Here is a 72,089-nt window from a genome sequence, read left to right on the forward strand (position 1 = left end):
AGGTTGTGTAGGCTTCCTGGTGGGGGGACTAGTGCCTGTGTTCTGGTGGTTGAGGCTCCATCTTGTCTTGCTGGTGGACAGGTCCACGTCTGGTGGTGTGTTTTGGGGTGCCTGTTGCCTTATTATGTTTTTAGGCAAACTCTCTGTTAATGGGTGGGGTTGTGTTCCTGCCTTGCTAGTTGCTTTGCATAGGGTGACCAGCACTGTAGTTTGCTGGTCGTTGAGCGAAGCTGGGTGCTGGTATTGAGATGGAGATCTCTGGGAGATTTTCGCTGCTTGATATTATGTGGAGCTGGGAGGTCTGTTGTGGACCCGTGTCCTGAAGTTGGCTCTCCCACTTCAGTGGCACAGCACTGACTCCTGGCTGCAGAACCAAATGCTTTTCATCTACCCGGCTCAGAATAAAAGGGAGAAAAAGTAGAAAGAAAGAATTAGTTGAAGAAAGAAAGAGAGAGTGAAAGAAAGGAAGAAGGAAAGAAAGGAAGGAAGGAAGAAAGAAAGAAAGGAGGGAGGGAGGGAGGAAGGATGGGAAGAAAGAAAGAAAGAAAGGAGCTAGGGAGGGAGGAATGAAAGAATAAGGAAGAGTGAATAGATGAAGGGAGGGAGGGAGGAAGGAAAGAAAGAGAGAAAGAAAGAAAGACAGGAGGGAGGGAGGAAGGAAAGAAAAAGAAAGTGAAAGGAAGAAGGGTGGGAGCGAGGGAGGAAGGAAAGAAAGACAGGAGGGAGGGAGTGAGGGAGGGAGGAAAGAAAAAGAAAGAGTGAAAGGAAGAAGGGAGGGAGGAAGGAAAGAAAGAAAGAAGGAAAGGAGGGGCGGAGGGAGGGAGGGAGGAAGGGAAGGTAGGAAAAAAAGAAGGAGCAGGTAAAGTAAAATAGAATAAAATATGAACTATAGTAGCGTTATTAAAATTAAAAAGTAATTATTGAAAAAAAACGGACAGATCGAACCCTGGGACCTATGGTGGAAGCAAAGCTATACAGAGAGAATCTTACACAGAAGCATACACATACACATTCACAAAAAGAGAGCAGGGGGAAAAATCAAAAATCTTGCTCTCCAAGTCCACCTCCTCAATTTGGGATAATTCGTTGTAAAAAGAGGAAAAGGGCGAGAAGTCTGAAATCTTGCTCTTTAAGTCCACCTCCTTAATTTGGAATAATTCGTTGTAAAAAGAGGAAAAGGGGGGAAAGTCTTAAATCTTGTCCTCAAAGTCCACCTCCTCAATTTGGGATGATTTGCTGTCCATTCATGCACTCCACAGACGCAGGGCACATCAAATGGACCGTGGAGCTTTAATCCGCTGCCTCCGAGGCTGCACAGAGAGATTTCCCTGTCTCTGCTCTCACAGCTCCCGGGTCTCGGCCTTGGACCTGGCCCCGCCTCTGCGCGTAGGTCGCCGGAGGGCGTCCGTTCTTCGCTCAGACAGGACGGGTTTAAAGGAGCCGCTGATGTGGGGTCTCTGGCTCACTCAGGCAGAGGGGAGGGAGGGGTGCGCAGTGTGGGGCGGGCCTGCGGCGGCAGAGGCCGGTATGACGTTGCAGCAGCCCGTGGCGCTCTGTGCGCTTTCTCCGGAAAGCCGTCCCCGGGTCTCGGGACCCGGCAGTGGCGGGGTGCACAGGCCCCCAGGAAGGCGGGGCGGACAGTGACCCGCGCTCGCACACAGGCCCCGCGGCGGCGGCGGCGGCGGCGGGCGGCGGGGGCGGCGGCGGCGGCGGCGGCAACCCACACCCGTCTCCGAGGTCCGCGCCTTACCCGGGGCTCGCGCCTGTCTCCGGCGCTTCCCCAAGCAGCCCTCTTAATGCCCTCTCCTCGCGCACCAGGAAACAAAAGGGAAAAAAGTCTCTTGCCTCTTCAGCAGCTCCAGACCCTTTCCCTGGACTCCCTCCGGGCTAGCCGTGGTGCACTAACCCCTTCAGGGTCTCTTCCTGCCGCCAGCCCCAGTCCTCTCCCTGCGCTCCGACTGAAAGCCGATACCCGAGCCTCAGCTCCCAGCCCCGCCCGCCACGGCGGCCGAGCAGACAAGCCCCTCGGGCTGGTGTGTGCCTGATGGCACCGGTCCTCTGTGCCAGAATCTCTCCGCTTTGCCCTCCGCACCCCTGTTGCTGTGCTCTCCTCCGCTACTCCGAATCTTTCCCCCTCCGCCACCTGCAGTCTCCGCCCGCGAAGGGGCTTGTAGTGTGTGGAAACCTTTCCTCCTTCACGGCTCCCTCCCACTGGTGCAGGTCCCGTCCCTATCCTTTTGTCTCTGTTTATTCTTTTTTCTTTTGCCCTACCCAGGTATGTCTGGAGTTTCTTGCCTTTGGGGGGGTCTGAGGTCTTCTGTCAGCGTTCAGTAGGTGTTCTGTAGGAGTTGTTCCACGTGTAGATGAATTTCTGATGTATCTGTGGGGAGGAAGGTGATCTCCGCGTCTTACTCTTCCGCCATCTTCCTCCCAAGCCTATTTATAGTGTTTTTAAGTGTACCTTTATAGCTTTTATAGTGGTTTGGATATTATCATACATGCATGACATCACAATCTACTGATATAAACATTTATCACTTCAAAAGAAATGCTTAATTTTCCTTTACATCCTTTATGTTTCCTACTCTTTAATACTAAAATTCTGAGTAGCAGATAGTTTTAGAAGTTTTGTTTCAACCATCAAATATTATCATAAAATTTATGGGGAAGAAATCATTGTATGTATCCACATTGCTGCACTGTTTGTTGTTTCTCCTTCGTTTGTGATACTGCAAAATTCCTTCTGTTACCATTTCCTTTCTTTCAACCCATGAAAAATATTTTGCCACTTCTTTCTTACATCCATTAGTTCAGATTATAAATTCACTGTTGCTGGGTTGTTCCCTTATGATAATATATCATTTCTCTCTGGCTGCTTTCAAGATGTATTTTTTAACTTTAACTTTCAAAAATCTAGTTACAATATATCTTGGTGTTGATTTCTCTGAATTTATCCTATCTCTGGTTCACTCATCTCCTTCAGTCTTTACATTTGTGTGTCTTGTCAAATTTGGGAAGATATTTGATCTGGTTTCTGCCAATAATCTTTCCCTACCTCCTTCTTTCTCCTTTCTTTTTTAGATTGTAATGATACAAAAATTGACCTTTTTGGTTATTTCTCTCATGTTCCTAAGATTCCAGTCATTCTTTATCCAGGATATTTTCTCTCTATTGGTTAGACTACCTGAATTTTATTCTTTTGTTCCCAAGCTTGATAACACTATCCTGTTATCTTTTACTATTGAGTTCATTGTACAAATTTTATTATTTTCATTATTGTATTGATGTTTTTGTGTTCTATAATTTTCACTTATTCTTTTTATAATTTCTCTTTCTTTGTCAAGATTTTTCCATGTTTTACTTGTTTTATTCAATTTGTAATCGCTATTAAAATATTTTCATGATGGTTTCTTTAAAAATCTTGTCATGTAATTTCAACTCAGTGCTTGTATCACTTAATTACCTTTTCTGATTTCAGTTGTAATTTTCTTATTTTTGATATATAGTTGATATTTATTGTATTCTGGATATTTTGTAAATTATGTTAGGAGTCTTTGGGTCTTTAAATCTTTTTATTTTAGCAGGCAATGACCCTGTTTATGTATAACACATATGGCTTAGGCTACTTTGTCAGTTGCAGTTTCAATTGCCATTTGATATTCAGACTCTTTGTTCTGTTTTGTTTACATAATGCAGCTGAGATTCCACTGAGTCTCAGAAGTTCCACTCAAGAATGTAGTCAGGTGTGTGTTGATGAGAGAGAAGTGTGCTCCTGTTGGTTCTACGTGAATGATGCAGTGTCTTTAACAGAGCTGCGTATCATAGTTGAAACAGAGATAATCAGTTCTGCTTAAAGGTAATGCCCCCTTGATTTATTTGTGGCATGGCTTTCAATTGATATCTCTTGACAACAGTGTTTTGTTTACATGGAATTTTCTTTTCTTGTGTGTGTATGTGTGTCTTTCTTTGTCTTTTTAAAATTATTATTATTATTTTGTGTCTTTTTGGAGTATAATTGCTTTAAAATGGTGTGTTAGTTTCTGCATTATAACAAAGTGAATCAGCTATATGTATACATATATCCCCATATCCCCTCCCTCTTGCATCTCCCTCCCACCCTCCCTATCCCACCCCTCTAGGTGATCACAAAGCATCGAGCTGATCTCCCTGTGCTATGCGGCTGCTTCCCTCTAGCTATCTATTTTACATTTGGTAGTGTATATATGTCCATGCCAGTCTCTCTCTTCGTCCCAACTTACACTTCCCCCTCCCCCTGTCCTCAAGTCCATTCTCTGCATCTGCGTCTTTATTCTTGTCCTGCCCCTAGGTTCATCAGCGTCATTTTTTTAGATTCCATATATGTGCTGGGATTCACATTTGACTCAGGGAAGAAATGATTTGCCTTCTGCTGTTGAATAGGGCCAGGAAAAGTTCGATATGTTTGGCCTTCCTCTATTAGGTGAAACATTCAAGATGCCCTGCCGCTATAATGTTCCTTCTTTGATCTACTGTGGCATTAACTTCAGGGTACATGATTATGTTTAATGGCAAAAAGCAAGAGGAAACAGATACATGCCATTTTGCACTGCAATGTAAACTTTTAAACAAATTTTATCCCCGCTAAATGTAGGACTTATTGGGAAAATGACTGATTCCACGATAGGGCAAGGGATATAAAAAATGAAACTGAAGTATTTTCAGATATTCTAGAATACACTTCCAGAAAGTAAGAAACTGACATTTTGAAAGGATATGGACCACAGCATGTAAGAGTTTCCACTTATCAAATCCGGGGAGATTTGTATATTAAATAATTATAAATTTTAATAGATTCTAATCCATTCAGCAAAAAAAATCTATGAACTCATGTTCAAGAAATACTAATTTATTAATTAATTATGTAGAAGAAAAAAGCACTTTCCTTCAGTAGAATGCCAACTATTCATTTTTGCAATCATCGTATGCCCTTGATTCAGGAAAGATCCACCAAAGGAAGCTGTAGTTTGTGGGTGATAGTTTGATAAGAAACAAGACATTTATATTGTTTCAGAGTAAATACCCATAAGTTAATTACTAGTTACCAAGGAAAAACAGTAATTTTCACAGAGAATTCTAGCAGACACCATTTTAATTGAGGGACTGAAGTTAACAAAAAGATGATGCTAACATTATGTGCTTTCAGTTGTCCTGAGGACACATCTCTTTTGTAATATTCTTGTGAAGAATGAGTTCCTGATTATAATCAAGAGAAAATACCAGAAATCTAAAATGAAGGACTTTCTGCAAAATAAATGTCCTGTGCTCTTGACAAATGAAAGATCATAAAATATAAGGAAAAACTGATACTTAATTATAGAGAAGGTGACAAGGATTATGATAATTAAGTGCTATGCCTAATTTTAGATTGTTTTCTGTATAAGAAAAATTCACTTTTTTCATATAAAAGACATCACGGGGATAATTGCAGAACCTTGAATAAGTTCTGATATCACAAAGGAGTATTATGGATGCATTAAATCAAAATGTATAAAGAGCTAAACATAGTACCTAAAACTATAAAACTCTCTGAGGAAAACATAGTGGAAAAGCTTTTATGACACCAGCAATAATTTTTGTGTGTGTGACACCAAAAGCACATGCAAAAAAAGCAAAAATAACTACATCAAAATGTAAAACTTCTGTGCACCAAAGAACATAGTCAACAGGCAGACTAAGGAAATGAAGAAAGTATTTGCCAATCATATATCTAATAAGGATTCAATTTCTGGAATATATAAAGAACTCCTAAGTCAACAAAAACAAGCAACCCAATTCAAAAATGGACACATGATTTAAATGGGCATTTCTTCAGAGAAGATGTATGTGAAAAGATGTTCAACACCAATAATTACTAGGAAAATTAACACAAAAAAACAAAATGAAGGGACTTCCCTGGTGGAGCAGTGGTTAAGACCCCATGCTCCCAATGCAGGGGGCCTTGGTTCGATCCCTGGTCAGACAAGGAGATCCCACAGGCATGCCAAAACTAAGAGTTCGCATGCTTCAACAAAGGAGCCCACAAGATGCAACTAAAGGAACCCGCCTGCCACAACTAAGACCTGGCACAAACAAACAAATAAATAAATATTTTTAAAAACCACAATGAGAAATGACCACATACCCATTAAGATCATTATTTTAAAACAATTACAAGAGAAAATAAAAGTGTTGGCAATGATGTGGAGAAATTGGAACACTTGTGCACTATTGATTGGAAATGTAAAATGGTATAGCCAAAAAGGAAAACACTATGGTAGTTCTTAAAATTAAACTTACAAATTTCATATATTCTAGCAATACCACCTCTAAGTACACAACCCAAAGAATAAAAATCAGAGTCTCAAATAGATATTTGTACACCCCTAAATACAGCACCATTATTCACAATAACCAAAAGGTGGGAGCAATCCAAATATCAATTGATAAATGAATGAATGATATGTAGTAAATACACACAATGGAATAATATACAGCCAAAAAAAGAAGGAAATCATATGTAATGTTACAACATGAATTGGCCCTGTGGACAGTATGCAAAGTGAAATACACATCACAAAAGACAAAACTGTATGATTCACCTATATGAAGTAGCTATGGTAGTAAAATGTACAAAATCAGAGTAGCAGAATAATGGTTACCCGGAGGTGAGAAGAAAAGGGAAATACGCTGTTGTGTAATGAGCATGAGATTTCAGCTTTGCAAGAAGAAAGTTCTCAAGATCTGTTTTGCAATAATGTAAACATATTTAACACTACCAAACTGTACATCTAAAAATGGTTAAAATATAAATATTACGTGCTTTATCACAATCAAAAAGTGTTCACCAACAGGTGGATAAACAGAATCTGTTATATGCATATGAAGAAATATTCAGTTTTAAAAAGGAAAAAAAAATCTGAGGGCTTCCCTGGTGGCACAGTGGTTGAGAATCTGCCTGCTAATGCAGGGGACACGAGTTCGAGCCCTGGTCTGGGAGGATCCTAAATGCTGCAGAGCAACCAGGCTCCTGAGCCACCACTACTGAGCCTGTGCGTCTGGAGCCTGTGCTCTGCAACAAGAGAGGCTGTGATAGTGAGACGCCCGTGCACCGCGATGAAGAGTGGCCCCAACACAGCCATAAATAAATAAATTAATAAACTTCTACCCCCAACATCTTCTAAAAAAAACTGAGATATGCCACAATATGTGTAAGTCTTGAGGATATTATGCAAAATAAAATGACCCAGTCACAAAACGACAAATTCTGTAGAATTTCACTTATATAAAGCATCAAGAGAGAGAGTCAGACTAAGACAGGGACGGCGGGGAGTGCTTGCTGTATTTTTGTAAAGGATAATATTTCTATCAAATTAGAGCCCCATTCTTATGGCATCATTCAGCCTTAATTATGTCCTTGAATTTTTTTTGATACAGAAGACTCTACTTCTCAAGACTTAAAAAACAAACAAAGAAACAAGAACAACAACAATAAAACACTAAGGTAAATTCATACCAGACCTCTGTGGTTTCCAAATGCAGACACACTGAGGATTAAGGTGTTAATCCTTCAACATACAAACCTCAGAGAAGGGCAGACAAACATTCAATCCCTAACAACAAGTATTATCAAAATTAGGAAACAACATTGTCATAATAAAATGCTATGCTTGTTTCATGTGCTTTTGGTGTCACATGCACAAAAATTATTGCTGGTGTCATAAAAGCTTTTCCACTGTTTTCCTCGGAGAGTTTTAGTTTTAGGTACTATGTTTAGGTCTTTATACATTTTGATTTAATTCATCCAACTTCATTCTTTCAAATGTGGATATACAGTTTTCCCAACACCACTTGTTGCAAACACTGTCCTTTCCCTATTGAATGGCCATTTGACCATATATATGAGGATTTATTAATGAGGATTCATTTCTGAGTTCTCTATTATATTTCTTTGGTCTGTGTGTCTGTCTTTATGCCAGTACCATATTGTCTTGGTTACTGTAAGTTTATAATAATTTTTAAAAACAGGAAATCTAAGACTTCCAAATTTATTCTTTTTAAATGATTATTTTGCAATTGAGAGTCACTTGACATTTTATATAAATGTAGGATTTTTTTTTTTCAAGAAACCTTTGGGATTTTGAGAGGGATTGCATAAATTTGTCAATTGCTTCAGGTAGTAGTGACATCATAATTACAGTAAGTCTTCCGATTCAGTAAAACAAGGATTCTTTTTATTTATTTGTGTCTTCTTTAATTAATTTAACAATGTTCTATAGTTTTAAATGTATGTTTTCACCTCTTTGACTAAACTTACAACTAAGAATAACATTCCTTTAATGCTATTGTAAGTGGAATTATTTTCTTAATCTTTCTTAGAATTCTCTATTTTTAGTGTATAGAAATGCAACTGATTTTCAATGTTAATTTGCAATTTTGCTGAGTTTTCTATTTGGTTTAATAGTTTTTCTGCAGAATTTTTAGATTTTCTACAAATAAATTTTGTAATCTACTAACAGAAATATTTTCAGTTTATTTATCAAATTTAGATATTTTTTTGTTTAGTTTCATTGCATTATTGTTGCAGCTCAGACTTCCAGAGCTATGTTGAATAAAAGTGGCAAAAGAGGACATTTTTGTTATGCTTCTAAGGCAAGCTGTGGGAATTCACATATGGCTTTAGTTACGTTGTGGCAGCTTCCTTTTACTTCTGTTTGTTTAGTTTTTAAAATATATATTTTTTCTCTATTTTATTATGTATTTCTCATGTTGAAGTTCCTATTTGGGTGGTAGAGGGATAAGGGATAAGTTCAGGGCTTGTAAGTTTTTGATAGTTGCATTAACAAAGACCTACCTTTCTCAATAGAAGAGACTTGAAACTTAAATGTTTTATGGGGAGAAAGTAGACTAAGATGCATGTCCTTCAGTGAAATCATTCCTTCAGTGTCCTTTGTAGTATTGAAGGAAGGTGCCAGTTATCCTTACCTCCTGATATTCATGGCTTTGTATAGTTGCTTTCTACACTGCAGCAGAATTTTTCCCTGTTACCAGTAGAAAGCAGCAGAAATTATGAGTGGTGTCTGAGGTGAGGCTGTACGAAACATCCTACTTCAGCCTTGGTCTTTTAGACTTCTTACTCTGGAGGAAGAAAACCATTTTATCATACGGACACTGGAGAAACTTGAGAAGAGATCTGCATGGGCAGAAAGTAAGCCCTGTCACACACACACACATACACACACACACAGTAACAATTTTCCAATCATGTGTGTAAGCTACTGTGCAAGAAAATCCTCCAGGCTTTAAGCCTTCAGACCTGCAGCGAAAGCTGACACCTCTAGGCTTTACCACAGAGTTTTTCCAGCTCTCTTACCTATCTCAGATTTTCCCTTCAGTAGCCTGAGACTATGTGGGTGTTCAGATCACTGAGTGGCCAGCTCTTATGTGGGTCCCCAGTGCAGCAAGTTTTTAATTAAAATGGGTGGGTTTCCTTATAGGGAAGGCTGCATGATATAGGGTCTTGTCTCCAGATCTCACACAAGTTTCCCAGTTGCCTGAGAAAGCCAGATGGAGAGGTCCCTTCATCAGAGCTGAAAGTTTCATGAGATATCTTCACCTTTATTCCAACAAACTCTATTAAAAAAGCCAATTCAAGGGGAAAATGACAGGTCATTCTCCCACCTTATTACCTACTCCAGACTCTACTTGGTGTCTTTCAGCTGAGAAAAGTCTTCCCAGTCTTTCAGCTGAGGATAACCCAGGTACCTTCTCTTGAAATTAAGTTTCCAGGATAACATACTCCCCCAGAGAGTGGTTTAACACCACCTGAAAAACTCTGGATCGTCAGCCAATAATCTGGAGATCCAAGGATCAATAGAAGATAACCCAAATTTGCCTGGACTCTCTGATGAGGCTGATGGGCAGAAGAGGACTCTGTTGTTGGGACCAAGGCTCTGGATCCTCCTAGGGTTCAGATAAAGGAGAGAAGTCTGCTCTGGGTCCCTTTTTTGGTCACCAAAACTGTCAAGTTAAAAAAGAAAAAAGCAGGGCTTCCCTGGTGGCGCAGTGGTTGAGAGTCTGCCTGCCAATGCAGGGGACGTGGGTTCGTGCCCCGGTCTGGGAGGATCCCACATGCTGCGGAGCAGCTGGGCCCGTGGGCCATGGCTGCTGAGCCTGCACGTCTGGAGCCTGTGCTCCGCAACGGGAGAGGCCACAACAGTGAGAGGCCCACATACCGCAAAAAAAAAAAAAAAAAAAAAAAAGCAAATCTAATTGTTGAGAATTAAGTTTTATTTGGTGGACTTAGTGAGGACTATAGCCTGGGATAAAGCGTCTCAGACAGCTCTGAGGTATGGCTCCAAAGAAGTAAGTGAGGAGCCAGGATATATAGGAGTTTTTGCTGAAAAACAAAGACAAAAGAAAAACACGGAAAAACATGTAGTCAAACATGTAAAAACAGACATCTTAATTTAATAATGTTCATGCCTTTCTAGCTATGGGAAAATGCATGTCTGGGCTTGATCTCAGAGATGCAGCAGTGACCAGTGGCTTGAAGTGAGATCTTAGTTCCCTTCCCAGGAATTGAACCTGGGCATTCTTGATGAAAACCAGGATTCGTAGCCATTAGAATACCTAGGATTATAGGCTAGAAGCAAAGTTTCCCTGGCTCTTGCCTCCACTTGAAAACAAGAATGTTATAAGAAGGGAAAAATTCTAAAAACACGTGCAAACTTTGTTATTAGAGGCACAGCACAACAAGTGGGAGAACACACAGAGAAGCAGTTTGTTTATTTAAGGCTGAAGCAAGGCAGAGATACAGCCCCTCCTTTTCAACTCCAAGGAGCCTTTCTGGGCGTGTGCAGTGTCTCCCTTGCCCCAAGGATGAGAAATATGTGGCCTCTTGATCTATTACTCAAACAGGGTTTAGTCCCTCTGTCCCTGCTGCAACTGTTATCTTAAAATGTCCACAGGAAAGCAAGTCCAGCTATTTACCCTGTTTCTGTTGTTATTTCCATCTCACAGTGCAAACAGGAGGCTGGTTGTAAATATCCAGCCTAGAACCCACCTGCATCCTTCTTCAGAAAATGCAAACAGGAGGCTAGTTTTAAGTGTTCCATCTGAAGCCCATCTTTTTCTCACCCCAAGATATGTAAACAGGGAGCTGGTTGTAAATGCCTAGCCTGGAGCCCGTCTACCTGCTGCCTCAGGCTCACTGAAATTATTCCTTTGAAATTTCAATTCCACTGAATTAGTCCTTTCAATTTATTCCTTAACAATGTAGGGCCAGTATTCTGTCTTTCTCCATCTTGAGTCCCCTCAGATTGCATCACTGGGGCGGTTGCAGTGGCCGATAAATTTATGGCTGAAACATCCTTCATCTACTGAAATGTCTGGTGACATTCTTTGTCCACAACTGCAACAAAAGGGAGCCTCTAGGGAAGGCTATGTTATCCAAATCAGCCTTCAGAATTTGTGAGAAATAAGGACTCTTAATAAAGCCCTGAGGCATGGTAGGCAGATAGGTTAGGGTGTCACCATACAATGAGAATCAGGCATGCCTTTCTTGATGTAAGAGAAGGAATTTTAGGCCTAAGTCATTTTGTGATCTAAGCCTGAACCCAATACTTGTCCTTACGGAAGAATAGGTCTCATCAGTTAATGATTTTAAGGGAACAAAAGAATGTAAAAACAGACAGGTACTACCAGGGCAGAGAGATAACTTAACCACACCAGAAACAAAATATCAGTTGTACAGGCTCCCCTTTCTATTTCAAAGGTAAAGATTAGTCTGAAGCATATTCTTGAGCTACAGGATCCTCTAGGGCTCAATCACCAGACTAACTGGAACCTAAGGAATGCTGAAGTTCAATTTTGTTGACCCACCTGACTTCAATCAACTTGGACTCTGTCGACCCAATTCTGTGCTGAATTTTCCTCTGCTCAAGCCCAGAGAACTTACTTCCAGTGAGAATTACTGTTGGTAAAAAGAAGGTTGGGAACCATGAAGCCGAATCTGGCTTCTGTACCCCGACACCAAAGTAAATCTCAGAGACAGTGTTTGGGTGAAGCAGAACAGAAGAGCTTTATTGCTTTGCCAGGCAAAGGGGGCTACAGTGGGCTCATGCCCTCAAAACTGCATGTCCCACTGTGGAGGGGGTAGTGAGGAGTTTTATAGCAACGGTTTACAGAGGGTGTGATCAGCCCATGGACATTCTTCTGATTGGTTGGTGGGGAGGTAACTGGCAGTCAGAGCCATCAACCTTAGGTTCCAACTGGGTCTGGGGTCTGTGTGCTTGTGGGCAGCATACAGTTAACTTCTCCCACCTGGTGGGGGTTTCAGCATCTGCAAAAGAGCTCAAAGATACTGTTATGTGTATCCCTTGAGGGGAACCAGGATCCTGCCCCAAGGCGGCACTGTTGTTCCTTGACTGTTCCTCCTTTGTCTCTGCATCCCCTCCCTCCCCTAATTAGCAACTGTTTGAACTGCTCCTTGGAACTCAACAAAGATCGTGGAGGTTGAATGAAGCCTAATTCCTGTCATCAAGAAATGGGGAACACAGAAAGGCCTTTGTGCCCCGGAACCCCACAGGGCCCCGTAGTATCAACCACAGGGTGTCAAGGGATAACAATGTTATTCATTGCTCCGAGGTCCTAAAAATCCTCCATTCTTGTCCCTTAGGTTCTCTTACTCATCATATGAGAGTGTTACAGGAGCTATTACAAGAGATAATAATATCCTGAGTCTTGTAGTCTTCTGTAATGGACTTTATGTTTTTGAAGGACCTCTTTATTAAGTCGTTTTATGGGAAGAGGTATTGAGGGTTTATTTGAATCTTTTTGGAAAGTTTGCTGTAAATTGTGCCAACATCAGTTGAAGACTTTTGCCTGTAGGAAAGGTGGTAGCTGATTCAATAGGGACAAATGATCAGCTTTTCCAGAATGTGCTCTCGTACCGACAGAGATGGAACAAATAAAAGATGTCAAAGGGTCATTTAATTCACCTGGTTGATTACTTTGATGACTACTGTCAATTCTAGAATTAGTTTCCGTTTTGGGGAGGAGAATTTCCAGCATGATGCTCCTGTAAGAAGTGTCTGCCTAATCCATGAAAAGGGGTGGGGGAACCGGTAAGAAAAGCGTGTGTGTCTCTCAAAGCGCCCGAACAAAAGGGCATAGGTTCAGAGACAGGAACCTCTTGAGTTTCGTTAGAGATCCCACTCTGAAACATTTCAGTGCTCCAAGGCAGGGGCTCTTGGTAGTAGAGGGGTAGAGCACCAAGAGTGTGGCTCCAGTGTCAGCTGGGGCTGGAAGCAGGTTCATTCTGAGTGCGGAGAACTGCTTCCCCAAGCTGCTTAACAGGGAGGAGTGGGAAGAGCCCCTGTAGTTCCTCAGAGCTCCATCACTGAGAACTGGCAGGACGTGAAAGGCTGGTTACTGGGTCAAGGTGCCTGAAATGCCTAAATTTACCATCTTTTTTTCAATCTCTGCCCTTGGCAAAAATAGTAGAAACTACAGGGATTTTTTTTTTTTTTTTCATTTAGGAGACTTCATTTGCTGGAGTTGAAGATGAAGAAGGTCAGCAGTGCTGCTTTTAGGTGACTTACCTAGAAGGTGAGAGAGCTGGTTTACCAGATTAACTAAATCTGCAGGGACATAGTTTCCCATCCCATCCTGGTCCTTTTTACCACAAGGGGAAACAATCCTTGTTCAGTCCCTTAGTAAACAAGAGTTAAAAGCTACCCAGGTGGAATCAACATTTAAAGGAAGAACAAGAATTCAACAGGAATCTGAAGTCAACTGTCATAATCACGAACAGGTTCATCAGATTTTGTGTGCAAGCCTGAATTTTGCTAAAACTAACAGGCTTTGGAAAAGCCCTAGGACTTTCTCCATGAAGTTGCCTGGTGACTGCCTGAGCCTGATCATATACTAAGTTTGTGAGCTGGTCTCAGATTATAATTTTAGAGACCTTTCTGATTTTGTTCATTTAGCAGTTTTCATCCAACGTTAGATCTGGCCTGTCCTGATAACAATACGAACAACTAATAAAAAGTTCAGTTTAACTTAATTTCCTTAAAACTGCATTGGGATACAATGGCTCAAAAATTTCCAGAACTAAAATGGAGTGCTTGTTTACATAGTGCTTGTTTTGAAGCTTCTGAACAGTATCAGCAGTCTAAAATTTTCTTTCTGCAAAACAAGATTTTTAAGATTAACTGAGGCAAGGAAATGATAAAGACCGGTAAATTGGTTTCCAAGGCCTCAGGCTCCTCTTCCTTGGCTTCTTTGTCTCAGGCTCTGCCTCCATGCCATCTTCCTCCTTGTCTTGTACCTATGCCTCCCCTATACCCTCAAATCCTCTATACTAATTCTGTTAACCAAATTTCCTTTTTCCCTGAAACTCTCCCCACCCCCTTTTCCTCTGTACCCAGCGGAACTTGTCCCTTTAAAATTAAGCCTTCTAAGAATCCAGAAGCTAAACCCTTAATTTCTTATTCTCCCTGGACTAAAGCTGAACTGCAAGCCACAGTCAAAGAGTTTCCTAACATTACCAAAGACTCTCACAGATTTGTTAACGAAATTAACACATTCATTCAAACTTATCAACCTAGTTTCTCTGAATTGTATCAGCTGATCATGTGCTGTGAAGAGCATGCCCAGCGTCAGATGAAAACCGCTAATTGGGAAAGTCCTCAAACGTCTCTAGACTTACAACTGGGAGATGAGCCCACTAACTTAGTATATGATCAGGCTCAGGCAGTCACCAGGCAACTTCATGGAGAAAGTCCTAGGGCTTTTCCAAAGCCTGTTAGTTTTAGCAAAATTCAGGCTTGCACACAAAATCTGATGAACCTGTTCGTGATTATGACAATTGACTTCAGATTCCTGTTGAATTCTTGTTCTTCCTTTAAATGTTGATTCCACCTGGGTAGCTTTTAACTCTTGTTTACTAAGGGACTGAACAAGGATTGTTTCCCCTTGTGGTAAAAAGGACCAGGATGGGATGGGAAACTATGTCCCTGCAGATTTAGTTAATCTGGTAAACCAGCTCTCTCACCTTCTAGGTAAGTCACCTAAAAGCAGCACTGCTGACCTTCTTCATCTTCAACTCCAGCAAATGAAGTCTCCTAAATGAAAAAAAAAAAAAAAATCCCTGTAGTTTCTACTATTTTTGCCAAGGGCAGAGATTGAAAAAAAGATGGTAAATTTAGGCATTTCAGGCACCTTGACCCAGTAACCAGCCTTTCACGTCCTGCCAGTTCTCAGTGATGGAGCTCTGAGGAACTACAGGGGCTCTTCCCACTCCTCCCTGTTAAGCAGCTTGGGGAAGCAGTTCTCCGCACTCAGAATGAACCTGCTTCCAGCCCCAGCTGACACTGGAGCCACACTCTTGGTGCTCTACCCCTCTACTACCAAGAGCCCCTGCCTTGGAGCACTGAAATGTTTCAGAGTGGGATCTCTAACGAAACTCAAGAGGTTCCTGTCTCTGAACCTATGCCCTTTTGTTCGGGCGCTTTGAGAGACACACACGCTTTTCTCACCGGTTCCCCCACCCCTTTTCATGGATTAGGCAGACACTTCTTACAGGAGCATCATGCTGGAATTTGTTTCTCTGAAAAGGAAGGCAGGTAACGTAAAAGTTAACAGTCAAGACATTTTCTGGAAAAGGCAATTATTACAGAGTAGCAGAAGTGTATTCAAGAGCAGGAGACAGCTCGGGTGATTTCCAAGCAGGATAACTTCGTGGGCCTACGCTATAGTTGATTCCTCCTCTTGTCAGCGCATGGCCTGGCGCCCGAACGTTTCACACTCTCCTGCTGGAACCGCCCACAATGTGCCTCACTTCCTCTAGCAGCCGGAAGTCAGTAGCTGTGGGCCACGCCTGCGCAGCAGGCGGGGCGGGGGGCGCGTTCGAGCTTGGGGGATCGGGAAGTCGTGAAGCCACCTGCGCAGCCTTTTGCTTGCCAGTAAGGGTGGCTGCCCGCGGAGCTCGCTGCAACTACTAATTTTTTTTTGGCACCTCGGAGGATTACCTGGCAGCGCCACCGACACCGGAACCCAGTGGGAAACGCTGAGGTCGCAGTTACCACAATGCCCAAGAATAAAGGTAACGCCTTGGGTTCCGAGAACCATGGTTCTGCTCGGCTTGGTGTCGTCGGCAGTGACTCGCGGCGGTGGTAGTTCTTCCTTCTTGTGCTTGGCTGGTGTCTCTGAGCGGGACTCTGTTGTCCGGACAGGAGCTGGGAAGCTACTCCTATCTCGCTCCCACTTGGCTCACGTTGCTATGCAACCGACGCCATTATTCTAAGGGCGTGTAGACGGCAGAGTGTAAAATTTGTTCCTGGTTCACGGCAGGCTAACTAGCGGCGCGTCACGAACCCGGAGAGCCTCTCCTGGGCCGCCTGGCCTCTCCGGCGTTGGGCCGTTCCCAGGACTGACCAGGACCAGTTTTTAACCAGTGATTCTTGCTTTTGCGACCATTAAATCTTTGTACGTATTCTCTTTGTGGACTGTTGGTGAAGACATTGCTTCCGTGTAAACACTAGGCGAAAGCTTGTGACGTATTTAGGTTCATGTCTGCTTGTTTACTTTCCTCCTTCCGTTACAAACTTGAACATTCTTGTTTACAAGGTATGTTATACATTTACAAAAGTTTTCAGCCTTCTTTTCTCATAACATAGATACTGGTAGTAAATATTTCTTTATTCTGAGGCAAACCGTTCACGAATTATCAGATTCGACAATAACGTTGCTTGGAACTTCCAAAATGGGAGTCCTAACCTAAGTAAAGCAGAGCACTCGGACCGTCACTCCTTAAAGAAGTTCTCCTTTTTAGAGACCTGAGTTGTGTCATTTTTAATCCCTCTACAGCGCCTCCTAGGAAACTATAAGGGCAAAGAGGGCAGCATAGCACCACATTTCACAGTCCACAAGAAATCTCCCTTCATTATTCATTCTTGACACCCATATCTACTGCTGTCTCCTTTCTACTTAACCTCTTGCTCCACGGATTCTACTTCATTTTCTCTTTGTAGCTGTCACCACTTACTTTGACTTGTGATACTTGGTCACAGTTCTTTGCTTGCCCTGTTGAGTTCACTGCTCTCTGTGGCCCACAAACCAGCTCACAGATTCTTTTTCTAGCAAGTGTTTTCCTGCTAATTATTCAGTGCACACAGTAGGGTTGACTTTCTAACCGTATGTTCAGTAAATTAGATAAGGCTTATACTAGTGTTTTCCTTATGTATACAATTCATGATTATCTCACAAATAACAGTACATTTCAATAAACACCTTGTTTCCACCCATATTTCTAGTAACGAAGTTTCAGCCTCCCCCACTAGATTGTATATTCTTTTTTTTTTTTTCCTTTTTTTGCGGTATGCGGGCCTCTCACTGCCGTGGCCTCTCCCGCTGCGGAGCACAGGCTCCGGACGCGCAGGCCCAGCGGCCATGGCTCACGGGCCCAGCCGCTCCGCGGCACATGGGATCCTCCCAGACCGGGGCACGAACCCGTATCCCCTGCATCGGCAGGCGGACTCCCAACCACTGCGCCACCAGGGAGGCCCCTAGATTGTATATTCTAAAGGGAATCATACCTGTTTTATGAATCTTGGATTACTACAACTTGGCACTTACTGTATGTCCAATAAACTTTTGTTAATGTTGTCTTCCTATGCTTCACTCCATCCTTAGGAACTTAGATAATAAGTTCCCTCCTACTGTAGGACTTTTTAACTAACTGATGCCTAAGTAGGATCACATCAGAGAATATCTCCAAATCACACCTGAATTTTTAAAGAAATTTTTATTTGAGTAGAGTTGATTTACAACATCTGATTTAAGGAAGAGATCTGTGAAATTTGCCTGAACTTAGTTTTAGAAAGAAAGATGTACTATCTTTCAGTATCAGTATTGATATTGAAATAGTCAGTATCTGTATTGAATACAATATATTGTTGTATTCTCAATTCTTTCAAAAGCCAATTTTAAATGGATTTTACTACTTGATAGTAAAATAAGGGGTTTTTAAGGTATGGTTAATAAATATAGACTAAACTCCTGGAAATTATACTTCTGAATTTAAGAATTACAACATACCTTCAGTTAAAGCCATCTGTGTACCTCTCTGAAATCTCCTTTCTTCCTCTCTTTCTGGAGATAATCATCCTGAAATTGATGTTTCAATCTCTGTATGTAAAACCAATATGTTATTTTCTAGGTTACTTAGTTGAAACCTGTTGTTAGGACTCCTGAATTTTTGAGGTGAAGTTTAGTAATGTAGAAATAAAACTATATAGATATTTTTCTTCATTTGAAAATTCAAAAGCCCTGTGAATGTAGTGTCAGTGAAGGTTACCCAAGTAAGGATATAAAATTACTTTGGACCATATGTTGAATAACTTTTGCTTTACTCATGTGGCTTCGTTTCTTTAGAAATCTTAGAAATCCATTCTTAAATCAGAAAACACACACACACACACACATTCTCTGACCCACGTAAGAAGAACATTTGGGGTAGGATGCTCCTACCCTATAAAGACCTCACTTTCTTCTTCTTTTTTTAAAAATTTATTTTGTTATGTCTTATTTCTGACTGCGTTGGGTCTTCGTGGCTGCTCACGGGCTCCCTAGTTGCAGTGAGTGGGGGCTGCTCTTCATTGTGGTACGCAGTCTTCTCACTGTGGTAGCTTCTCTTGTTGCAGAGCATCGGCTCTAGGCACATGCATGGGTTCGGTAGTTGGAGCATGCAGGCTCAGTAGTTGCAGCCTGCAATCCCTAGAGACCACGGGCTTCAGTAGTTGTGGCATGTGGGCTCAGTAGTTGTGACTCGCAGGCTCTAGAGCACAGGGTGAGTAGTTGTGGTACACAGGCTTAGTTGCTCTGTGGCATTTGGGATCTTCCCGGACCAGGGATTGAACCCATGAACCCTGCACTGGCAGGCGGATTCTTAACCACTGCACCACTAGGGAGGACCCTCTTCTTTTTTATTTTTTAATACTTCCAGGAAATCTACATTTTATTGAAGTATTATGCCGAACTAAGGACATACGATTTTAAAATTTTCACTCATTTAATAATATAGGAGCAGGGCCTCCCTGGTGGCGCAAGTGGTTGAGAGTCCGCCTGCCGATGCAGGGGATACGGGTTCGTGCCCCGGTCTGGGAGGATCCCATATGCCGCGGAGCGGCTGGGCCCGTGAGCCATGGCCGCTGAGCCTGCACGTCCGGAGCCTGCGCGTCCGGAGCCTGTGCTCCGCAACGGGGGAGGCCACAACAGTGAGAGGCCCGCATACCGCAAAAAAAAAAATAAATAAATAAAAATAATAATAATAATAATAATAATAATATAGGAGCTACTCTTGGTTAATGTGAAAAACTGGCAAACTGTGATATATAACTAAGTAAGCAAAGCAGGTATTACCCTTGTCCTAACGGAGCTTCCAGTGTATTTTGAAGTTCTGGCATGTTTTATATCTTGAAATAAACACTTTTTTCCCTTTTGAATGATGTGTCCTTAATGTATAGGAGAGTGAATCCAGATAAGTCAGGGAATTGTGAAGACCATCCACATTTTAGTATAGCACAGCAGTGTGAGGCTGCGCAAGGAGGTCAAGGGTGCATTCAAAAAGATAGATGCAAGTTTTTACAGTACCAGATGCACATTTTAAATTCTGTTTGGGATTTTTGTTTTAAACTCTTGCCATGGTTCCCTTATTGCTATCTGTCACAGCCTTTCTCCCATCTATTGGAAATGGGTGCTCTTGCATAGGTTTTGGAATGGGAATAAAATGCTATGAAGAAGTAGCCTAATTCCTTGATTATGTAGTAGAAAGTTTCACAAGGAAATAAAGTTAATGTTATAGTCAAACACATTCAATTTTAGTGAAAGCAAAAATTCAAAAGTACAGTTAAGTATGATTTTAAATCTTTAGCATGGTATGGTTGTAGCAGAGGGCTAGATAATAGTCCTTCTTTGCTGATGGTAGTATAAATGAATATACTTCATCAGAAATCTAAGGAGGAGGATAAATAACCTTTATCCTGGAAATCTACTTCTATACATTTATCCTGTGGTGCTTGTTTTTAGGATAACCTCAACTCAGCCTTATGAAATAACAGTAAAGCATTAGAAGTAACCAAAATAAAGAATTAAGTTTACTCTGTTAAAATGTTCATCTTAGTCTATTGTTCAATTGACATGAAAAGTCATGCAAAACAAATTATTGAGTGGGATTAAAATAAATTTTAGAAGAGACTATACGGAATACAATTTTAATTTGAAAGCATGGATGATAAAATGTTAATAGTTATCCCTGGTAATGGGATTTTTGTCCTCTATACTTCCATATAAGAAGTAGTTTTATATCAGAAAAATCCAAATCTAAATGTCAGTAAGATATGTGCTTGATAATATGTTTATCTGGTAAGGGTTTTAAAAGAAAACCTTTGACGAACTGTAACTATTGGGTAACCAAATTAGGTTAAATTTTTAAAATCTTACTTAGAGTTCTCTTAATATTGTACTGCTCTTTAAATGATAATTTTTTTTACTTCTGTGTTTTTATAAAGTTTAAAGTCTTATTTTAGCTTGTTTCAAATTTAGTTTGTAAAATATATAAATAATTACACTTAATTTTTTATTCACTTTTTAAATCAATTAGGTAAAGGAGGTAAAAACAGGCGCAGGGGTAAGAATGAGAATGAATCTGAAAAAAGAGAGTTAGTGTTTAAAGAAGATGGACAAGGTAAGAATTTTGGAGTTATTAATGTCTTTATTTGATAATGTGGATTTCAGTCTTTAACCTAAAATGGATCTTAGTCACAATCCTGAAGAGTTGCTTTTCTTCATTTATAATACCCCATACTTCTTCAGAATTTGTCTATTGAATAACCCATTGTATACTATTTCTGATAGAGGATTAATTGGTGGCATTTCTGTAAACATAGTTTTCTTTGTTCTATGTGGAAAAGCATGATATAAGTGAGAGTGAATTTCAGGATTTAGAGCAGAGTAAGGCTGGCTGCCAGCACTGAAAATTTCCTACTCTGCTGTAATAGTGGGTAATGTTATTATTCAGTAGAGTATGACAAATACATCCCAAGACGATCAGACCCTCACTACTCCAGTGCCACTAGCACACGATCATAAAATTTAATAAAACAACTGATAATTGTTGACTGACTTTTTAAGTAAGTGCAGACTAAAATTAAAGATGAATAAAATAAATTGACTGAAGCACTTTTCTCCTTTTAAAAAAAAAGTTAAGCCTACAGCAAAGTTGGAATATGAGTACACCAAACTCCCATCTATTCTTTACCTAGATTTGCTAGTTTTAAAAGTTTTCTTTGTATATTTAGTTTCCCTTTGTATATGTACATGAAAATGTTTACTAACTTTTTTAACTTTCTTATAAGCAGATATAGTTATATACAGTTACAGACTTTAGCTCTAAATACCTTAGCATATATCTCCTAAGAACAAGGGCTTTCTCCAGCATGACTACAGTAGACTGGTCGCTAGAAATTTAACCTTAAGATTTTACTGTTATTTAGTAAGTACTGTTTTTTATCGTAGCCACTAGCCATGTGTGGCTATTGAAATGAATTGAAATTAAATATTGAGCTATCAATGAACATATTGTTCAATTCAGATAGATAATTATTCCTCAATGGAAAAATTCTACTGGATATTGCTGACTCAGTGTATAATCTACATTCACATTTCTACATTTGTTTTAGTAATTTCGAGGACTTCATAAAAAAACTGTGTAGTTATTCATGCCATACTGAAAGCCACTAGAAAATCAGCATCTTTATTAATTATATGAAACATGTTGTCTGGCTAAAGATAATCAGTTACTTAGCCTTCATAGTGTCTCCTTACATTAAAAGTTTGTTTTCAGGGCCAATTTTAAAATTCTTTTCTCTCTCATTTTCTCCCATGTTGAAGAACTGCTGAGTAGTAAAGCTAGGTTCATTGGCCTGTGGTAAAAGGGACTCAACTTATCAGCCCCACAGTGTAGATCTCATTTACGTCTCAGTGTAATTATAAATAGTCCAGGGTCTCTGTGACGTTAGCCCTTAGGAAGAAATTAAGTAGTGTGAAGGTTTTATATTAATTACCTGTTTCTTTATCCTTACTCCCATGCCTGCTTTTGTCATTTAAATCTAGAAGAGATTGCCCCATACTGGCTAATGCTTATATCAGTGTTTTCAAGTGGCAGTAGAATCAGGTGGCCTTTTTTTTTTTTTTTTTTTTGCGGTAGGCGGGCCAAGATTTGGCTATTATTCAAATGTGAGAGGTTCATAAGTCAGCATTATAGTGTGCAATGTGGAATGAGCCACTTTGATGTCTAAAGGTAGAGCATGCAGTCATGAGGACCAAGCCTGAACTGATTTGCTCAAAATGAGTAGATAATTAAAGTATTCCTAATAACAGAGATAATTTGTCATGGAAATGGTGATCTTGGATAAATTACTTGACTTCTGTAGGTTTTTATTTGCTCCAAAAATAAGAGGGTAAAGTATATAAGCATAGCTGGAAGAGGCTATAGAAATGGTTCAACAGATGAAGTGTGCTCTCATTTTCTTGGATAAGATTATTATGTCTCCTTCAGACAGCTCTCACATGGTAGAATACTTTAAAATTTTCACTGAACAAGCCTTCTTTCTTTTTAAAAAATTACGGTTTGATCCAAAGTTAGCAGTAAAAGTGAAGTTACCAACTTATTATCAATTGTTACATTTTAAGAAAAATTAAATAGTATTTTACAGTTTTTTCTTTTGTTTTTTTTTCCTCCCTAAGAATATGCTCAGGTAATCAAAATGCTGGGAAATGGAAGATTGGAAGCAATGTGTTTTGATGGTGTGAAGAGGTTATGTCATATAAGAGGAAAATTGAGAAAAAAGGTAGGTATGGAGATTTATTTTACTTTAATACAAAATTTACCTTTTAAAAAATTGTCTCTGCTTTAGATAATATATGGGCCAAGCGACTCATTTTTGTGAGTTCCCGAAGACTTCAAAAATAGTGATTTATGGGCCTCCCTGGTGGCGCAGTGGTTGAGAGTCCGCCTGCCGATGCAGGGGATACGGGTTCGTGCCCCGATCTGGGAGGATCCCATATGCCGCGGAGCGGCTGGGCCCGTGAGCCATGGCCGCTGGGCCTGCGCGTCCGGAGCCTGTGCTCCGCAACGGGAGAGGCCACGACAGTGAGAGGCCCGCATACCGCAAAAAGAAAAAAAAAAAAAAATAGTGATTTATATGGCAATCTAAATACATAAAATTATAGAAGATCAGTGATAACTTTCATAATAGAGGATTATATTTACAAGGAATTATTTGCTTCACCTATATTGGATTTATGCCAGAAATGTATACTATTGAGGAAACAATTAGACAGATTCAGTCTATAAAACAGATGATGTAGACTCTTAAAAAAATGTTATGCCATGAAAGAAAGAAAAAAAGCTGGAGAATTGTTTAAAGATTAAAGGAGACTAAAGTAATTGCTAATTAAATATAGTATGTGTTCCTTGGTTAAGATTTTGGTTTGGGGGAAACAGCTGTACATGATATTAGGAAAATTTGGAACATGTTAGATCATAGTTTTTAGTAGTTCAGGCGGATTTATTGACACATTGTTTAAAAGTTCCTTCAACTCTAATTTTTTTATTTAAAAAATATATTTGGTCTGTTAAGTCATTCTTTTCCAGGTGGGATTTGGTCCTGTATTTATGTAGCTTAGTGACTGGATGGCTGTATTTGTGTAGGTGACTGATGTTTCATATATGTTAAATAATTAAATATCTCCGGAGTGATTAAAAGTCTTTCATTTACCTGACAAATAATTATGTTTTTGTAATTTTTAAACTCTCAGGTGGTTGAAATACAATAATTATGTATTTTTAACATCCTAAAATAGAAAATTTCACACAAACTGTATACTATAGCTTTTTCTTAATGTACTGTAACTATATCTAGAGTCTATCTCACACACGCATGTGTACACACACACACCCACAGTATACTATATTCTATAGTTTTTCCCTATTTCCTAGTAAATACATTTTCCACACTGGGTGAATAGTACATATTTTTTGTGGGAAGAATGGTTTAACATTGCACTCTATTATTTGTTTTTATTTTAAATATAATATACAGTAAATTTTCTTTATAGGTTTGGATAAATACCTCAGACATTATATTGGTTGGTCTTCGAGACTATCAGGTAACAATCACATTTAAATTTGTAGTGCCGTTGTATTTAGTAAGTCGTTAATATTTAGAAGATGCAATAAAAGCATATTTAAGCAGTCCTAGCCAATTATGACTTCTCACCATTCTGTCATCGAAATTTATTAAGGTCCAATTGTATTCAAGACTATAGGATATACCTTGTTTGGAATAATTCCCATGAATGATGAATGATACATATATTTTGTGGGAAGACTGGTTAGTACTGTTTTTATTTTAAATATCATGTGCAGTAAATATTCTCTCATAATTTTGGATAAATACCATAGACCATCATTCTGTCCTCATTCATTTATTTTTTAAATTATTATTATTATTATTATTATTTATTATTATTTTAAAAATATTTATTTATATTTTATTTGGCTGCATCGGGTCTTAGTTGTGGCAGGCGGGATCTTTGTTGCCACGTGGGGGATCTCGGTTGTGGCATGCAAGATCTTTTTTAGTTGTGGCACGCAAACTCTTAGTTATGCCACGTGGGATCTAGTGCCCTGACCAGGGGTTGAACCCGGCCACCTACATTGGGAGCACAGAATCTTAGCCACTGCACCACCATGGAAGTGCCGTGTCCTCATTCATTTAATGTTCAGTTGTATTCTAGGCATTGTGCTAGGTATTCAGGGGTTATGGTTCCCAAATGTCAGTCAGTGAAATATTTATTGGTGCAGGCTGATTTTTTCACTGTTCTGTAGTGAAATGAGAAGATGTGCACATTTTGTATGGTGTTTTTCACATAGCTAAATTATCCATTTTCCTTTCCTTTTTTTTTCTTGGCTGTGCTGCAGCTTTCAGGCTGTTAATTCCCTGACGAGGGATTGAACCCATGCTACTGCAGTGAAAGTGCTGAGTACTAACCTCTGCACCACCGGGGAACTCCCCTCCATTTTGCTTGTTAAATATATATTTTTTAATTACCTTTTGTGAAATAAGAACAGTAGTATATGATGGAGGTATATGATGGTGATTTTTATTCGTGTTCTTACTCGTCAAAACAAAAATTTAATAATTTTAATGTCGGGGTCCCAATTATTATTTTATTTTAAAGTTTAAAGGTCTCAAGTCCAAGTTTGGTAAACCACTATTCTAGATGATGCAGCTGAATAAGTCAAACCTTCCAATCTCCAAAAGGGTTTTTACAATTGTATAGTAGAAAGATAAGACATGCACTCAGTAGTTACAGTACAAACTTTTTTAAGTGTATGTTATGAATTTGAGATGAACACTTAGAAAAGAACATGATAGTTGCCCTCTATGATGTCAGCCTTTAGACTGTATATGCATTGTGAGTCTGAAATCCATCTGATTTCTATCGCACCCATCACCTGTGTTTAATTACGTTGTGAGTGAAATGATTGCTGTCTCTATTCTGTTATCAGGTCAAGTTTTTCATAGATATTTGTTGGGTCTAACTGGTTTGTAAAGTTTCGGTCTTCTTCTTCCTTGTTGATTTTTTACTTGATTGTTCTGTTTGTGATTGAAAGACGCATTTTGAGGTCAATTAACATACTTTTCATCGCCATAATTTTTATTTTTTTAAGTAATCCGTATCTCTTGATTCTATTTAGTGAAATATTCTGAGAAAGTTTTTTTGACATGGTTTCTTTTAGTTCTTTAACTCTACTTATAGTAACTGATGTACAGTCTTTTTTAAGTAAAACTTCTGGGTTTTCTCAGCAACAGTTAGTAATGACTTCTTGTGTGTGACCACCCTTTCCTATTTCTTTGTGTGTCTGATAATTTTTTTGTTGAAAACTAGAAAATGCAAATATAATGTGGCAAGACTGGAAATCAGATTTCTTCTTGCAGGGTTTGTTCTTGCTGTTGTTTGTTGAGGGATTTTTCTGAAACACATTCTGTATGGTCTGTATCTTTTTCTTGTGTGTGGTCACTGAATGCTTGGTTATCTTAGCAAACAGCCCATGTGTGAGATTTCATTAAAACCAGTAAGCCTCCCAGCTTTTGCATATGGAGTCGGTGCATGTTGCGGCATAATGCTCAGCCAGGCAGTAATACTCTCTTAGTCTTAATTTCATGCTCGTGCAGAATTTCAGGGTCACTCGGAGCTGGGAGATTAGGACCTTTCCAGATCCTTGATGAGTTTATGCACAGCCCAGATTCCACATATGAGTGAGATCATACAGTATTTGTCTTTCTCTATCTGACTTATTTCTCTTAGCATACTGCCCTCCAGGTTCATCCATGTTGTTGCAAATGGCAGGATTTATATATGTTGGGTATTAATCCCTTTTTGGTCATATCATTTGCAAATATTTTCTCGTATGTAGTAGGTTGTCTTTTAATTTCGTTGATGATTTCCTCTGCTGTGCAAAAGCTTTTTAGAGTGATGCAGTTCCACTTGTTGGTTTTTTGCTTTTGTTGCTTATGCCTTTGGTGTCATATCCAAGAAACAGTTGCCAAGATAAACATCAAGTACCTTTTCTCTGTTCTCTTTCAGTAGTTTTATGGCCTCCCATCTTGTGTTTAAGTCTTTGATCTATTTCAGGTTAATTTCAGGCAGCTTTTGGTGTAAGAAAGGGGTCCAATTTCATGTAAGTATTCAGTTTTCCCAATCCTATTTATTGAAGAGTGCCTTTTCTACACTGTGTTGTCTTGGTTCCCTTGTTAAGAATTAGTTGACCATTTTTGCAAAATTTTATTGCTCGGTTCTCAATTCTCTTCCATTAGTCAACAGGACTGTTTTAATGCCAGTACCTTACTGTTTTGACAACTGTATTTTGAAATCAGGAAGTGCCGTGCCTCCAGCTTTGTACTTTCTCAAGACTGCTTTGGCAATTTGGAGTGTTTATGGTTCCATATAACTTTATCTGTGAAAAAAAATGCCACTGAAATTTTTATAGGAATTACGTTGAATCTGTAAATTACTTTGGGTAATATGGACACTTTACTAGTATTAATTATTTCAGTTCAAGAACGTGGGTTACATTTCCGTTTATTTGTGTCTTCAGTTTCTTTCATCGGTATCTTATAGTTGTCAGTGTATAGATCTTCTACGACCTTGGTTAAATTTATTTCTGAGTATTTGTGTTTGATGCTATTGTAAATGAGATTCTTTTCTTGATTTCTTTTTTAGATAGTTCATTGTTAGTTTATACAGACATAACTGATTTTTATGTTGACTTTATAACCTGAAACTTTACTGAATTTGCTTCTTGTATCTATTTTTATGAACTGGATCATACATTAATAGTCCTTTCTTTTTTAATATTCTATCATAAAAACTTGTAATCTGTCCATAAAAATGTACCATTTTCATGTCCATTTCCTTGGTTTAACTTTATATAAACCCCAAAAGTGGAGAGAACAATTATTAATTCCCAGTTTAATTCTCTGTTTTGTGAACAGTGAAACCACAATTCTTAAGGGATAAATATTCTAACATTAATGTGGTAACTACAAACAGCTCTTCTGATTCTTAATCTTTTGCGAATAATTACATATCCTTGCTACTCAAAGGAATCCAAAGATAGTAGCAGCATCACCACCATCTGGAAGCAAGTTAACAGGTTATTAGCCCAATCTCATATCTACTGAGTCAGTATCAGAATTTTAACACAATCCCTGTGTGTTTTCTGTGCACATTACACTTTTATTTTTTTATTATTATTATTTTTATTAGTTTCTGCTTTATAACAAAGTGAATCAGTCGTACATATACATCTGTTCCCACATCCCTTCCCTCATGCATCTGCCTCCCTCCCACCCTCCCCATCCCACCCCTCCAGGCGGTCACAAAGAACCGAGCTGATCTCCCTGTGCTCTGCGGCTGCCTCCCACCATATCTATCTACCTTACGTTTGGTAGTGTATATATGTCCATGCCTCACTTTCGCTTTGTCACAGCTTACCCTTCCCCCTCCGCATATCCTCAAGTCCATTCTCAAGTAGGTCTGTGTCTTTATTCCTCTCTTACCCCTAGGTTCTTTGTGACATTTTTTTAAATTCCATATATATGTTAGCATACGGTATTTGTCTTTCTCTTTCTGACTTACTTCACTGTGTATGACAGACTCTAGGTCTATCCACCTCATTACAAATAGCTCAGTTTTGTTTCTTTTTATGGCTGAGTAATATTCCATTGTATGTATGTGCCACATCTTCTTTATCCATTCATCCGATGATGGACACTTAGGTTGTTTCCAGCTCCAGCCTATTGTGAATAGAGCTGCAATGAACATTTTGGTACATGTCTCTTTTTGAATTATGGTTTTCTCAGGGTATATGCCTAGTAGTGGGATTGCTGGGTCCTATGGTAGTTCTAGTTTTAGTTTTTTAAGGAACCTCCATACTGTTCTCCATAGTGGCTGTACCAATTCACATTCCCACCAGCAGTGCAAGAGTGTTCCCTTTTCTCCACACCCTCTCCAGAATTTATTGTTTTTAGATTTCTTGATGATGGCCATTCTGACTGGTGTGAGATGATATCTCATTGTACTTTTGACTTGCATTTCTCTAATGATTAATGATGTTGAGCATTCTTTCATGTGTTTGTTGGCAGTCTGTATATCTTTGGAGAAATGCCTATTTAAGTCCTCTGCCCATTTTTGGATTGGGTTGTTTGTTTTTTTGCTATTGAGCTGCATGAGCTGTTTATAAATTTTGGAGATTAATCCTTTGTCAGTTGTTTCATTTGCAAATATTTTCTCCCATTCTGAGGGTTGTCTTTTGCTCTTCTTTATGGTTTCCTTTGCTGTGCAAAAGCTTTGAAGTTTCATTAGGTCCCATTTGTTTATCTTTGTTTTTGTTTCCATTTCTCTAGGAGGTGGGTCCAAAAGGATCGTGCTGTGATTTATGTCATAGAGTGTTCTGCCTATGTTTTCCTCTAAGAGTTTGATAGTTTCTGGCCTTACATTTAGGTCTTTAATCCATTGTGAGCTTATTTTTGTGTATGGTGTTAGGGAATGATCTAATCTCATACTTTTACATGTCCCTGTCCAGTTTTCCCAGCACCACTTACTGAAGAGGCTGTCCTTTCTCCACTGTACATTCCTGCCTCCTTTATCAAAGATAAGTTGACCATATGTGAGTGGGTTTATCTCTGGGCTTTCTATCCTGTTCCATTGATCTTTCTGTTTTTGTGCCAGTACCACACTGTCTTGATTACTGTAGCTTTGTAGTATAGTCTGAAGTCAGGGAGCCTGATTCCTCCAGCTCCGTTTTTCGTTCTCAAGATTGCTTTGGCTATTCGCGGTCTTTTGTTTTTCCAAACAAATTTTGAAATATTTGGTTCTAGTTCTGTGAAAATTGCCAGTGGTAGTTTGATAGGGATTGCATTGAATCTGTAGATTGCTTTGGGTAGTAGAGTCATTTTCACAATATTGATTCTTCCAATCCAGGAGCATGGTATAGCTCTCCATCTATTTGTATCATCTTTAATTTCTTTCATCAGTGTCTTATAATTTTCTGTATACAGGTCCTTTGGCTCCTTAGGTAGGTTTATTCCTAGATATTTTATTCTTTTTGTTGCAATGGTAAATGGGAGTGTTTTCTTGATTTCATTTTCAGATTTTTCATCATTAGTGTACAGGAATGTCAGAGATTTCTGTGCATTAATTTTGTATCCTGCTACTTTACCAAATTCATGGATTACCTCTAGTAGTTTTCTGGTAGCATCTTTAGGATTCTCTATGTATAGTATCATGTCATCTGCAAACAGTGACAGCTTTACTTCTTCTTTTCCAGTTTGGATTCCTTTTATTTCCTTTTCTTCTCTGATTGCTGTGGCTAAAACTTCCTAAACTAAGTTGACTAAGAGTGGTGAGAGTGGGCAGCCTTGTCTTGTTCCTGATCTTAGTGAAAATGGTTTCAGTTTTTCACCATTGAGGACAATGTTGGCTGTGGGTTTGTCCTATATGGCCTTTATTATGTTGAGGAAAGTTCCCTCTATGCCTACTTTCTGCAGGGTTTTTATCATAAATGGGTGTTGAATTTTGTCAAAAGCTTTCTCTGCATCTATTGAGATGATCATATGGTTTTTCTCCTTCAACTTGTTAATATGGTGTATCACATTGATTGATTTGCGTATATTGAAGAATCCTTGCATTCCTGGAAGAAACCCCACGTGATCATGGTGTATGATCCTTTTAATGTGCTGTTGGATTCTGTTTGCTAGTATTTTGTTGAGGATTTTTGCATCTATGTTCATCAGTGATATTGGCCTGTAGTTTTCTTTCTTTGTGACATCCTTGCCTGGTTTTGGTATCAAGGTGATGGTGGCCTCGTAGAATGACTTTGGGAGTGTTCCTTCCTCTGAAATTGTTTGGAAGAGTTTGAGAAGGATAGGTGTTAGCTCTTCTCTAAATGTTTGACAGAATTTGCCTGTGAAGCCATCTGGTCCTGGGCTTTTGTTTGTTCGAAGATTTTTAATCACAGTTTCAATTTCAGTGCTTGTGATTGGTCTATTCATATTTTCTATTTCTTCCTGAGTCAGTCTTGGCAGGTTGTGCATTTCTAAGAATTTGTCCATTTCTTCCAGGTTGTCCATTTTATTGGCATAGAGTTTCTTGTAGTAATCTCTCATGATCTTTTGTATTTCTGCAGTGACAGTGGTTACTTCTCCTTTTTCATTTCTAATTCTATGATTTGAGTCTTCTCCCTTTTTTTCTTGATGAGTCTGGCTAATAAATGGTTTATCAATTTTGTATATCTTCTCAAAGAACCAGCTTTTAGTTTTATTGATCTTTGCTATCGTTTCCTTCATTTCTTTTTCATTTATTTCTGATCTGATCTTTATGATTTATTTCCTTCTGCTAGCTTTGGGGGTTTTTTGTTCTTCTTTCTCTAATTGCTTTAGGTGCAGGGTCAGGTTGTTTGCTCGAGATGTTTCCTGTTTGTTAAGGTGGGATTGTATTGCTATAAACTTCCCCCTTAGAAATGCTTTTGCTGCGTCCCATGGGTTTTGGGTCGTCGTGTCTCCATTGTCATTTGTTTCTAGGTATTTTTTAAATTTCCTCTTTTCTTCAGTGATCACTTCGTTATTGAGTAGTGCATTGTTTAGCCTCCATGTGTTTGTATTTTTACAGATCTTTTCCTGTAATTGATGTCTAGTCTCATAGCATTGTGGTTGGAAAAGATACTTGATACAATATCAATTTTCTTAAATTTACCAAGGCTTGATTTGTGACCCAAGATATGATCTATCCTGGAGAATGTTCCATGAGCACTTGAGAAAAATGTGTATTCTGTTGTTTTTGGATGGAATGTCCTATAAATATCAATTAAGTCCATCTTGTTTAATGTATCATTTAAAGCTTGTGTTTCCTTATTTATTTTCATTTTGGATGATCTGTCCATTGGTGAAAGTGGGGTGTTAAAGTCCCCTACTATGATTGTGTTACTGTCGACTTCCCCTTTTATGGCTGTTAGTATTTGCCTTTTGTATTGAGGTGCTCCTATGTTGGATGCATCAATATTTACAATTGTTATATCTTCTTCTTGGATCGGTCCCTTGATCATTATGTAGTGTCCTTCTTTGTCTCTTCTAATAGTCTTTATTTTAAAGTCTATTTTGTCTGAAACAAGAATTGCTACTCCCAGCTTTCTTTTGATTTCCATTTGCATGGAATATATTTTTCCATCCCCTTACTTTCAATCTGTTTGTGTCTCTGGGTCTGAGGTGGGTCTCTTGTAGACAGCATATATATGGGTCTTGTTTTTGTATCCATTCAGCCACTCTGTGTCTTTTGGTGGGAGCATTTAGTCCATTTACATTTAAGGTAATTATTGATATGTATGTTCCTATTCCCATTTCCTTAATTGTTTTGGGTTCGTTATTGTAGGTATATTCCTTCTGTTGTGTTTCTTGCCTAGAGAAGTTCCTTTAGCATTTGTTGTAAAGCTGGTTTGGTGGTGCTGAACTCTCTCAGCTTTTGCTTGTCTGTAAAGGTTTTAATTTCTCCATCAAATCCGAATGAGATCCTTGCTGGGTAGAGTAATCTTGGTTTCTCTCCTTCATCCCTTTAATTATGTCCTGCCACTCCCTTCTGGCTTGTAGAGTTTCTGCTGAGAGATCAGCTGTTAACCTGATGGGGATTCCCTTGTGTGTTACTTGTTGTTTTTCCCTTGCTGCTTTTAATATGATTTCTTTGTGTTTAATTTTTGACAGTTTGATTAATATGTGTCTTGGCATATTTCTCCTTGGATTTATTCTGTAAGAGACTCAATGTGCCTCCTGTACTTGATGAACTATTTCCTTTCCCATATTAGTGCAGTTTTCAACTATAATCTCTTCAAATATATTCTCAGTCCCTTTCTTTTTCTCTTCTTTTTCTGGAACCCCTATAATTCGAATGTTGGTGTGTTTAATGTTGTCCCAGAGGTCTCTGAGACTGTCCTCTGTTCTTTTCATTCTATTTTCTTTATTTTGCTCTGCATCAGTTATTTCCACTATTTTATCTTCCACCTCACTTATCCGTTCTTCTGCCTCAGTTATTCTGCTATTGATCCCATCTAGAGTATTTTTCATTTCATTTATTGTGTTTTTAATCGATGCTTGATTCATCTTTAGTTCTTCTAGGTCCTTGTTAACTGTTTCTTGCATTTTGTCTATTCTATTTCCAAGAGTTTGGATCTTGGAAATAGAATCTTGGATCATCTTTACTATCATTATTCTGAATTCTTTTTCAGGTAGACTGCCTCTTACCTCTTCATTTGTTAGGTCTGGTAGGTTTTTATCTTGCTCCTTCACCTGCTGTGTGTTTTTCTGTCTTCTCATTTTGCTTATATTCCTGTGTTTGGGGTCTCCTTTTTGCAGGCTGCAGATTCATAGTTCCTGTTGTTTTTGGTGTCTGTCCCCAGTGGCTAAGGTTGTTTCTGTAGGTTGTGTAGGCTTCCTGGTGGGGGGGGCTAGTTCCTGTGTTCTGGTGGTTGAGGCTCGATCTTGTCTTTCTGGTGGATAGGTCCACGTCTGGTGGTGTGTTTTGGGGTGACTGTGGCCTTATTATGCTTTTAGGCAGCCTCTCTGCTAATGGGTGGGGTTGTGTTCCTGCCTTGCTAGTTGCTTTGCATAGGGTGACCAGCACTGTAGTTTGCTGGTCGTTGAGTGAAGCTGGGTGCTGGTGTTGAGATGGAGATCTCTGGGAGATTTTCGCTGCTTGATATTATGTGGAGCTGGGAGGTCTGTTGTGGACCCGTGTCCTGAAGTTGGCTCTCCCACTTCAGAGGTACAGCACTGACTCCTGGCTGCAGCCCCAAGAGCCTTTCATCTACCCAGCTCAGAATAAAAGGGAGAAAAAGTAGAAAGAAAGAATTAGTAGAAGAAAGAAAGAGAGAGTGAAAGAAAGGAAGAAGGAAAGAAAGGAAGGAAGGAAGAAAGAAAGGAGGGAGGGAGGAATGAAAGAAAAAGGAAGAATGAATGGAAGAAGGGAGGAGGGAGGGAGGAAGGAAAGAAAGAAAGAAAGACAGGAGGGAGGGAGGGAGGAAGGAAAGGAAAAGTGAAAGGAAGAAGGGTGGGAGCGAGGGAGGAAGAAAAGAAAGACAGGAGGGAGGGAGAGAGGGAGGGAGGAAGGAAAGAAAAAGGAGTGAAAGGAAGAAGGGAGGGAGGGAGGAAGGAAAGAAGGAGAAAGAAGGAAAGGAGGGGCAGAGGGAGGGAGGGAGGAAGGGAAGGTAGGAAAAAAAGAAAGAGCAGGTAAAGTAAAATAGAATAAAGTATAAAATATAGTAGCGTTATTAAAATTAAAAAGTAATTATTGAAAAAAAAAACGGACAGATAGAACCCTGGGACCTATGGTGGAAGCAAAGCTATACAGAGAGAATCTTACACAGAAGCATACACATACACATTCACAAAAAGAGAGCAGGGGGAAAAATCAAAAATCTTGCTCTCCAAGTCCACCTCCTCAATTTGGGATAATTCGTTGTAAAAAGAGGAAAAGGGCGAGAAGTCTGAAATCTTGCTCTCTAAGTCCACCTCCTTAATTTGGGATAATTCGTTGTAAAAAGAGGAAAAGGGAGGACAGTCTTAAATCTTGTCCTCAAAGTCCACTTCCTCAATTTGGGATGATTCGCTGTCCATTCATGCACTCCACAGACGTAGGGCACATCAAGTGGACCGTGGAGCTTTAATCCGCTGCCTCCTTTATCCGCTGCCTCCGAGGCTGCACAGAGAGATTTCCCTGTCTCTTCTCTGCTCTCACAGCTCCCGGGTCTCAGCCTTGGACCTGGCCCCGCCTCTGCGTGTAGGTCGCCGGAGGGCGTCCGTTCTTCGCTCAGACAGGACGGGTTTAGAGGAGCCGCTGATTCGGGGGCTCTGGCTCACTCAGGCAGAGGGGAGGGAGGGGCGCGCAGTGTGGGGCGGCAGAGGCCGGCGTGACGTTGCACCAGACCGAGGCGCTCCGTGCGCTTTCCCGGGAAAGCCGTCCCCGGGTCTCGGGACCCCGGCAGTGGCGGGGTGCACAGGCCCCCTGGAAGGCGTGGCGGACAGTGACCCGCGCTCGCACACAGGCCCCGCGGCGGCGGCAGCGGCAGCCCCAGCGTCCCACGCCCGTCTCCGGGGTCCGCGCCTTTAGCCGCGGCTCGCGCCCTTCTCCGGCGCTTCCCCAAGCAGGCCTCTTAATGCCCTCTCCTCGCGCACCAGGAAACAAAAGGGGAAAAAGTCTCTTGCCTCTTCGGCAGCTCCAGACCCTTTCCCTGGACTCCCTCCGGGCTAGCCGTGGTGCACTAACCCCTTCAGGCCCTCTTCCTGCCTCCAGCCCCAGTCCTCTCCCTGCGCTCCGACTGAAAGCCGATACCCGAGCCTCAGCTCCCAGCCCCGCCCACCCCGGCGGCCGAGCAGACAAGCCTCTCGGGCTGGTGTGTGCCTGAGGGCACCGATCCTCTGTGCCGGAATCTCTCCGCTTTGCCCTCCGCACCCCTGTTGCTGTGCTCTCCTCCGCTACTCCGAATCTTTCCCCCTCCGCCACCTGCAGTCTCCGCCCGCGAAGGGGCTTGTAGTGTGTGGAAACCTTTCCTCCTTCACGGCTCCCTCCCACTGGTGCAGGTCCCGTCCCTATCCTTTTGTCTCTGTTTATTCTTTTTTCTTTTGCCCTACCCAGGTGTGTCGGGAGTTTCTTGCCTTTTGGGGGGTCTGAGGTCTTCTGTCAGCGTTCAGTAGGTGTTCTGTAGGAGTTGTTCCACGTGTAGATGAATTTCTGATGTATCTGTGGGGAGGAAGGTGATCTCCGCGTCTTACTCTTCCGCCATCTTCCTCCGGGGCCCACATTACACTTTTAGAAGTGTTGGTTTATATTACATTGCAGTTTCATCACTGTGATGATTTCAGTTGCCTTTCTTTAGGTCTTTTCTAGGTTAATTATCAGCATTCAAACTCATTTTTTCTTCTGTAAATGACTCAGATTCTTTAAAATGGAGAAATGTGAACATTTTAGGTCAGTAGTTCTCAGGGATATTTGCATCAGAAACACCCAAAAGAGCTTTGTAAATACAGATTTTTGGACTTGACCTCAGGTCTGTCAATTTTCAGGAGGTAGGGTTATCTTTTTAAAGTTCCACAAACAATTCTAATAGGTAAGCTACCCTAAGAACCACTGTTTATAGAAAGGCTTATTAATTTTCTTGGGTAATAATACCACTTGCAGTTTGAATTCTAGTGTGGCCAAGGACCACATTGCATCTTTTTCTACTTTTTCTTTCCTCCCCGCCCCCCTTTTTTCTCTTTATTTTATTAAAGTGAATTCTATAAGTAATTTTTCTAGGCTATTCATTATTTGCATGCAAATTTCTTGAGGAGGGTTTTTTTTTTTAAGAAGATAGAGGGAAGGTGAAGAAAAACAGTATTTGTAACAGAACAGTGAGCTTTCTCTTAGTGTGTTTAATTAGAAAGTAATTTATGAGACAACTGACGATATTTTGGCATAACCGGTTTTGTTGGTTACTTGTTATTCTCCAAGGATAACAAAGCTGATGTAATTTTAAAGTACAATGCAGATGAAGCTAGAAGTCTGAAGGCTTATGGCGAGCTTCCAGAACATGGTAATTAATGCTAAAGTTATTATATTTCCCTGTCTTACAGTAATATTAGCTTGTTAGTGTTTAGGTTAAGCAGTTTTGACAGAATTCTGTCACATGTTTTTTGCATATGTGCTTAAATTAGCTTTAAGTATGTATATCCTTCAAAATATTAATAACTTAGTAATAAATTGAATTCTCTTCCTAATAAATTTTCTTTTGGTGGGTAGTGTAAAAGTTTAGAAACTCTGGACTTGTATATAATATCTATTAAAAGTATATATTAGTTACAGTGTTTTAAACAGTTCTTAAGAGATGATCTGTCTTCAGCTAAATAAGGGCAACAGTTATGGTACTTGTATTGATTTTTATAGAAAACAATGTTCAGTTTAACTTAGCATAGTACTATCCCAGAGAGTTTTGTGGGGTGTGTGTGTTTTTAACATATACTCCTTTTATTTCTTAAAGGCAAAAGCATTGCATTCTTACTGTAGTAAACTTGAAAAGATTAAAGTAAATTTCTAATAACATAAAAGAGACAATATAATAAGCTCACATTTTAAACTTGGAAGCTATTTGATTTGATTTACTTCACTCCATCACATTTTATTATAAAATTATGAAATTTTTGAATAAGCATGAAAATTCTGATGAAATTATTGGCCTTTTAAGAAATACTAAGATATCTGGGAATCAGATCAATACTTTGTTACTTTTGTTGTTTAGGAATAAGTATGATTTGAAAGTTTTTCTGACTGATTTGGTAAGTCTATCCAGTGGTTACACTCATTTGGTTAGTGATCCAATGTTTGGTGAAGTGGATGTTCTTATCTTAGGAGAAGTTTATACGTGCCAAGGGTAAGTTGTTAACATGTGTACAGGCCCTTTTTGAAGCAAACTTCAGAAATATAATAGCTACTTAGTGTAATTAGAGCCAGCCTGCCTTACTTATATTTTTTTGAACAAAATAAAATTATAGTGCATATACTCTTCATTGTAATGACTTTGCTGTGAACTTCTGGAGGTTTCAATGTGAATTTGCTTTGTGTGATGAGTTGTTTGTAGGAAGATTAGGAAGATTTTTCTTGGAATGAAATGGTTGAGTTGAAGACTACTTACAAGAGTCTTCTTGTATAGTTCAGTGTTTTAGTATTCTTTATTGTTTCAGTATTATTTATTTTAGTAGGCAATCCACCTAGTAACATCTTGATTTTTATATATATGAGTATATTGTTACTGTGTTTTTAGCAAAAATTAATGAAACAGATACCTTTGGTGCTGGCGATGATGACGAAATCCAGTTTGATGACATTGGAGATGATGATGAAGACATTGATGATGTAAGTAGTGGATGAACCTTGTGGCTTTCTGATAGTTTTGTTTATGAAGGTAATCAGATCTTTCCTTTCCTTTTAATCTAAGAATGTTGAACACTTAAATTGAATATATTTTGAGACTTATCCATAAATTTGAATATTCATTTGTATTCAGAAACTCTCTATTCAGACTTTTTAAACTTTGAGAAACCTTGTAATTCTTGAAACCCTTCTTTCTTTGTAAAGATCAGTTAGCTTTGACAGTGGGTACTCCATAGTGATAACTTACTAGGTAAGAATGTCTACAGTGATAGCTATTAAGAAGTTTAGCAGACAGCTTAAAAAATATGCCATCTTCCAAATAAAATGTTTGTATGTTAAAAGAAGAAAATCATGTTTAAGCCAACTTGCTGAAGCATTGAAATTGCAATATTCTCCAAAGCCTTAAAACGGAGGTGTGTTGCCTGTGTATTTAGGGGTTACATTATTTTATTTGTCATATATCACTGTTGGCCAAACTCTTGGTTTGGAGTTTGTGGAAAAAGGTTGTTTTTCTTCGTAATAAAACAGTGAGAATAAGAGTGTTAAATGCCTAATTGTTCTCCTCTTACTATATTTATGTTAAATTCATCCTGATTTTCTTGAAATTGCATGTTAAGTAATTGGGATGGTGGTATGGCTTACCACCATCAAGCTTACCTCCAGTCAAGCTTATTAGGCTTTTTTTTTTGGACCTCTGTATTAACAGTGTAGTTTAGAGATAAAAAGTCCACAAATATTAATTAGTGTTTTATTGGATACGAAGGTGGAATTTTAGAATACCTAGAGTATTTGTTCCTGACAAAGATTGTGCAGCCCAATTAACCAAGCTTTCCAAGAAGAAAAGATTCACAATCTTTCAATCACCAACATCTTTATTAAGAGCATTTTCAGACACTCAGAGAAATTTATAGAATTTTAAATTGAAGTGAACAGTCACCCAGAAATAGAAAATGAAAAAGGATTAGAAAAATATTGTTCTAATGTTTTAAAATATATTTTTACTTTTTCTGTTACACTTTTGCTATCAGAAGGTCCAAAAGTTTGATGTAACTATTTCAGTTTGCATTATTTATATGCTGCTTTTGTCATTGTCTATTATACGTTTGTGATTATAAATTATGTAAATGCTAAAATGAGCATCTCAAGTCTGCTAAATTGTGGCTGAAAAAAATCAGTTAGCTGTGTTTTCGAAAAATGAAGTCCCAGTTTTATGAATCAGAGTTACAAATCGGAAATTCTATAAACTGATCATATAAGAAGAAAAAATCCAGTAATTGAACAAATTCTGTTTAATGACATCTTTGTAGGATAGGTGGTCTTTAATGCTGACAACAGATTTCTTAGAAATGCTGTTCTCTCTATTTAACTAACATTTTGTTCAGTTTTGCCAGAGAGTTCTTGTAGCTCAATTAATACTTAGACAGTAGAACTAACAATTATTTTCTGTGGCAAAAATGTAAAATGCAACAGTTATGTAGTATATTAACAGAGACTTGAACGTTTTGACAGCTGAGCCGGGGTTGAAGGCTAGGAATATAACCAGAATGAATGCTTGAATACCCAGCCACAGAATTAAGTCTTCCCTCAGAAGAAAAAGAAAACACCTTTCTGGATCTATGCCAGCATTTTCTTTGGTACTGTGCCTAAGCAGCCTTGTTGGGAAAGAAACTAATGACAATGGTGATTAAAAGAATTTGTGTTATTTTGAGTATTTTGGTTAGGTTTATGTTTATTACCTCTCAGTCCTACTTTTTCCAGAGTCATTTTGCCAGGTGATTTACGTGTTTCACTCCTATGATTAAGTTGACTCAGAGAAGAATTTGGTTTAGTACCACACTTCTGTCATTCTTAAGGGAATTATACTTCCCCATGTCTGTTCCCAGTTCCAAAATAAAAAATCTCTGGTCACTAGCATGAAAGGAAAGAATGAGACGCTAAACTTTATCAAGAATAGGCTGCATAACATCTAATGTTCTCATAGAGATTTACTGACAACAGACAGGAATTGAGAAAAAATCTGGTTGGTATACAGAATTTTTGTTCAAGGAACTATTTTCCAGATAGTCTAAGGGGGTCCTATATGCAGTATTATAAGAATTATTTTTTCTATTGATCTGATGTTCTTTTCACTTAACAGATCTAAATTGAACTCAAAGTTTCTGAGGACTGTTCTACAGTTTGAATTTTGGTCATCACCTGTTAAGAAGAATAAAACTTCATTCAGCTACATGAATAAACTACATGAATGTAGTTTAAGGCACACTGATTTGTTTTCATTGTTTTACAGTATTATATTTGTATAAACTGATGAAGCTGAATTAAGTAAAATGTTAACACTTTGTTCTTTTAATGTGATGGAACTTAGAGGTAGAAGATCACAATATCTGCTATTAAAACAGTGGGAAGAAAGAAAGAAGAAAAGAGATGCCTTCCCCACTGTGATTACTTTACTTCCAGTTAATGGATGTTTTGAATAAATTGCCTTATCATCATAGATTGTGATAAGCCCTAGTTCCAACTAGTGTGTTTACAGAGTCTTTCTGTATGTTCCAGTTACCTAGGTGGTCTCCTAAGATTTTTGATAAAATTTAAGGAAAGCAGAAATCTGCATTTGAAGTCAAGAAAAGGGGCTATTTTCATATATATGTAGCCATTTGTATTTTTATATACTAATTTTGGTAACTCGTATATTCTTTTCATCATTTTATCTTGCCACCATCATAATAAAAGCATTTCCAAAATGCAGTTTTTAGAATACAGGTTTGAGTAGTAATTTTGAATTTGTAAGATAAGTAGTTGAAAAAATTCTATTCTAGGTAATACTCAATTTTCTTAACGTTGAAAGTTTTGATGTATTTGTTGACAGTGTTTTTACTCAAGTAAGACAACTTTTAAGGGTAAAATAAGTAGATTATTCTTTACCTTACAAAGTAGATGGTATATGTTTTTCATTGTCAAAAGTCATACATTGTAACCCATAGTTTTGAGTTTTATGAAAAATTAAATTACAATGTATAAATGAAAATCTAATTTCATAAAAAATGCTATAAGTCTTTCTTAAACTATCCTTTAGCTGAGATAAGGGAAAGGAAGGAACCACAGCTACGAAATACAATAAGATGTTTCATTGAGTATATTTCGGCCTTACTTTGTGTTACTGGTGTATTTTTATGTGCGTTCCAATTTTTTTGTGTTTATATTTTACTAGGAGTTTAGATCATCACCTTTTTTTAACGTTTTGTTTGGAAGTTATCAGCTATAGTAAGATGAAATTAAGGGCAAGGCTAGTTAAACAGCCTCATAAATTTTATACAACTTTAGTAAGAAAAGATTCATCAGGTAATTTGTGAAACATTGTATTTTGTCTGAGAATTTTTCAGCAGTGAAAATTAATATACAGGGAATACACCTTTACCTGGTTTCAGTAATATAAATGTAACTAAGGGGGATAAACCTTCATACAGTTTCATCTCACTTTGCTCTAATTTTACTTCCCTAGGTTCAAAACCTGAGGCCAGAATATGTACATAATTAAATCTAAGAAGAAGAGAAGTTTCACAGATGTGGTTTGTGGTTCTTAATCTGTGAGTTCCTGAACACTTACCTAGGTGATGAATGTGTTTGAGACTAAGGACTAGTTTTTAATAATCTTAAGAAACAAGCTTGAGAAGGTGACTTAGTGGTTGTCTTCATGGGCAGTCAACTGGTCTTTTGTACATAAAGGTATATTAAGTTTACGTATCTTCAACATTTGGCCAAAAATATCAGAATCTGCATATGTGATACAGTTCACCATAGGTAGAGACCCTACTTAAAAATCTTTTCTGTTGACTCCCTCAAATAAATATGGTTTGTCCCAAGATTTACTCTACTCCCAGTTTGTGTTTGCTAGTTGTTGTGGTCTGACTATGTCCTTTGAAAATGTGTATATTGAAATCCCAACCCCTAAAGACGATGGTATTGTCAAGTGGGGCCTTTAGGAGGTCATCGGGCACCAAGGAGGAACTCTTGTGAATGTGGTCACTGCTCTTATGAAGGGAACCTCCTAGGGTTCTTCTGCCATGAGAAGACAGAGCAAGAACTCAGCAGTGTGCAGATCAAAGGAGAACCTTCACCAGAACTCTAACCATACCAGCACCCTGATCTTAGACTTCCAATGTCCAGAATTGTGAGAAATTTCTGTTGTTTATAAGCTACCCAATCTGTACTATTTTGTTATAACAGTCTGAATGAAGTAAGATACTGGTAACATACTTTTTTCTTGCTACTTAGTACCATTGCAGCATAGTGTTTCATCTTGAGTTGGATCGAAGATGTAGCTTATGTGCAGTTTCCCATGGAAGAATTATTTTGATACACGTCATTAGAAATTTTATAGATTTGTTGTTTTGATAATATTTCAAATAACGAATGAAAGGAAGAAAAAGAAACTTTTTACATTCTTTGATAACCACAATAGAATCACATAAACTGTGTCTAGAAAGGAGATCAAAATGTTTGAAAGCCAAGAAAAGTAACCTTTATAGTCAGTCCTCCATATTCACGGGTTCTGCATCCATGAATTGAACTGTGGATCTAAAATATTAAAATAAGAATTACAGAAAGTTCCAAAAAGCAAAGCTTGAATTTGCCACACAATGGCAACTGTATATACACTATTACTATTCTGTTTACAACTGCACAGTATTTACATTGTATTAGGTATTGTAAGTAATCTAGAGATTCTATGCCACTTTATGTAAGGGATTTTGTGTTCTTAGATTCTGACAACTGGGGGGTCCTGGAATCTTCAGGAGATACTAAGGAACAGCAGACTATAGTGATTTGGTACTGATTAACTTTTTCTATAGTAAATTTGGTAGGGTTGCATTTTCAGGCACTGTTTATCCTCCTTATAGGACATATGTATATACAGTATAAATATGTTGCGTTATTAAGGTGGTTAATAAATGCATAAGCTTTTGTGTAAGAAGGCTGGCAACATTTAATTAGTTGGCTATCGTTGCTTTGAGCCTTAAGTAGCCTATAAACTATGCATTGTGGACAGTCTTGTATTTTATTAAGGAATGACCATTGATTTTCTTGCCATATCTTGGTATCATAATTAAAATTATACGTGCTTACAAAACTTGTGATAGGTTTAACTTAATCCTTGCTATGTTGAGAAAGTGTTCCTTCATTAGGTATATGCTGTCAGTATTCACAAATGAGTAAACACACATTTTGAATAAAACACATTTATTGTTGATACTTCTATTTGTATTTTATACAGGTTTTAATCACATTCAGCATTAGGTTTTGGTTGACATAAAATAACAAAATGAAAGAAATTTTTTTTCCTTTTTTATTATTGTGGTAAAATGCACATAAAATTTTACCATCATCACCATTTAAAAATATACAGTCCAGTGGTATCAAATATATCCACATTGTTGAGCAGCTATCACCACCATCCATGCCCTTAACACTTTCCATCTTGTAAAACTGAAACTCTGTACTCATCAAACAGTAATACCATTCTCCCCTCCCAGCCCAACCCCCTAGCACCCACCATTAGAGTTCTATCTGTGATTCTGTATACTCCAAATGCGTCATGCAGGTAAAATGATACCAAGTTTAATCCATGTAATAGTATATGTCAGAATTTCTTTTTAAGGGTCTATAATATTCCATTCTATGTAAACGTCACATTTTACTTATCCGTTCATCCATCAAAGAGTGCTAGCTTATGTCCACATTTTAGCTGTTGTGAATAATACTGCCGTTAACATGGGTATACAAATGGGTATCTTTGAAGCTCTGTTTTCAGTTCTTTTGGATATATAACCAAATGAGTTGCTGGAACTTAACAGTAATTTTGTTTTTTAATTTTTTTGAGGAACCACTCTTTTTCACACGGGCTGTAGCATTTTGAATTCCCACCAACAGTGCACAAAGTTTCAAATGTCTCCACATCTTCCCCAATGCTTGCTGATTTTTGGTGTGAGTAGCGTGTGGTGTGTGTCTTTTTTTTTTTCCGGTACACAGGCCTCTCACTGTTGTGGCCTCCCCCGTTGCAGAGCACAGGCTCCGGACGTGCAGGCTCAGCGGCCATGGCTCACAGGCCCAGCCACTCCGTGGCATGTGGGATCTTCCCAGACCGGGGCACAAACCCATGTCCTGTGCATCGGCAGGCGGACTCTCAACCACTGTGCCACCAGGGAAGCCTATGTGTGTCTTTTTTAATAAATACATTAGTCATGCCAGTATGTGTGAGGTGGTATCATCATAGTTTTGATTTGTATTTCCCTAATGATTAGTGATGGTGAGCATCTTTTCATATGCTTATTGACGATTTGTGTATCTTCTTTGAAATGTCTGTGGAGTTCCTTTGCTTGTTTTTGAGTTGGGTTGTTTTTCATTGCTAAGTTTTAGGACTTCTCTGTATATTCTGGATATTAACCTCTAATCAGATACATGATTTCCAAATGTTTTCTTCCTTTCTGTGGATTACACTCTTACTCTGTTAATAATGTTTTCTAATGCATAAATTTTAAAATATTCATGAAGCATGATTTGTCTATTGTTGCCTTTACCTGTGCTATTGGTGTCATACCCAAGAAATCATTTCCAAATCCAGTGTTGTGAACTTCTTCCATGTTTTCTTGTATGTGTTTTAGGTCTTAGATTTAAGTCCTTGATCCATTTTAATTCAATTTTTGTGTGTGGTGTTGGATAAGGGTGTAACTTCATTCTTTTGAATGTGGATATCCAGTTCTTCACCACTGTTTATTGGAAAGACTGTTCTTTTCCTCATTGAATGATCTTGATACCCTTGTCAAAAATTATTTGACCATTTTACAAAGGATTATTTCTGGGCTGTATTCTCTTCTTCTGGTGTATATAACTCTCTTTATGCCAGCACCACACTGTTTAGATTATAGTAGCTATGTAGTAAGTTTTGAAATCAGAAAGTGTGAGCCCTCCAGTTCTGGGGTTATTATTGTTTGTTTGCTTGTTTTTAGGATGGCTTCAGCTTTTCAGGGTCCTTTGAGATTCTGTATGAATTTTAGGATGTTTTTTGCTGTTTCTGCCGATAAATTTATTGCGAGTTTTATAGGGATTGCCGTGAATCTACAGATGACTTTGGGTAGTATTTGACATCTAAAAGATGTTGTCTTCCAATCCGTGAACATGGGGTGTATTTTGATTTATTTTTGTCTTAACTTCTTCCAGCAGTGCTTTGTAGTTTTAATTGTGTGAGTCTTTTACTTCTTTGATTACTGAGTTTTTTTTAAATGCTACCATAAATCGAATTGTTTTTATAGTTTCTTTTTCAGATTGTTCACTGTGCATAGGAAAGCAACTGATACCTCTGTGTTGACTTGTATCTTGCTACCTTGCTGAATTCATTTGTTCTAACATTTGTTTGTGTTTGTGGAATCTTTAGGCTTTTCTACCTATAAGATCGTGTCATCTGCAAAGAGATAGTTTTACTTCTTCCTTTCCAATTTGGATACCTTTTATTTTTTATTTTTTGTTAGTAAATTCTTTGACTAGAACTTCCAGTACTAGGTTGAACTAAAGTGGTGAAAGTGGGTGTCCATGCCTTGTTCCTGACGTTAGAGGGAAGTTTTTAGTCTTTTACCATTGAGTATGATTGATGTATTCTGTAGGTTTTACATCTATGGCTTTTATTATATTGAGGCAGTGTCCTATTCCTATTTTCTTGTGTGAAAAAGTGTTGAATTTTGTCCAATGCTTTTTCAGCATCAATTTGATCATGTGTTTTTTATCCTTTATTCTGTTGTTGTGGTGTATTACGTTGATTTATTTTTGTATATTTAACCATCCTTGCATTCCATGTCTAAATTCCATTTGGTCATGCGTCACAATCCTTTTAAAATGCTGCTGCATTTGTTTTGCTAGTATGTTGTTGAGAATTTTGTCATTAACATTCATAAGGAATAGAGTTCTATAGTTTTCTTATGTCTTTGTTTGGCTTTGGTATCAGGGTGATGCTGGTCTTACAGAATAGGGTAGGGAGTAGTCCCCACACTTCATTTTAGGCGGTGGGTGTTGAGAAGAATTGATTTTTTTAACCTTTAAATGTTTGGTAGAATTCGCCAGTGAAGTTATCAGGTTTTCTTTTTTGGGAGTTTGTTTGTTTTTGTTTGTTGGTTTACTGAACCAATCACCTTACTAGATAAAGTTCTGTTCAGATTTTCTACTTTTTGTTAGTTATTCTTAATATGTTTCATTTTTTAGGAACTTGTTCATTTCATCTAGGTTACCCGATTTGTTGGCATACAATTGTACATAGTACTCTCATAATCTTTTCCCCCCACTATGGAGTTAATAATCATGTTCCCACTTTCATTTCTGATTTTAGGAATTTGAGTCTCATATCTTTCTCTCCCTCTCTCTCTTTTGTGTGTATAGCTAAAGTTTGCTCGATTTTATTGATCTTTAGGAAAAACCACATTTTCTCTATTGCTTTTCTATTTTCTATTTTGTCTGTGTTCTAATCTTTATTTTCTTGTTTCTTCCTAGCTTTTTTTTTTTCCAGTTTCTTAAGTTTTGAACTTAGGTTGTTGATTTGAGATCTTTCTTGTTTATGAATTTGTAAGCACTTGTACTTATATATTTCCCTCTTTTCACTGCTGTCTCTTTGTGTCACAAATTTTGGCATGTTGTGTTTTTATATTTATTTGTTTTCAAGTATCTTTTAACTTTCTTGTTCTTTGATCCTTTGGTTGTTTAAAATTTGCTTTTAGAATTTCTGCAATTTTGATATGTTGGTCTGTGTAATATATGCACGTTTTATATTATACACGGACCATTCTTTTGTTTACATCTTTTATTCTTACAATTTGACGTACATAGTATTCTATGTATTTGTACATTTGTGTCAAGACAATATTGAAAATAGTTGCTACCAATCTCATCTAGTTCAACTCAAGATGAATATGAAGATGGAGTTCTCTCTGCTGCTTGAATTTGTTACATAAAATGGCTATGTGGGATATACAGCTGTGTTTTATGCTTAGAAATAGCTTATGGCTTTATTGGTAGTAGTGCTGGCATGTTATTCTCTAGTTCTTACTAAGTCCTTTTCCTATAGTTAATGACAAGTAATTAGCACCAATTTAATAGTATGTTTTCTTTCATATTATATTTGGGATAATATAACAAAAGTCAAATGCAAACTGATGGAAATTAGAAAATAAAATGTAAAATAGCTGCTTCCATTGAGTACATTTTATTGAAGTGTAGTTGATTTATAATATTATATTAGATTTAGGTATTCAACATAGTGACTCAGTGTTTTTATAGATTAATCTCCATTTAAAGTTATTACAAAATGATAGCTATATTTCCCTGTGTTGTACAATATATCCTTGTTGCTGATTTATTTTAAATGCAGTAGTTGGTGTCTCCTAACCTCATACCCCATTTTGCCCCTCCCCTCCTCCCACTAGTAACCATTAGTTTGCACTCTGTGAGTCTGTTTCTGTTTTAGCTTATGTATTCGTTTTATTTTTTAGATTAGATTTCACATATAAGGGATAATACAGAGTAATTGTCTTTGTTTGACTTATTTCACTAAGCATAATATTCTGTAGGTCCACCCAAGTTGCTGCAAATGGCATTATTTCATTCTTTTTTATGGCTGAGTAATATTCCATTGTGTGTATGTACCACATCTTCTTTATCCATTCATCTGTCGTTAAACACTTAGGTTGTTTCCACGCCTTAGCTATTGTGAACAGTGCTGCAATGAACATTGGGGTGTGTGTATCCTTTTGAAACATGTTTTTCTCTGGATACATGCCCAGGAGTAGGATTGCTGGATCATATGGTAGCTCTCTTTGAAACTCCTTTTAAAAAGTGTTAAAGAACTTTCCCACTTAAGAAAATTTTGGGGTTTAATAAACCCTAAAGTTGTCAGTTAAGTGGAAAGAATATTCTAAAAACTTTTGTTTTTCCTTGATTCCAGCAATTTTATCTTCTCCAGGTTTAGCCATGCAAGTCAGTTGGGCACATCTCCTCTTATTTGCCATGTGAGTTCCAACCCAACACAGTTTTACCTTGCTTTCCTGCTACAACCGAGTCCCACATAAACACACAGCAGTCTCTAGGCTAATGCCTGTTGTGCAGCCATTTAGGAATCTGCTTGGTCCATAAACTCCAACAGCCATGGTATACGTTGGTGGCCAGTGCCTTAATTCAGAAGTCAGATTCCAGCAGGACCAGAGAGAAATCCTGATGGGTGGCTTGTGTTTATTCAAGGGTGTGCTGCTATGGGAATCCCCAGTGGAAAGCATTTAGCTTTTAGTGATATGATATAATGGATAGAAGATAATAGATACATTAGTGATGTGCTATTTCCTAAAGGTAAACATTTATAGGAGACTTTGCCTATTTAAGTGTTTGCGGGAGTTTTGATAATATGAGTTGTTAGTGTTTGGAATTGTTTTTACCTTTAGGACACATAATGCCCAAGAATTTATATATATGGAAGCTAACAGCCCAACCTCTGTCTTGAAGGTATTGCAAAAGTGAGTGAAGGTGTTGGACCACTGCCTTCTCCATGAGTCTCTTTAAAAGAATATTGTCTGCATAGTACCACAGGTGTATATGTGAAGGAGCAGTGAATTAGGGTTCTGTTGGCAGATGTTATGTGCCACAACCAGACTGTTACATAACTTATTGTAAAGTAGATGAACGCATGCCTTCAAATGTAAAGGTTAACTGTGGCTATGAGCACTTGGAGATAAGAACTGAATAAAACATATTGACTAGGGCTTCTCTGGTGGCGCAGTGGTTGAGAGTCACCTGCTGATGCAGGGGACACGGGTTCGTGCCCCGGTCCAGGAAGTTCCCACGTGCCGCGGAGCGGCTAGACCTGTGAGCCATGGCTGCTGAGCCTGCATGTCTGGAGCCTGTGCTCTGCAACGGGAGAGGCCACAACAGTGAGAGGCCCGCGTACTGCAAAAAAAAAAAAAAAAAAAAAAAAACACATATTGACCAGATCTCTGACTACAAGGTAATCATGCAGAATTCTCTGGATGTCTTCAGTATTCTCAGATAATATTGGATTCTGGTGCTTTAGTTGGTGCAACCACTGTAAATTGTGATGGTTTACTGAAGGTGCCATTCACATGTATTTTTAGCATAGGTCAAATATGGCAACTGAAAGGGAGGGTAGTAGGAATTAGAACATTCTCAACGATCAGCTCTTTAATGAGAGTGGGCCCAAATTGCCATAGTACTTTGCTTCAGAAGAGATTACAAAGTGTTGACACAGTTTCCTATTTGATCACACCATGAGAATTGAGGATTTTATTTTGCTCCAGTGAAGAATTTGTTTGATAATAGAGTTCTGTGCATAAAATGGAAAGAAATGGACCATCACACATAGCAACTTAGTAAGTTTAATTGTCCCAGTGGTTAAATGTAGGGCTAATTTAGATTCCTTTAATGGTGCATTCAAGTATGCCTGTAGTAAATTGGGTGTGTGCCCCATGTTTTATAAGAGAGCACAATTTTATTTCTTTTCTTTCTTTTTTTCTTTACTTTTTTTTTTTTTTCTTGCCTGATTGCTGTGGCTAAGTCTTCCAATGTTATGTTGAACAGAAGTGATAAGAGTGGGCATCCAGGTCTTGTTCCAGAATTCAGCAAGAAGGATGCCATTTCTCACTGTTGAGTATTATGTTGGCTCTGGGTTTGTCATAAATGACTTGTATTGGGTTGAGATATGGTCCCTGAATGGATGTTCAAATTTATCAAATGTTTTTCTGCATCTATTGTGATGATCATATGGTTTATTATTTTCTTTTGTTGATGTGGTATATTACACTGATTAATTTGCATATGTTGAGACATCCTTGTAACCCTGGAATCAGTCCAACTTGATCATGGTGCATAATCCTTTTTATGTATTGTTGGATTCAGTTTGCTAATATTTTGTTGAGGCTTTTGCATCTATGTTTATCAAAGATATGGGCCTATAATTTTCTCTTTTGGCAGCATCTTTGTTTGGTCTTCCTATCAGTGTGATGGTGGTTTCATAGAGTGACTTTGGGAGTGTTTCTTTGTCTTCAGTCTTTTGGAATAGTCTGAGAAAGTTAGCTGGGCTTCTTTGTATGTTTGGTAGAATTCTCCAGTATAGCCGTTCCATGCTGGAATTTGCAGGGAGATTTTCCTTACACATTCTACTTCACTTCTAGTAATTGATCTGTTCAAATGATCTGTTTAATCTTGACTCAATTTTGGCAGGCTGTGTGTTTCTAGAAACGTGACCGTTTCTTCTGGGTTGTCCAATTTGTTGGCATGAAATTGTTTGTAGTATTTTCTTTTTTTCTTTCTTTCTTTCTCTCTCTCTCTCTTTCTATCTCTCCCTTTCTTTTTCTTTCTTCCTTCTTTCCTTTTGTATTTCTCTGGTATATGTTGTTTTCTTTGTTATTTTATTTGGGTCCTCTCTCCTTTCTTCTTGGTGAGCCTGGCCAGAAGTTTTGCAAAAAAATATATATTTTTAGCCTTTCAAATATCAGCTCTTGTTTTAGTGACCTTTTCTAGTTTTACCTCTATTTTATTTCCTCTCTGATATTTATTACTTCCTTCCTTCTGCTGACTGGGGGTTTTGATTTTTCTTCTTTTTCTAATTCTTTTAGGTAACAGGTTAGGTGGTTTATTTGAGTTTTCTTGTTTGTTGAGGAAGTCCTGTGTTGCTATTCCCTCTTAGAACTGTTTTGCTGTATCCCATAGATTTTCTAAGGTTGTGTTTTCATTATCATTTGTCTCAAGGTATTTTCTGATTTCCTCTTTGATTTAAGCATTGACCCACTGGTTTTTCAGTAGCATGTTGTTTAATCTCCATGTAATATTTTTTTTCTTGTTCTTTCTATGGTTGATTTCTAGTTTAATAGCACTGTGGTCAGAAAAGATGCTTAAAATAATTTCTAACCTCTTAACTTTGTTGAGGCTTGTTATGTGTCTTGGTATGTGATTAAACCTAGAGAATGTTCTATGCATGCTTGATAAGAATGTGTGTTCTTGTTTTGGATGTAGTGTCCTGTACATATCAATAAGTCCAGCTATGCTACTGTGTTATCTAGGATCTCTGTTACCTTATTAATTTTCTGTCTAGAAGGTCTGTCCGTTGATATCAGTTTGGAGTTAAGTCTCCTACAATTACTGTATTCCTGTCCATGTCTCACTTTTTTTCTGTTAACATTTTTTATATATTTAGGTGCTCCTATATTGGGTGCATATATATTAAGAAGTATCATATCCTCTTCTTCTATGTATACCATTGTCATCATATAGTGTCATTCTCTGTCTTTCATTATGGACTTTGATTTAGAGTCTATTTTGTCTGATAAGAGTATCGCTACCCTCACTTTCTTGTCACAACAATTTACATGAGATATTTTTTTCATCCCCTTACTTTCAGTCTGTATCTTTCACCAAAAAGTGAGTTTCTCGTAGGCAGCATGTTGTAAATTCTTCTTTCTTTCTATTTTTTAAAAATCTAATTTGCAGGGCCTCCCTGGTGGCGCAAGTGGTTGAGAGTCCGCCTGCCGATGCAGGGGATACGGGTTCGTGCCCCGGTCTGGGAGGATCCCATATGCCGCGGAGCGGCTGGGCCCGTGAGCCATGGCCGCTGAGCCTGCGCGTCCGGAGCCTGCGCGTCCGGAGCCTGTGCTCCGCAACGGGGGAGGCCACAACAGTGAGAGGCCCGCATACCGCAAAAAAAAAAAAAAAAATCTAATTTGCCACTCTATGTCTTTTGATCAGAGCATTTAGTCCATTGATAGTGAAAGTAATTATTGATAAATATATATTTATTACCATTTTAAACCCTGTTCCAGTTGATTTTGTAGCTCTCTTCCTTTCTTCTTCTGTTTTTCTTTTTTGTGGTTTAATGCTTTTCTTTTGTAATATTCTTGAGTTCCTTTCTTTTTTGCTTTTTGTGAATCTATTGTATGTTTTTTGATTTGAGGTTACCCTGGTTTTTAACTATGTTAACCCATAACTGTATCTTCTTGCTTTAGACTGATAGCTACATAAGCTCAAATACGTTCTAAAGGAGTACATTTTTAACTCCCTTTCCCCACATTTTGTGATTTTGATGTCCTCATCTACATCTTCATGATTATTCTTTTGTTGTTAATTGTAATTATAATCACATTGACAAATTTTGTTTGTTTTTTTACTCTATGAACTGACTTATTTAAGTGATCAATCCTTTTGTAGTTTTGCCTTTCCTATCGTGTTTTTCCCTTTTCTATAGATTCTTGCTTCTTTCTACTTACAGAAGACTTTTCCATATTTCTTTTAGGATAATTTTAGGATTAATGTATTATTTTGAGTTTTGCTTGTCTGGGAAATTCTTAGTTTCTCCTTCTATTCTAAATGATAATTTTGCTGTGTAGAGTATCCTAGTTTAAGGTTTTTTTTTTTTTTTTTTTTTTTTTTTGCTTTCAGGACTTTGTATACATCATGTCACTCCACTCTGGCCTGCTAAGTTCCTGTCAAGAAATCAGCTGATAGCCTTGGGGGGTTCACTTTTAACTAACTCTTTGTTTTTCTCTTGCTGCTTTTAGGATCCTCTCTTTATCTTTAACTTTGCCATTTTATTTATGGTGTGTCTTGGTGTAGGTCTGTTTAAGTTCATCTTATTTGGGACACTGTACTTTTCATACCTGGATATCTGTTTCCTTCTTTAAGTTTGAGAAGTTTTCAGCCACAATTTCTTCAAGTACATTTTCAATCCCCTTTTTATTTCCTTCTACACTAGAATCCCTATTATGTATAGGTTGTATGCTTTATATTATCCCATGTTCTTGTATATTTCATTCTTTCTTTCTTTTCTTTTTTTTTTCACTTGTCATCTTTCTGATGTACTGATTGGGTAATTCCCATTATTTTATCTTCAAGATCACTTATATTTTCTTCTGCATTATTTAGTCTGCTATCCATTATTTTTAACTCAATTTTTATCTTGGCAGTTGAGTTGTCTACCCTTTATTTGCTCCACTTTATAATGTCTACTTTCTTGTTACAGTAATCGGCATTTCTATTGATAATCTTCCTTAATTACTTTAGCATTTTTATTATCTCCTTTGTCAACTCAGGGTATAGTAGACTAGAGAGGTCTGTTTTACTGTTTTCTTTCTTTCAGTGGGTTTCTCTTGTTCTTTTAACTGTGAGCCGTTCATCTGCTTTTCTATTTTACTTTATTTTCTCTGTCTCTATGAACTTAGGAGAAACAGTTATCTACCATAGTCTTGAAAGGCTGTTTTTATGTGGAAGTGTCCCTGTGTGAGTCTAATATTTTCAGTGCAAGGGATGTTTTAGGTAAGGATACTTACCACGTCTTTTCTCAGAGCATGCTGGCAGTTCTCCTTTTGCTAGTGGTGTGCTCGGTGTTGTGGTGAACAGAGCCTGAACTAGATGTTGGACAGGGCTTCCTCTTTGCTCCGTGGCTGTCACAGGACAGGGATGGGTTCTGCTCCCCACTTCTTGGAGTAGAAGCCCTCAGACTCAGCTTCAAACTGGCAGGCTGAACCGGAGCACTCCTCCCAGGAAAGGAGCCACTATGTACCCCTCCCTAGGGGCTGTCTGTTGGGACTTGTGATTCTGTGGTTTTGCCTGCCATACACTGTACTCCCCAACAAACTCCACTGCTGCTGCACCCGCCCCCAGACACACCCCCATTGTGGGAGCACTAATACTTGGCTCCAACATCAGCTCCAACTCTGTCATGTGTGCACTCGCAAAGTGCACTGCCACCAGAACTGCACCCTACTGGGCATGCATTTCCAGCTGGGACTTGTGGTGACTGGCAGTGGCCTCTCTCCACTCTGATTGCTAGCAAGCCAGCACCCACACCCTCCTCATGAGCAGAATCTAGTCATCTCCTGCTCCCTGTCAGTCCCAGTGGACTTCCCAGACAGTGAATGTGGTTTCCAGAGCAACGGAACATTTACATTCCTTCTTTCACAGCTCCCTTCCAGGGGAACAGATTGTATCCTGATGCCTTTTTTTTTTTTTCATTTTCTCATATGCAGTTGATGTATTTGTGGTGGAAGATGAGCTTCACATTTTTCTCCTTTATCTCTTGATCTCTGCCCCTTACTTCTCCTTTCTTTTTTGCATGTGTCAATTTTATCTTTTCAAAAATTCAACTCACGTGAAGGGGAAGGGGAAGCTGCGACAAAGTGAGAGAGTGTCATGGGCATATGTGCACTACCAAATGTAAAATAGATAGCTAGTGAGAAGCAGCCACACAGCAGAGGGAAATGAGCTCAGTGTTTTGTGACCACCTAGAAGGGAGGGATAGTGAGGGTGGGAGGGAGATGCAAGAGGGAGGAGATATGGGGATATATGTATATGTATAGCTGATGCACTTTTTTATACAGCAGAAACTAACACAACAATGTAAAGCAATTATACTCCAATAAAGATGTTAATTTTTTTAATTCAACTCAATGTTTAGTTGTTTTTCTAATCTCTGTTTTGTTCATTTTTACTCTAATCTTTATTATTTCCTTCCTTCTGCTAAGTTTGTGCTTTGCTGCTTATACTTTCTCTAGGACCATGAGCTGTAAAATAAGGTTATTTATTTAAGATCTTTCTTCTTTTAAATGTAGGTCTTTATTTGTATAAACTTACCCTTTAGTACTACTTTTGCTGCATCCATAAGTTTTGGTAAGTTGTTTTTTTAAAAAATTTGTCTCAAGATACTTTCTAATTTCTTTTTTGATTCCTTTCTTGGTCCAATGGTTAAGAGTATTTGTATTTTCTCATGTGAATTAAAAACATTTTTCTTTTTGTCATTCTCATTTTCACTTTTTCAGCTTCATCCCATTGTGACCTTTTATAAAGAATATTTTTTAATGGTCTTCAGTCTTCTGATATTTGTTAAGATTTGTGCTATGACCTAGCATGACCCATCCTGGAGAATGTTCTGTGTGTGCTTGAGAAGAATTAATATTCTTGTGTATGTCTGTTGGTCTATTTGATCAATAGAGTTGTTCAAGCAAACTGTTCCTTTATTTATTTTCTTTCCTGATGATCTATCCATTGTTGACAGTGTAGTATTGTAGTTTCCTACTACTTGTGTGTTGATGTTTTTCCCTTTATATTTGCCAAAGGTAGCATTTTATATGTAGATGTTTTGTATTGAACTATACACATACTTGACCTGTACATATGTTGTCATATCTTGTTCAACTATCCATTTGATCATAGTTTTTGATTCTCCTTATCTAGCTTTATTCTTAGGTATTTTATTCTTTTTGATGCAAAGGTAAATGGGATTGTTTCTTTAATTTCTCTTTTTGATCTTTCATTGTTAGTGTATAGAAATGCAACAGATTTCTGTGTATACATTTTGTATCCTATTACTTTACCGAATTCATTGATGAACTCTATTAATTTTCTTGTAACATCTTTATAATTTTCCATGTATGGTATATTGTCATCTGAAAATAATGACGGTTTTACTTCCTCTTTTCCAACTTAGATTCATTTTATTTCTTTTTTTCTCTGAATTTCATGGCTACAGCTTCTAAAACTATGGTAAATAAAAGTTCTCAGTGTGGACATCCTTGTCTTGCTCTTGATCTTAGTGGATAAGTTTTCAGCTTTTCACCATCAAATATTATGTTAGCTCTGGGTTTGTCATATATGGTCCTTATTATGTTGAGGTATGTTCCCTCTATGCCCACTCTCTAGAGGGTTTTTTTTTAAATCATAAATGGGCATTGAATTTTGTCAAAATACTTTTCTGCATCTATTGAGATGATCACATGTTTTTCTTTCCTTTTTTTAATGGTACATTCAAGATGACAAGTTAGACAGAGGAAGACACATATCATAGAATATAACATGGGTGGGGTTGAAAACTTTATTTAGGCTAACTATACATTACAAAACCAAAAGTTAGTCACAGACGTAGACACCACAAGATGGGTACCAATGGGAGAAGTTTGGGGGGAGGCCTAAATTAGGGGGTTGGGATTAACTGATGCACACTAATATAAATATAAAAGAGAATATGAGCCATGACTTAAGTTGAACTCAGGCAACTATTCCAAACACTTTTCAGTAAGCTAAATGGAAAGAGAATTGAAAACAGCATAGATATATGAAAGTGTGCTGTGAAAGCACCCAGTGTCCAGAAGTTGTGGTGATGTGGTTGTCACCTCCAGCCTTCTTCCTCAGAGTCGTCCCAGGTATGTACCTCAACACTCTCATCTCGGGGCTTTTGCTAGAATGTGGGTTGGTCGAATATTGGTGTGTAAGTGGGAACAAATTATGGGACACACACCTTCATGTGTTTGTAATGGCACATTCCGCTCTAATTTCAATTATGGGATATGAGTGTTCCACACCTTTGGATTCCTGGATAATTATTGGATTAAAATTCAATTTAATTAAAAGGAATACCTCCTGTGTTCCATGAGCATTTGGTGTCCTGGCCAGAGGTCACAGCCCTGGATGCTCCAAAGCCTTGGGTCCAAAAGATGCCCTGTGCTGTTACTGAGGCAGCTAGGGAGGATTTCCCAGCAAATGGGCCCAGCTATCACCTGTAGTGCCTCATACACTCTGAACAGCACCACTATCTCCACATCCAGGAGTGCTGTGCTGTTGCTTGTTAAGGCCAGTGCACTCAAAGAATGATGGACCCTGTGACATGAAGAGCGCTGTGAGCCCCCCGCCCCCGTTGTCCAGGTCCCTTGGTGTTGGGGATCCAACATTCATCCTCCTAACACAGAGTTGACACAATTCCCAACCGCAACACTCTCATCTCGGTGATTATGATGGCATAGGGATCATTCGAGTGGCTGGAAGAAAAGGGGGAAGATGGAATGTGACACGATCCCTTGGGTATTTGTTGTGGCACCTTCCACTCTAATTTCAATTCCAGGACACGATTTTCCTGAATGACTGCATTGCCGTATAAGAAGCCTGTGCTTGAAAAAACACCTGCCGCCCAGTGGACACTTCTTGTAACAGCCACTTAAAAACCTGTGCTTAGTGGAACTTCAAACTCAAAAATCCTGCGGTGCTCTGAAGGACACTGACCTTACAGAAATGTCTTAGGGAAGGTAACTTAAAAAGGATTCAAATCACGGCCCTCTTTCAACAGGCCAATTTTGAGAGGAACACTTAAATCCCAGTGTTAACTCACACAAAGGTAGGTGTGATCTACATAGCGGAGTATTTGAGAAAGGGTAATCCAAACTACAGCAAGTTATCACCCCACAGCAGTCAAAATGAGCAAGGTAAAGATGTCTACAGGCAATACACACGAGAGAGGGCTTGGAGAAATGATAATCCCCCTAAACCGTTTGTAGCAGTGCACATTAGCACCTGGCATTATGCAAAACAGTATGCAGTTTCCCGCAATATAAACACTGAGTACTAACCAATCATCAGACAATATCTTGCATGGAAGTATATGCACAGAACACCAACCCTATATAGCACACTGGCACCCTTCATTCCTTACAGAGCTATGTATGATCGCCCAGATATGGCCTCAACCACACTGCCCACCAAGAGACGAATGAAGAACGAAGATGTACATGTCTCCAGTGGACCATTACACAACCCTAAACAAGACTGAAAAAATGCCCACTACAGCAACATGGAAAGACCTTGGTTTGGTCACATTCAAATGGTTAGTTAGACAGAGAAAGACACATATCACAGGATATAACTTATGGGTGGTGTTTAAAAATTTATTTAAGCTAACTATAGATTACAATAAAGAAAGCTAGTCACAGACGTAGACACCACAGGATGGGAACCAACGGGAGATGTTTGGGGAGAGGCCTAAACTAAGGGGTTGGGATTAACTGATGCACACTATTCTACATATAAAAGAGAATACAAGCACGACTTAAGTTGAACTCAGGCAACTGTTCCAAACACTCTGCAGTAAGCTAAGTGGAAACAGAATTGAAAACAGCATAGATATATATACCGGTATAATAGATTAAACTGGCTCTACAGGGAATGCAACACAGTAGTGTAAATTAAGTATATTCCACTATAAAATAAATATTCAATATAAAATAAGGGTATTCCCTAAGGCCTCAATGATCTGTCCTGGAATCTCACCCCTGGCGCCTCAGTAGGCTTGGGTCCCAAAAATGGAATGTGGTGGAACTGAGGCAGGTGGGGAAAATTTCCTAAAAAAGGTGTTCAGCTTGCACATGTTGTGCCTCATCCACTATGTACAACATCACTATATCCACATCCAGGAGTGTATTCCTATGGCTAGCCAAGCCCAATGAACCCAAACAATGTCGGAGCCTGTGGCGGGAAGAGCGCTGTCAAGCAAGCTGGTGTCCAGGTCTCTTGGTGCTGTGGTTCCCACGTCCAGCTTCCTAAATATGTGTCGCCCCAGTTACCGACGGCAATACTGTGGACTCGGCGATTTTGTTGGGATGTCGATCTGTCAAGTGGCGGGAGCGGAAGCGGGAAGATGTAATGGGACATAATCACTTAGGTATTTGTTGTGCTGCCTTCTCTAATTTTAATTCCAAACACGTTTTCCCGGAACGACTGGATTCCCGCCTCACTGGACTCTGCTTGAAAAAACATCCTCCCGCCCTGTGGCTGCTTCTTATAACAGCAACTTAAAAACCGGCACTTAGTGCCACTTCATAATCAAACAGTCAGTGGCGCTGTAAAGGACACCTACAGTGCAGAAATGTCCTGGGAAATTACTGATAAAGGATTCAAATCACCGCCCAATTTCAAGAGGTGAATTTCAAGAGGTATAATATTTGGGTTTTTTTTTTTTTTTTTTTTTTTTTTTTTGCAGTAGGCGTTTCTCTCACTGCTGTGGCCTCTCCTGTTGGGAGGACAGGCTCCGTATGTGCAGATTCATTGGCCATGGCCCACAGGCACAGCAGCTCCACGGCACATGGGATCCTCCCAGACAGAAGCACAAACACGTGTCTCCCGCAATGGCAGGCATATTCGAAACCACGGCGCGACCAGGCAAACTCCCATCAGGTATCCTGTATTCCCAGAGGTCTTAAAAAATAACTCACACACTCGGAAAAGTGATCTACATCGCCATGTATTTGAGGAAGAGAAATGCAACCTACAGCAAAGTATCACCCCACAAGAGTCAGAATGCCTGTGGTCAAAATGTCTACAGGCAATACAGGCTGAGGAGGGCTTGGAAAACTGAAAATCCTCCTAAGACTTTCGTAGGACTGAACATTGGAAACTGGCACTGTGGAAAACAGGATGGAGGTTCCCAAAATATATACAATAAGAATTACCATATGAACACCCAGTGGGTCTCCTAGACAATTATGCATAGAACACAATCATGGCAAAACACACCGACACCCCTATTTTCCTAGCAAACATATGTAGTGTAGCCAGATATGGCACCTACCAGACGGCCCATCAACTGAGATTGAAAAAAGAATATGTGGTACATTGATACAGTGAAGTAATAAACAGCTATGAAAAAGAAATGAAAAAAATGTCGGTTACAGCAACATGGAATGACCTTGATTGGATAACATTCAGGATAGAACATTAGATAGAGAAAGTCACATATCATAGGATATCACTTATCTGTGGGCTTTAAAAGTTGATACACATAAACTCAACTTTACAAAAAACAGACCAAATCACAGATGTAGAAACAAATTTGTACCATATGGAGAAGCTTGTGGATGGCATAAACTAGGAGGTTGGATTTAATACGTGCACACTAATGTATATCATACCAATACAAGCCAGTACCTACATTGTACTCAGGCACCTGTTCCCAACACTGTGGAATAAACTTCATGGGAACACAAATCAAAAGACAATAGGTATATGTACATATAGAACGGAATACAGCCTCTGGAGAGCTACAAAAACACAACACAGTAATTAAGTACATAACACTGTAAAAGAAAAATTCAACTGATAGTAAAATAAAAGAATGTGCCCTTATTACTCTCAGGGCTCGGTGACCTGGCCTGGAGTCACATCATTGCAGGGTGAGCAAGCTTGGGTCCCAATGCTTGACTGTGGTAGGACTGAGGCAGCTTTGGAGGATTTGCCAGCAAAGTGGTCCCACAAGCAGCTGTAATACCTCATGTGCCTTGGATGGCACAAGGATCTCCGTATCTAGGAGTGTCCTCCTTTAGATAACAAAACACCGTGAACTCAAAGAATGATGGATCCCGTGGCTGAAAGTGTGTTGTGAAAGCACCCTGTGTCCAGATGTTGTGGTGATGTGGTTGTCACCTCCAGCCTTCTTCCTCAGTGTCGTCTCAGTTACCCAGCTCAACACTCTCATCTCAGGCCTTTGGCCGGGATGGGCATCTGTCGAGTATTAGGAGTGTAAGGGGGAAAAAATAAGGAGCCACGCTCCTTCGGGTGTTTGTGATGGCACATTCCACTCTAATTTCACTTATGGGATACGAGTGTTCCACACCTTCTGGATTCCTGGATAAGTATAAGTTAAAACTTCAATTTAATTACAAGGAATACATCCAGCGTTCCATAAGTCTTCAGTGTCTTGGCCAGGAGTCATAGCCCTGGACACTCCGAAACTTTGGGTCCCAAAGCTGCCCTGTGCTGGGACTGAGGCAGCTGGGAAGGATTTCCCTGAAAAAGAGTCCAGGTGCACCTGTAGTGCCTCGTCCACTCTGAACAGCACCACTATCTCCACGTCAAGGAGTGCTGTGATATAGCTTTTTAAGACAAGTGAGCCCAAAGAATGATAGACCCTGTTGCTGGAATAGCGCTGTGAATCACCCCTGGTATCCAGGTCTCCTGGTGCTGGGGTTCCAGTGCCCAGCCTCCTTCCTCAGAGTCGCCAGAATTCCAGACTGCAACACTCTCATCTCGGTGATTTTGCTGGCATAGGGTTCTGTCGAGTGGTTGGAAGAGAAGTGGGAAGATGGAATGTGACAGGATACCTTGAGTATTTGTTGTGGCATGTTCCACTCTAATTTCAATTCCAGGACACGAGTTTCCCGAATGACTGCCTTCCCATATAACCGGCCTTTGCTTGAAAAAAAGCCTGCCACCCTGTGGCCGCTTCTTTTAACAGCCACTTAAAAACAGGTGCTTACTGGAACTTCAATATCAAAAATCCGGCGGAGCTCTGAAGGACACGTACCTTTCAGAAATGTCCTGGGGTAGGTTAATGAAAAAGGATTCAAATTACGAGCCTCTTTCAACAAGCCAATTTTGAGAGTAACACTTAATTCCCATGGTTCTTATAAAATAACTAACACTCAAGTAGAAGTGATCTACACAGCTGAGTATTTGAGAAAGAGTAATTCAACCTACAGCAAGTTATCACCCCACAGCAGTCAGAATGGGCTTGGTCAAGGTGTCTCAGGCAATACATGCGAGAGAGGGCTTGGAGAAATGAGAATCCCCCTAAATCATTCGTAGTACTGCACATTAGAACTTGCCATTATGGAAAACAGTATGCAGTTTCCTGCAATATATACTCCGAGTACTAACCTATCATCAGAAAATGTCTTGCAAAGAAGTATATGCACAGAACACCATCCCTATATAGCACACTGGCACCCCTTCGTACCTTACAGAGCTATGAATGATCACCCAGATATGGCCACAACCACACTGCCCACAAGAGATGAATGAAGAAAGAACATGTGGTACATGTGTACAGTGGACGATTACACAACCATAAACAAAACTGAAAAAATGCTCACTACAGCAACATATAAATACCTTGGTTTTGTCACATTCAAATGGTAAGTTAAACAGAGAAGACACATATCATAGGTTATAATTCATGGGTGGGGTTTAAAACTTCATTTAAGCTAACTATACATTACAAAACAGAAAGTTACTCACAGACATAGACACCACAGGATGGGTAAAAACGGGAGAATTTTGGGTGGAGGCCTAAACTAGAGGGTTGGGACTAACTGATGCACAGTAATATACATATAAAAGAGAATACGAGCCATGACTGAAGTTGAAGACAGGGAACTGTTCCAAACACTCTGCAGTAAGCTAAGTGGAAAGAGAATTGAAAACAGCACAGATATATATACCAGTAAAATGTATTCAAGTGGCTCTACAGCCAATGCAGCACATCAGTGTAAATTAAGTATGTTCCACTATAAAAATAAATATTCAACTTAAAATAATGGAATACATCCTGTATTCCCTAAGGCCTCGATGATCTGTCCTGGAGTCTCATCCCTGGCGCCTCAGTAGGCTTGGGTCCCAAAGCTGGAATGTGGTGGAACTGAGGCAGCTGGGGAAAATTTCCAAACAACGGGGTTCAACTTGCACATGTAGTGCCTCATCCACTCTCTAGAGCATCACTATATCCACATCCAGTAATGTTTTCCTATGGCTATCCAAGCCCAATGAACACAAACAATGTCGGAGGCAATGTCGGGAAGAACACTGTCAAGCAAGGCGGTGTCCAGGTCTCTTCTGCGGGGTTTCCACGTCCAACCTCCTATGGCAGTGTTGCCACAGTTACCGACGGCAATACTGTCATTTCTGCGGTTATGCGGGTTTGACGATCTGTCGAGTGGCTGGAGGGGAAGCGGGAAGATGTAATGGGACACAATCCCTTGGGTATTTGTTGTGGTACCTTCACTCTAATTTTAATTCCAACCCAAGATTCCCCCAAAAGACTGAATTCCCGCCTCACCGGACTCTGCTTGATAAAATATCCTGCCGCCCTGTGGCCGCTTATTGTAAGAATATCTTAAAAACCGGTGCTTAGTGCAACTTCATAATCATAGAGTCAGTGGCGATGTAAAGGACAACTACCCTGCAGAAATGTCCTGGAAAAGTTACTGAAAAAGGATTCAAATCACCGCCCACTTTCAAAAGGTAAATTTGAACAGGTACTTTTCTTTTTTTTTTTTTTTTTTTTGCCATACGAGTGTCTCTCACTGCTGTGGCCTTTCCTGCTGAGGAGCACGGGCTGTGGATGCACAGGTACAGCGACCATGGCTCATGGGCTCAGCCACTCCACAGCACATGGGATCCAAACAAACCGAGGCACGAACACGTGTCCCCCTCAATGGCTGGTGGAATCTCAACTATGGCGCCACCAGGAAAGACACTGTCAGGTATCTTTTATTCCCAGTGATCTTAAGAAATAACTGACACACTAGGAAAAGTGATCTACATCGTCAAGTATTTGAGGAAGAGAAATGCAACCTACAGCGAGGTATCACCCCTCAAGAGTTAGAAGGCCTGTGGTCAAAATGTCTACAGGCGATACATGTGGAAGAGTGCTTGGAGAAATGAGAATGCCCCTAAACCATTCGTAGGAATGCACTTTGGAAAATGCCATTGTGGACAACACTATGGAGGTTCCCTTAACATATTCAAAAAGAACTACTGTATGATCACACAATGGCCCTCCTAGACAGATATGCATAGAACACCATCTTGGCAAATCACACCGGCACCCCTATTTTCCTAGCAAACGTATGTACTGTAGCCCAGAAATGGCATCTACCAGATGGCCCATCAACAGAGATTGAAAAAAGAAGATGTGGTACATTGATACCGTGGAGTACTAAACAACCATGGAAAAGAAATGGAAAAAAATGCCAGCTACAACAACATGGAACGACCTTGATTGGATCACATTCAGGATAGAACATTAGATAGAGAAAGGCACATATCATAGGATATCGCTTATCAGTGGGCTTTAAAACTTGATGCAAATAAACTCTACTTTACAAAACACACACCAAGTCACAGATGTAGAAACGAATTTCTACCACATGGAGAAGATTGGGGAAGGCATAAACTAGGAGGTCGGTTTCTTTTTTCTTTTTTTTTTTCTTTTTGTTGCGGTACACGGGCCTCTCACTGTTGTGGCCTCTCCCATTGCAGAGCACAGTCTCCGGACACGCAGGCTCACCAGCCATGGCTCACGGGCCTATCCAATCGGCAGCATGTTGGATCGTCCCACACTGGGACATGAACCCGTGTCCCCTGCATCAGCAGGAGGACTCTCAACCACTGCGCCACCAGGGAAGCCCTAGGAGGTTGGTTTTAAAACATGCACACTAATGTATATCAAACCGATACAAGCCAGTGCCTGTGTCGTAGTCAGGCACCTGTTCCAAACACTGTGGAATAAACTTCATGGGAAAAGACAATTCAAATGACAATAGATATATGTACATATAGAACGGAATCCAGCCACTGGAGAGCTACAAAAACCAAACACAGTAATTAAGTACATTGCACTATAAAATGAAAATCCAATTGACACTAAAATAAAAGAATGTGCCCCTATTACCCTGAGGCCTTGGTGACCTGGCCTGGAGTCACATATTTGCAGGGTGAGCAGCCTTGTATCCCAATGTTGGACAGGAGTGGGGCTGAGGCAGCTTGGGAGGATTTGCCAGCAATGTGGCCACAGAAGCAGCTGTAATGCCTTGTGCACCTTGGACAGCACCACGATCTCCATATCTAGGAGTGTCCTCGTACAGGTAACCAAGCACCGTGAACTCAAAGAATGATGGATCCCATGGCTGAAGGTGTGCTGTGAAAGCACCCAGTGTCCAGAAGTTGTGGTGATGTGGTTGTCACCTCCAGCCTTCTTCCTCAGAGTCGTCCCAGTTACCTATCTCAACATTCTCATCTCGGGGCTTTTGCCGGGATGGGCATCTGTCGAGTATTGGAGTGTAAGGGGGAACAAATATTGAGACACACTCCTTCGGGTGTTTGTGATGGCACATTCCGCTCTAATTCCAATTATGGGATATGACTGTTCCACACCTTCTGGATTCCTGGATAAGTATTAGATAAAAATTCAATTTAATTAAAAGGAATACATCCTGTGTTCCATAAGTCTTCAGTGTCCTGGCCAGGGGTCATAGCCCTGGCCACTCCGAAACCTTGGGTTCCAAAACTGCCCTGTGCTGAGACTGAGGCAGCTGGGGAGGATTTCCTTGAAAAAGGGTCCAGCTTGCACCTGTACTACCTTGTCCACTCTGAACGGCACCACTATCACCACGTCAAGGAGTGCTGTGCTATAGTTTGTTAAGGCCAGTGCACCCAAAGAATGATGGACCCTGTGGCTGGAATTCTGCTATGAAGGCTCCTCGGTATCCAGGACTATTGATGCTGGGGTTCCAACATCCAGCTTCCTACCTCACAGTCGCCGCTATTCCTGACCACAACACTCTCATGTCAGTAATTTTGCTGTCATAGGGATCTGTCAAGAGGCTGGAAGAGAAGTGGGAAGATGGAATGTGACACGATACCTTGGATATTTGTTGTGGCACGTTCCACTAGAATTTCAATTCCAGGACACGATTTTCCCAAATGACTGACTTCCGGTATAACCGGCCTCTGCTTGAAAAAACGCCTGCTGCCCTGTGGCCACTTCTTGTAACAGTTACTTCAAAACTGGTGCTTAATGGAACTTCAAAATCAAAAATCCTGTAGTGCTCTGAAGGACACCTACCTTCCAGAAATGTCCTGGCAAGGTCACTGAAAAAGGATTCAAATCATGTCCCTCTTTCTACATGCCAAATTTGAGAGGAACATTAATTCCCAGTGTTCTTATAAAATAGCTCACATACAAGGAGAAGTGATCTACACAGCTGAGTATTTGAGAAAGGGTAATCCAACCTACAGCAAGTTATCACCCTACAGTAGTCAGAATCGGCAAGATCAAGGTGTTTACAGGCAATACAGGCCAGTGTGGGATTAGAGAAATAAGAATCCCCCTAATCCTTTTGTAACAGTGCACATTAGAACCTGCCATTATGGAAAACAGTATGCAGTTTCCCGCAATATATACACTGAGTACTAACCGATCATCAGACAATATCTTGCCTGGAAGTATATGAACAGAACTCCATCCCTATATAGCACACTGGCACCCCTTCGTTCCTTACAGAGCTATATATGATCGCCCAGATATGGCCTCAACCACACTGCCCACCAAGAAACGAATGAAGAAAGAAGATGTGGTACATGTGTCCAGTGAGCCATTACAGAACCATAAACAAGACTGAAAAAATGCCCACTACAGCAACATGGAAAGACCTTAGTTTGATCACATATAAACACAGCAGTAAAAATCTGCTAAACCCCATTATAAAAGTGAATTTGAGGGCTTCCCTGGTGGCGCAGTGGTTGAGAGCCCGCCTGCCGATGCAGGGGACACGGGTTCATGCCCCGGTCCGGGAAGATCCCACATGCCGCGGAGCGGCTGGGCCCGTGAGCCATGGCCGTTGAGCCTGCGCGTCCAGAGCCTGTGCTCCGCAACGGGAGAGGCCACAACAGCGCGAGGCCCACGTACCGCAAAAAAAAAAAAAAAAAAAAAAAGTGAATTTGAAAAAGAAAACACAAAAACAGTGAAATTCTTACACAGTTCCCTCAGGGGCTCTGAGGCACCTTGGATTGACCCTGTGTACACCAACAGCTGGATGAGACATAAGGCTGGACACTTGCAGTTTGGAGGATTTGTGAGATTAGGTGAGCAAATGCAAACCCTTTAAAGAAATAATGCATGCCACCCATTCCATTGGTCTCAACTCTCCAGGTTTAAGGGAACCTTACTACAGGTATAGCATGCATCGGAAACCCAGAGAATGGGACAGTGTGTGATCGGAAAGGTTTCTAAAACCCTCCTAATTTTTCCTCTCCTGTTGCTCCAGTTTGCCATTCCAGTCGCTTTACTATCAATATCCCCACTTGGAGAGTCAGCACCATTAACTTCCTGTGTCACACAGTTTGCAATTTGTGCAGAGGATTAAGGGAAGAGGGGGAACCAATGAGAGACTATCTCTAGGCATCTGGACGAGCACACGTCACTCTAACTTCCCGTGAGGAAGAAGAATTAAACAAAAGCTCAGCCTGCCACCCAGAAGTACATTAGGGCCTGAAGCAATCCGGTGGTTTTCTGCCCAGCTCACAAAACAGCGAGTTGAAAAATGGAGCTCAGGGGCACAGCAATTCACAAACCTGCAGAGTTATAAACATCAACTATCGTCCAAAAATCTGTTGAGGGAAGGCAATGAGGTGGACTTGAAAGAGAGGCAGAATTGCAGTAAACAGATTTCAAGAGGTAGATTGGAATCACATTCAAAGCACAGGAAACGCGGCACAACTTCGACAATGATGCACTTGGCCAGAAAGGGCTTATGCGTTTTTTTCTGAATATACTCAGGAAAAAACGCATACACACTTTTTGGCCAACAAAGAAAGCGGGCAGTGCAAACCGCACTACAAGGAAGGCTCACTTCCCACCGGTCAAAAGGGACATCTGAAAAATGTGTAAAATCCAGAAAGGCAGGACAGGCCCTGGAGAACAGGGAGCCTTGTTATGCTGATGGGCGGGATGTAAGTTGCCAACAGCCACTCAGAAGGTTGTATTGTGTTCCCTAAAAAAGGAAACAACAGAGCTACAGAGCTAGGGAACTTCCAGTCATGGGCATATACCTTGGGAAAACTGAAAATCAAAAAGACAGAGCCACCCCCAAAATTTAGGCCTGCTCTGTTTCAAAAAAACCTCGACTTCAGTACACCTAAAATATCCAAGGAAAGACAAAAATGGGTAAAGAAGTTGTGGTACTTACGTACGATGGAATATCCCTCAGCCATGAAACCAATGTCATAATGTCAGTAGCAGCATAATGAGTGGATTTAGGTACGATGATTCTAAGTGAAATAAGTCACACAGAAAAAGAAATGTATCATAAGATATAAATTATGAAGGGAATGTAAACATGGCTACACATGAACTGAATTAGGAAACAGAACAGGGTCTTACACTTAGAAAACACTCTTATGCGTGCTTCAGGGGAAAGATGAGGTGAGATGATGCATAAAACCAGAGTTTGATATTATCACAGGTACTGTTCCATAAACAAATATGTAATAGACAAGACCTACTCCTTGCTCAGTGAATGGTACTCAACATCCCCTATTCACCACAGAGGAATATATCTGACTAAAAATAATCTTAAAACCTATGCATTTATATGTCTCCATATGGGAATCACGTGTGTCTGCAGTGGAATAAACACGGCAGTGAATATCAGCTAAATCATATTATAAAAATGAATTTCAAAAACAAAACACACAAACAGCAAAATTCTTACACAATCCATTCAGGGGCTCTGATGCAACATAGATTGACCCTATCTACACCGACCGCTGGATAAGACATAAGGCTGGACACATGGGGCTAAGAGGATTGGTGAGATTGGGTGAGCAATTGCAGACCCTTTTAAGCATAAATGCATGCCACCAACTCCATGGGTCCCAACTCTCCAAGATTAAGAGAATCTTACTACAGCTATAACATGCATGGGAAACCCAGAGAATATGACACCGTGAGTTCAAGAAAGATTTCTAGAACCCTCCTAATTTTTCCTCTCCTGGTGCTCCGGTTTGCCATTCCAGCCACTTTACTATCAATGCCCCACTTGGAGAGTCTGCACCTTTAACCTCCTGTTTTACACAGTTTGCAATATTTGCAGAGGATGAAAGGGAAAAGGGGGAACCAATGAGAGACTATCTCTAGGCATTTGGATTGGCACATGTCACTCTTATTTCGCATCAGGAAGAAGAATTAACCGAAAGCTCAGCCTGCTGCCCCAGAAGCAGTATAGGGCCTGAAGCAATCCTGTGGCTTTCCAGCCAGCTCACAAAAAAGCGAGTTGAAGAATGGAGCTCAGGGCCACAGCAATTCACAATCCTGCAGAGTTATAAAGGACAACTATCGTCCAAAAATCTGTTGAGGGAAGGCAATGAGGTGGACTTGAAAGCGAGGCAGAATTGCAGGAAAAAGATTTCAAGAGGTAGATTGGAATCGCCATTAAAGCACAGGAAAAGCGGCACAACTTCGACAATGATGCACTTGGCCAAAAAGGGCGTATGTGTTTTTTCCTGAATATACTCAGGAAAAAACGCATATGCCCTTTTTGGCCAGCCAGGCTTGCGGGCAATGGATATCTGCACTACAAAGAAGTCTCACTTCCCACCGTTGAAAAGGGACATCTGAAAAATGTGTAAAATCCAAAGAGGCACGACAGACCCTGGAAAACAGGGAGCCCTGCTATGCTGATGGGTTGGGGGGGGTGTAAATTGCCAACAGCCACACAGGCGAAGTGCATGGTGTTTTCTAAAACACCTATAAAACAGAGCTACAGAGCCTAGGACACTTCCAGTCATGGGCATATACCTTGGGAAAATTGAAAATCAAAAAGACACAGACACCCCAAAATTTAAGGCTCCTCTGTTTACAAAAACCTCGACTTCAGTACACCTAAAATATCCCAGGAAAGACAAAAATGGGTAAAGAAGTTGTGGTAATTACATACGATGGGATATTCCTCAGCCATGAAATCAATGTCATAAGGCCAGTAGCAGCATAATGGGTGGATTTAGGTACGATGATTCTAAGTGAAATAAGTCACACAGAAAAAGAAACTTATCATAAGATATCACTTATGTAGGGAATGTAAACATGGTTACACACGTACTGAATTAGGAAACAGAACAGAGTCTCACATTTAGGAAACACTCTTATGCCTGTTTCAGTGGAAACGTGAGGTGGGGTGATGCAGAAAACCAGAATTTGATATTAGCATAGGTACCCTTCCATAAACCAAATATGTAATAGACAAGACCTACTCTTTGCTCAGTGAACGGGACTCAACAGCCCCTATTCCCCGCAGGGGAAAATATCTGACTATTAAGAGTCTTGAAACCTATGTAATGATACCTCTCCATAAAGGAATCAAGTGTGCCTAGAGTGGCATAAACACGGCAGTGAAAATGAGCTCAACACCATTATAAAAATGAATTTCAAAAACAAAACACAAAACACAGCAAAATTCTTACACAATTCCTTCAGGGTCTCTGATGCAAACTGGATTGACCCCATCTACAATGACAGCTGGATGAGACATAAGGTTAGACCCTTGACGCTGAGAGGATTGGTGACTTTGGGTGAGCAAATGCAGACCCTTTAAAGCAATAATGCATGCCACACATTCCATGGGTCCCAACTCTCAAGGTTTAAGGGAATCTTACTACAGCTATAACATGCATGGGAAACCCAGAGAATGGGACGCGGTGTCATCGGAAAAGGTTTCTAAAACGCTCCTAATTTTTCCTCTCCTGGTGCTCTGGTTTGCCATTCCAGCCACTTTACTATCAATCTCCCCACTTGGAGAGTCAGCGCCTTTAACCTCCTGTTTCGCAGTTTGTAATTTGTGCAGAGGATGAAAGGGAAGAGGGAAACCAATGAGAGACTCTCTCTAGGCATTTGGATGGGCACATGTCACTCTAATTTCCCATCAGGAAGAAGAATTAACCAAAGGCTCAGCCTGCCCCCCCAGGAACAAGAATAGGTCCTGAAGCAATACTGTGGTTTTGAGGCCAGCTCACAAAATATGCAAGTTGAAAAATGGAGCTAAGGGGCACAGCAATTCAGAAACCTGCAGAGTTATAAAGGATAACGGTAGTCCAAAAATTTGATGAGGGAAGGCAATGAGGTGGAATTGAAAGTGAGGCAGAATTGCAGGAAAGAGATTTCAAGAGTTAGGTTGGGGGCTTCCCTGGTGGCGCAGTGGTTGAGAGTCCGCCTGCCGATGCAGGGGACACGGGTTCGTGCCCCGATCCCGGAAGATCCCACATGCCGCGGAGCGGCTGGGCCCGCGAGCCATGGCCGCGGACCCTGTGTGTCCGGAGCCTGTGCTCCGCAACGGGAGAGGCCACAGCAGTGAGAGGCCCCACCTTTAAAGCACAGGAAAAGCGGCACAACTTCGACAATGATGCACTTGGCCAAAAAGGACGTATGTGTTTTTTCCTGAATATATTCAGGGAAAAAAGCATACACACTTTTTGGCCAACAAAGAAAGCGGGCAATACAAATCCGCATTACAAAATGTCTCACTTCCCACTGGTCAAAAGGGACATCCGAAAAATGTGTAAAAACCAGAAAGGCAGGACAGGCCCTGGAGAACAGGGAGCCATGTTATGCTGATGGGCAGGATGTATATTGCCAACAGCCACTCAGAAGTGTACATTGTGTTCCCTAATAAAGTAAACAACAGAGCTACAGAGCCTAGGGCACTTCCAGTCATGGGCATATACCTTGGGAAAACTGAAAATCAAAAAGACAGAGCCACCCCCAAAATTTAGGGCTGCTCTGCTTCAAAGAACCTTGAGTTCGGTACACCTAAATATCCCAGGAAAGACAAAAATGTGTAAAGAAGTTATGGTACGAACATACGATGGAATATCCCTCAGCCATGAAATCAATGTCACAAGGCCAGTAGCAGCATAATAAGTAGATTTAGGTACGATGATTCTAAGTGAAATAAGTCACTTATTTCATAAGATCCTTTCAATTATGAAGGGAATGTAAACATGGCTACACATGAACTGAATTAGGAAACAGAACAGAGTCTCACATTTAGAAAACACTCTTATGCGTGCTTAAGGGGAAAGATGAGGCGAGGTGATGCATAAAACCAGAGTTTGATATTATCACAGGTACCGTTCCATAAACCAAATATGTAATAGACAAGACCTACTCCTTGCTCAGTGAATGGGACTCAACACCCCCTATTCCCCGCAGAGGAACATATCTGACTAATAATAATCTTAAAACCTATGCATTTATATGTCTCCATATGGGAATCACGTGTGTCTGGAGTGGAATAAACACGGCAGTGAAAATCAGCTAAACCCCACTATAAAAATGAATTTCAAAAACAAAACAAACAAACAGCGAAATTCTTACACAATTCCTTCAGGGACTCTGATGCAGCCTGTATTGGCCCTATCTACACCGACAGCTGGATGACACATATGTCTTGACACTTGGGGCTGAAAGGATTGTTGAGATTGGGTGAGCAACTGCAGACACTTTAAAGAAATAATACGTGCCACCCATTCCATGGGTCCCAACTCTCAAGGTTTAAGGGAATATTACTACAGCTATAACATGCATGGGAAACCCAGAGAATGGGACACCGTGTGATTGGGAAAGGTTTCTAAAACGCTCCTAATTTTTCCTCTCCTGGTGCTCCTGTTTGCCATTCCAGCCTCTTTACTATCAATCTCTCCACTTGGAGAATCAGCGCCTTTAACCTCCTGTTTCGCAGTTTGTAATTAATGCAGAGGATGAAAGGGAAGAGGGGGAACCAATGAGAGACTATCTCTATGCATTTGGACGAGCACATTTCACTCTTATTTCCCGTCAGGAAGAAGAATTAAACAAAAGCTCAGCCTGCCACCCTGGAAGCACAATAGGGCCTGAAGCAATACTGTGGTTTTGTGGCCAGCTCAGAAAAAAGCGAGTTGAAAAATGAAGTGCAGGGGCACAGCAATTCAGAAACCTGCAGAGTTATAAAGGACAATTATCGTCCAAAAATCTGTTGAGGGAAGGCAACGAGGCGGACATGGAAGCGAAGCAGAATTGCAGGAAACAGATTTCAAGAGCTAGATTGGAATCGCCTTTA

The 72,089-nt window shown here is 39.6% G+C and overlaps 1 protein-coding gene across 4 annotated transcripts; it reads left to right on the top strand.

Annotated features, from left to right (window-relative positions):
• The first annotated feature begins 15,897 nt into the window (after positions 1 to 15,897).
• On the top strand, positions 15,898 to 42,823 carry LOC132482945 (eukaryotic translation initiation factor 1A, X-chromosomal-like). 4 transcript variants are annotated; one of them, XM_060088204.1, is made up of 7 exons: positions 15,898 to 16,123; positions 20,681 to 20,764; positions 22,825 to 22,928; positions 24,199 to 24,249; positions 36,181 to 36,262; positions 37,487 to 37,578; positions 39,734 to 39,846. In XM_060088204.1, exons 1-7 carry the CDS (start codon positions 16,108 to 16,110, stop codon positions 39,737 to 39,739), a joined length of 435 nt encoding a protein of 144 aa, XP_059944187.1. In that variant the 5' UTR covers positions 15,898 to 16,107; the 3' UTR covers positions 39,740 to 39,846. The 4 variants fall into 4 exon arrangements, with proteins under 4 accessions (XP_059944187.1, XP_059944185.1, XP_059944184.1 ...); XM_060088203.1 differs by lacking the exon at positions 15,898 to 16,123 and adding an exon at positions 16,164 to 16,647; XM_060088202.1 differs by lacking the exon at positions 36,181 to 36,262 and having other exon boundaries at positions 39,734 to 42,823.
• Positions 42,824 to 72,089: the final 29,266 nt, after the last annotated feature.

Source organism: Mesoplodon densirostris (genome assembly GCF_025265405.1).
Source record: "Mesoplodon densirostris isolate mMesDen1 chromosome Y unlocalized genomic scaffold, mMesDen1 primary haplotype SUPER_Y_unloc_1, whole genome shotgun sequence".
In the NCBI taxonomy this organism is placed as follows: Eukaryota; Metazoa; Chordata; class Mammalia; order Artiodactyla; family Ziphiidae; genus Mesoplodon; species Mesoplodon densirostris.

Bases quoted from the DNA above. Each gene is read 5' to 3' on its own strand.
- LOC132482945 (XM_060088201.1), top strand. From the start codon at position 16,590: ATGTCTGCTTGTTTACTTTCCTCCTTCCGTTACAAACTTGAACATTCT. The intron at 16,648-20,680 runs GTATGTTATACA...TAAATCAATTAG, and splicing joins TGAACATTCTTGTTTACAAG to GTAAAGGAGGTAAAAACAGG. The intron at 22,929-24,198 runs GTAGGTATGGAG...TTTTCTTTATAG, and splicing joins GAGGAAAATTGAGAAAAAAG to GTTTGGATAAATACCTCAGA.